Source organism: Quercus robur, chromosome 3 (assembly GCF_932294415.1).
Source record: "Quercus robur chromosome 3, dhQueRobu3.1, whole genome shotgun sequence".
Classification (NCBI taxonomy): Eukaryota; Viridiplantae; Streptophyta; class Magnoliopsida; order Fagales; family Fagaceae; genus Quercus; species Quercus robur.
The window spans coordinates 107179-168126 of record NC_065536.1 but is presented as its reverse complement, the minus strand read 5'-3'; the positions used below and the strand labels follow the sequence as shown (position 1 = coordinate 168126).

Sequence of the window (60948 nt, the reverse complement as noted above, 5' to 3'; positions counted from 1 at the left end):
AGCAAATCTGCTATGGCCTGGCTCTTGACAGCCTTGGGAGTTCTTATACCTATATCATATTGTGAGAGCAACACTAGCTATTGTGCTATTCTTCCCGTGAGAAGGGGCTGGTGCAGGAGTGCTTTTATGGGGTGGGACTTGGTCACCAAGAGGATTTGGTGAGCTGAGAAGTACCTCTTCAACCTTTGGGATGCATAAACGACTACTAGGCAGGCTTTCTCTATTTTGGGGTACCTGGTCTCGGTATCCATGAGTGTTCTGCTTACATAATATATGGGCTGCTCATTTCCTTGGTCATCTTCTTGTGCCAGCAAAGCTCCTATTGCCTGAGAGTTTGATGCTAAGTATAGCAACAGAGGTCGCCCACGTACTGGTGCCTGGAGGGTGGGCAGATGGTTCATAATGCCCTGAATTCTTTGAAAAGATTCCTGCTGCTCTGTTCCCCAGGTAAATTCATTTCCCTTTTTCAATAGTTTGGATAGGCCTGTTGTAGCTGAGGCTAAACCAGGCACAAACCTCCTGATATAGGAGACCCTTCCCAGGAAGCTTTTGAGTTCCCTAACAGTAGTTGGTCTTCTCATCGTGGCAATAGCTGTGGCCTTGGCTGGGTCCACGCTTATGCCTTTGTGATGTACCAAGAACCCAAGGAACTTTCCAGCAGACACTCCAAAGGCGCACTTCATGGGATTCATACGTAACTTGTATTTCCTGCATCTTTCAAAGACTTGCTCAAGTACTTGGAAATGTCCTGTTCTGGTTTTTGACTTGACCACAATATCGTCTACATAATCTTCCATCTCCTCATGCATCATGTCATGGAAAATGCCTGTCATGGTCCGTTGATACGTAGCCCTCGTATTTTTGAGGCCAAAGGGCATTACAGTGTAGTAAAAGTTCCCAATCGGAGTTCTGAATGCCGTCTTCTCTGCATCTTTGGCTGCCATGCGGATTTGGTTGTATCCACTGTACCCATCCAAAAACGAGAACATTGAGTTTCCTGCAGCTGAATCTACAAGGAGGTCGATATTGGGTAAGGGGAACTTATCTTTAGGACATGCCTTGTTCAGGTTGCGAAAGTCTACACAGCAGCGGATTTGACCATTTTTCTTCTTCACAGGTACAATGTTGGAAAGCCATTTTGGGTGTTGGATGGGTTTGAGAAAACCAGCTGTTAGTAATTTCTTGACCTCTTGGACTATTTGAGCTTCTACCTCAGTGTGGAAGACCCTGGCTGGTTGGACTACTGGCCTCACCCCTGGGTCCACATTAAGAGAATGGACTACCAACTCCGAGTCTAGACTAGGCATCCCATCATAGGTCCATGCAAACACATCTCTGTATTTTTGAAGTAAGGTTACCAGTTGTTCTCTTTCTTGAGCCACCAATTGACTGCTAATGAAAACAGGTCTTCGGGATCCTGGTTCTGTTCCCAGGTGTACTTCCTTTAGTTCTTCCTCAGGCTGAATCTGGGCCTCCTTAACTGGTTCTTCTGGGATTTCTTCTTGGGCCATCATGCAGCTTGGTGGTCCGGAACCTTCCTGCACAATGCATTCGGGTCCCGCACACCTTCACAAACGATAAATTAGCCTTCCCCCAGGTTCCCGCACCACCACACATTCTCGGGATCCTGAAGAGCTGGGCTCCCTCTTTTGTCTTTTTCTTTCTAAAAGGTTTCTCAGGTCATGGGTGCCTCTTCCTCCTTCTTCTTCTTCTAGGATAGGTACCCCCGGGGTCCCCGGGGTGGGGTTCTCATCATCTGGCTCCAACTCATCATAAAACATCGTTTCTGCAAAGTTCACTTCTCCCTGGCTGAAAGGATTATGATTGGCAGGGATCCTTATGGGCCTCCCATTCAGTCTCCCTTTAATGCATTGATGGAACATGGATGGAATAAGGCGATGTTTATGAAGCCACGGGCGTCCCAACAACACGTAATAAGAAACTTCTGCATTAATCACATGAAACCTTGTCAAAGCTACTATTGGCCCTACCCTTAAGGCTAGCTGCACGTATCCTTCTGTTGATTCCACCGATCCTCCAAATCCTGTTATCTCCATAGGGGTCCCCAGGATCCTTCTATCAACTAAGCCAACAGCTTCCAGGGTACTTAAGGAAATGAGGTTGAGGGATGCCCCCGTATCCACCAGTGCTCTTCTGACTTGAACACCGTTTATGGTGGCCATGAGATAAAGGGGTCTACGGTGGTCTGGGTGCTCAATTTCCATGTCTTCATCAGTGAAGGTTATTGCATTGGTTGTTTCCAGGAAAGCTCGACTAGCATGTGACTCAGCTGTAAAGCATTCCATCCCTGAATCTGCTGCTATGCTCATGAGAGACTCTGTGGCCACCCTTCTTGCTTCTGGTCCGAATCCTAATTGAATGAATAGTGACCTGAACTTAGGATTCTTCTAGAGGGTTCTGACTGTGCTCGGGTGGAAGGATCCTTCAGATTCTCCTGCTTCTGCTGGGTTCCCGTGTATTACTACTGCTACCACCCCTTTTCCTTTGTGGTTAGGCAAGGGGTTCCTCTGCACTTCTGGCTCCTTCTGAGTGAGTTCCAAGGTTCCTTCTCTCAACTTTTTGTGGAAGAGCCTGCGAAGGGTCCAGCAGTCCTTAGTGGAGTGCTTCACATAATTATGGATTCTGCAAAATAAAGGATTCTTCCTTTCTTCTTCGGTTGGTGGCCTGGACACAGTGAATGGCCTGACAACCCCATCTCCAATCCATTTGTCTAGGACATGGCTTAACTCCTCAGCTGTGCATGGGATCACTGGTGGTTCCTCAAACACCTTCCCATCTGGTCTCTTCCTTTTCTCTCCTGCTGGTGCTGTCATAGCTTGGGACGCGGGCAGCCTTTTTGTTCTCATGGTTTGCGCTGTCCTTCTAGTTCTCTGTAGCAGGTCAGCAAACTGTGTGATACATAAATTTTCAAGGTTGAGCCTGTAATCAAAAAGCATGTTGGCTATACAGGTTTCCACGAGCTCCTTTTCTTCATGGTCTCCATAACAGTCTAGAGACACATCTTCGAATCTTTTAATAAACTGAACAGGATCTTCTCCAGGTCTCTGCCTCACCATCTGCAGGTTCTGGAAAGTGATTTTGTCTTCACCAGGGTAATATTTGGCGCAAAATTTTTCCATCATCTCATCCCAGGTCTTGATGGACCCGGGTCTCAGCGTGGTGTACCAAGTGTATGCCCTATCCACAAAGGATTTAGCAAATTCCCTTAGACATAATTATTTGTCTCCTGCATAGGGGCCCATAGTGTGGACAAACCTGCTCACATGTTCCACGGCACTTCCATTACTCCCATCGAAAGGATGGAACTTTGGGGGTTCGTATCCCTTAGGATATGGTTTGCCAAGAAGTTCTGGAGGGAACGGGGGATCCTGAGAGAATTGCTTAGGGATCCCTGAGAGTTTTTCCCTTTCTTGCTCCAGGAGGGCATTGGCGTCTGCCAGTGTTAGGTACTGAGGGTTGGCTTTTCCTCCCACTGCTGACCCTCCTTCTGGCTGTGTCCCATCTTGGTGGCCAGTAGGGGGAATATTGTCTCTGACTTCCTGTGTCCTGCCTTCTTTGAGAAGACGAACTTCTTGCTCCAGATCCTTTAACATTGCTATCATCCTGGCCATTAGGTCTGGTTCCTGTCTTGCGTGTCTTTGTTCCGACACAACCTCCTGTTCCACCAAGGGTATCCCACCTCCTTGCTTGGAGACTTCCTCGTTTTCTCCTACAGGCTCAGAGGCCGTAGGTGGCACATTAGCTCCTTTGCTGTTTCTTTGTCTTGGAGGCATTCTCTGTGAAGGGATTGTTTCTTCCTTCTTCTTTGCCCAGTCCCCAGTGGAGTCGCCAAAATGTGAGAGAGTCTTTTTCGGGATACTCAGGCCCAGGGATCCCGAGCCTGAATGAAAAAGAAAGGATTTGGTGGACCGGGCCTTGACTCACTGCAGCTAACAAACTGTTTAAGAATCAAGTGAATGCAGAGAATACTCCTGACAACATACAGAAAAAATGACAAACAAGGATATAGAAGAGTGCCAAAAATTAACAACGTAAGTTCGGAAAGAAAGAAAAACAGGATTAGCAAGACGATAAAAGAGTGCTGTGGGGATCCTGGGAATTATGAAACAGTATTTCATTAAAACATGATCTGTTTGATTACAGAAAGCTCACTAGGACGTGATACAAGGTCCAATCGAGCTCAAAAATTGCAGCCTTGAATGGCTATTTCAGCCTTCAAAACTTGCGAAGTTTGATTCTCGTTGAATCCGAGTATGTACCATAGTGGCCTTTACAGGATATCGGGAAGCAGTATTTTCTTTCCCTTAGTATTTTCTTTCTGCACAGATTTTCTGATAGTTTTTCCTAGAGAATCTCTTATTTCTTGTGTTTCTTTCCTTTTTTCTTGCTGCCTTCTTCACAACCCACCCCCTCCTTTTATAGTGGAGTTTTCTGGGCGTCCCGGGGAACCATTGGTTCCCCTGTTTTGCTTTCCTGCGAACAGAGCACGTCTTGTCCCTGTTGTCTTGGTAAGTCCTTTTTCCGTTTCTTCTCATTCTTTCCTTCTCTCAGTTCTGATCCTTTTGAAAGCTTCTGGTTGGCTATCTTCTTTGGGAGTGCTGAGGTATGCCCTTCTCGGCATCCCCACTTCTGGCGCCTTCTGCTTTTCCTTTTCTTTCCTATTTGGGCGGAATCCCGTCCTGCCTTTTTAAAGATCGTTTGTTGTCATCCTTCTTCCTTGTCTTGGTTCCCCGAGGACTCTTCTGTCTGTGCCGTGAGAAGTCGCTCGCGCTTTTTGTTTTTTTTTTTTTTTTTTTTTTTTTTTTTTTTTTTTTTTTTCTGTCTTCTTTCTATCGAGCTGTCCCAATCTTCCTTCTTCTTCGTGCCTGAAAGGATCCGCGCCTATTGATGGTGCCTGAGGATCCTTGCTACTTATATTTTGCCGTGATCTCTTTTTTTCTGGATGCTTTTCTTTTCTGGGCTTCGGGATCCTCTGGGCCTTTCGTATAATCCCTTTGGACTTGGCTTGGGTTTTCCTTCTGGGCTTAACTCATTCTTTTTGGGCTTAGCTTATTCTTTCTTGGGCTTATTTTACTATGATCTCTTTTTTTTTTAGACCTCAACAAGTTTCAAGGACCCGGAAGAAGACCAAGGTAGAGTCTTCTTTTCCCCAGGTTCCTGTGACTGCTTCAGTCCATAGTTCTTTAGGATCCTCTGGTTTGGTATCCCAGCCTCCTTTAGGACCCTCTGAGCGTACTCGTAGTAAGCAAAAGACTTCCAGAGAATCTGTAGAGAGAGAGAGAAGGGCAAGACTTCTTTCCTTCTTCTTTTTTTTTTTTTTTACCTGTTCACCTTGTTGCACTCATTTTCTATTTTGCTGACGAGTGGTGATTTCCTTTGCAGTCCAAGCGCAAGTCTGATCACAAGAAGGGTAAAAGCCAATCTTCTGGAGACGACGTGGTACGTGTGTTCCCCCTTCTTCTGTTCTTTCCCTTTTGTTCTAACATTGTGTTGTTAGCATTCCCTGCTGTTGTGTTTTTCTCTTTTTTTTTTTTTACTTGGTATTGCCTTCTCCGCTTCTTCTTCCTTTAACTTGGTATTGCCTTCTCCGCTTCTTCTTCCTTTAGGTGGAGGTATCCCCTCCTGTGACTGACAAGGCTCTGGGGGAGGAAACTATCACAGCTCTTTCTGTCGTTTTTCCTGTTATGGGGGAGGAGCCCCCTACTGATGATCCAGCTGAGGAAACCGGGCAACCGATGCAAGGTTCCCAGGATTCTCAGGATCCCAAAGCTTCTAGGATCCCGTCATCTCAAAGTCCCCATCTTGAACGCACTCCTAGTCCTATCAAGACTGTGTTTCCTCAATCCTTGTCAGATAAAGGTGCTTTGGGAGACACTCCTCTATCCAAACAAACAGGTAAACCTTGTTTCCTTGAAATAGCGTTATATTTTTTTTTTTTACTTTCTTTTCCAGTTTTTTTCTTGAATTCCTCCTTTTCCTTTTCCTTTTAGGTCAAACCAGTGAGAAATCTGCTCCCAGTGTTGCCTCTTCTTTAGAATCAGAGAGCTCAGAAGGTGAGTGCAAGCTGCTCCCATCGTGTTTCCTTTTTCTTCCCCCCCCCCCTTTTTTTTTCTTTTATATGGCGAAGCCCCCTGCATCTATCCCTTCCTTTAGCCACTTTGCCATTGGTCCTTCACCTTTTCTTCAACTTGCTTTATGTTCCTTCCCAGAATCTTCGGGGAAGTCAGGAGATCAGGAAGAAGAGGCTCTGCCCCAAGAAACTGGAACCGGTTTGTTCTTCTTTTTCTCTCCTTTAAAAAAGAACTAAATCTGTTCTTCCTTTTCTTTTTCTTCTTTCTTTTTTTTTGAATACTGATACAGGCTTTGCAGGTTCTGAGCTTGTTATCCCTGAAGGAATTGTGAGACCTGTTGAAGTTGCTGACCTTTATCCAGAGCAAAAGGCTGCAAGTCCTCCTGCCTCTGCAAGTGGTGACACGGCGATGGGGGATGCCTCGAAGATGGCTGCCTCAGATCTTGATTCAAGGCTTTCCTCTTTCCTGGCTCGCTTTGATCTCTTGGAATTCAACAGTCTTCCTGCCAGCCACTTTCATGTATTTGGGTCTTCTTATGACAGCTTCCTGCGCTTCTCTGTTCCTGTGGAAGGCCTGCCGCTGCTAGAGAGCCTGCTCAAGAGTCACGGGGATTTTACCAGCGGCTTCAAGGGAGGCGTTTTTCTAGGCAATATTTTGATGGAGTTGCTGTGTGCTGTGTTGATTTCCCTAAGGAATTCCTCTGTAGATTCCTTGTCTGAAGAAAAGCTTCTGGAGTGGAGAGGGGTGGTGCAGGACCTTCTAGAGGCCAAGTTCAATTTGTCTTTTCTGCTGGATCACTTGCGTCTGCTGGCTCATATGCTGTTTCAGAGGAAATCATTCAAGAGTATAGACACTGAGATAGCTGCTGCTGAGGAAGCTTTGGCTCATGCTCACAAGGTTTTACAAGACTTGAAGGTCAAACGGCAGAGGATCCTTTCTACTTTGGCTGTGCCTGTTATTTCTCCGGATGCCTCCCTGTTGGCCGGCCTCATTCCTTAGCCTTTTTTTTTTATAGATTTACATGAACAATTTGGGGTTGTATAAGTTTTTTTTTTTTGAACATTGCTCTGCTCTTTGCTTTCTCTTTTATGTTTCAAAACTGCTTCTTATTTCTTAGTATGTGAATCTGCCCTTTTCCTTGGATATATATATTGCCTTTACTTTCTTGTGACTCTTTTCTTTCCTGAGTCCTGGACCATGGTTTCCACAGGCTTCACTGTAAGTTCTGGTCCAGGTACCTGGTAATTTATTGTGCAAGTACTGAACTGGGTACACTGGTATCCTTCTCTATGTATGTTTTTTTTTTTTTTTGGAGATACGGTCCCAGTTCATGAACTTTGATAGGTTCCCCTTTTGTCAAGTGCTAGGCTAGGTATCTTAGATATTTTACTTTTATTTTGTGATCCTAGACCTATGCACTTGGGACTGTTTGTGGGATATCTGAAATTATTTGTGAGGTGGATCCTGGGCCATATGTAAAAGGGTATTACATATTCTCCCCTTTTTTTTTTACTCAGGTATCCTTCCTTAAATTTATCCACATTTGGTCTTTGCAGTATTTAAAGAAAAACTTAAATGTTGAAGAAACAAGAATTTCATTAAAACATGGTCATTTTTTTTAAGGAACAAAGAAAAAGTTTTTTGGTGTAGCATTGACCACAAAGTGTCAATCTATCACATGTTCCTGAAAAAAATTATCTTAGACCAGAATTCTTGATAAAGGCTGAAAAATAAAAAGACAAAAATAAACAAGAACTTAGCAGATAGTGAAGCTGGTGAAAGGACCCTGAGGTACTGGGATCCCCTTATCCTTATGCATAGTATTGCTTCAGCCATTTCCCGTTTATGGGCTCTGTTAGGACTGTTCCATCTTCTTTGGCAAGGTAATAATATCCACTTTCATGAGCTGCATTGATGATGTAGGGTCCTTCCCATTTTGGGGTGAACTTGGAAGGCCCTGGCAGGTTCCTCCTCACGTGCTCCGCCATCCTTAGCACTAATTGCCCTTTGGTGAACACTCTTGGGCGTACTGCTTGTGCATATGCTCTGGTCATTCATTGCTGGTATCTTTGGCTCCTTTTCTTGGCCAGCTCTCTTTCTTCTTCTACTCCTTCCAGATCTACTAGCCTCTTTTCATTGCTTGCGTCCTCACTTTCTCCCTGATTTTCCTCGAGAACTACCCTTGGTGTAGGAATGATTAACTCCACAGGGCTGATGGCTTCTGTTCCATAAACCAGGGAGAATGGGGAGAATCCTGTGGCTGTCTTTACAGAGCTCCTACATGCCCAAAGCACATCTGCCAGATGGTCACTCCATTTTCCTCCATACTCATGCTTCATTTTCTTAAGGATTTTTAATATTACCCTATTAGTAGCTTTAGCTTGGCCGTTTCCTTGTGGGTAGTATGGGGTAGATCTTCCATGCTTGATGTGGTATGCTTCAGTTAATCCCTTCACATCTTTGTTTATGAATGGAGTTCCATTGTCGCTGATCAATCTTCTGGGGATCCCGAACCTTGTAATGATGTGGTCTCGAATGAAATTTGCTACAGTTGCTCCACTAGCTTTATTCAAAGGGATGGCCTCTACCCATTTTGTAAAGTACTCCGTGGCTGCCAGGATCCATATATAACCATTGGATGGAGGATTTATGGGCCCTATGAGATCGAGCCCCCAAGTATGAAAAGGGCATGGCGTCGTCATATCCTGTAGGACATTTGGGTGAGTGTGAATTGCATCTCCTAGGACTTGGCAAGCATGACATGTTTTTACCAGCTCCTCAGAGTCTCTTTTCATCGTTGGCCAGTAATATCCCAACAACAGTAACTGCTTGTACAGCCTTCTCTTCCCTGGGTGACTTCCGCAATCTCCAGAGTGCACCTCTCTGACTACTTCTCTAGCTTCCTTTGGTCCCAGGCACCTGAGGGGATCCCCATGGTATCCTTTTTTGAACAAAGTGTCGTTCTGCAAGAAATACCTGCACGCTAGTTTTTTGAGCTTGTGGGCCAGTTCCTTGTCGGTTGGCAGGATCCCCCGAGCCAGGTATCCTATGAAAGGAACCCGCCAATCTTCTGCAATAAACACCGCGTAGCTTTCTTCTTTATCGATTGCCAAACGACATTCCTTGCATTTTCCCTGTATGATTGCTGCTTCCTTGTCCATATCTGGCCAGTAATACCCCATGCGTTGCATCCTTCTGTATAGGCTGACTTTTTCTGCAACTCCACATGCTTGGGCGTGTAATTCTTCTAGTTTCAACTTTCCTTCCTTCTCGGTGATACATCTGGACAGTATTCCTCCTGGCAGTCTTCTATACAATTCTCCTTCTATCTGAGTGTAATCCATTAGTTCTTTGATGTTCCCTCTAGGGCTCGCCTCTTTCATCCTTTCTTTGACTTCGTCCCTCCAGTCCCACTGTTTGGATTCCCCGGGGTACATCCCTTGGAGGATCTTTACAATAGAATGCTCCTGCCTTCCTATTTTTATCAGCGTATCCCTCCCATTAAATGGTATTTGGGATCCCAGGGTGGCGAGAGCATTTGCAAACCTGTTTTCACTTCTTTGAGTGTATTCTATGCTGAAGGTTTGAAATTCCATCTCCAGCCTTTGTGCCCAAGTCCTGTAGGCTGCTAAGCTTTGTTCCCGTAATGCAAAGTCACCTTTCACTTGGGAGACTACAAGATTAGAATCTCCCAGCACTCTCATATGTTTCACTCCTATGCTGAGTGCTATAGTCAACCCAGTTAAGTATGCCTCATACTCAGCTGCATTATTAGAGCATGAGAAACCAAGCTTGAAAGACAGGGGCATGATATCCCCATTTTCACAGCTTAGTACAATTCCTACCCCATTTGAAGTTGCTGTAGCTGACCCGTCAAACCTCGTGGTCCATTTCTTCCCTGGGATCTCCATCACTGCTACCTCACCAGGGATTTCTTCGCTCAGTGGGCCTTTTTCCTTTCCTGGGAATTGAGCTAGTAAATCTGCTATGGCTTGGCTCTTGACAGCCTTGGGAGTTCTTATACCTATATCATATTGTGAGAGCAACACTAGCCATTGTGCTATTCTTCCCGTGAGAAGGGGCTGGTGCAGGAGTGCTTTTATGGGGTGGGACTTGGTCAGCAAGAGGATTTGGTGAGCTGAGAAGTACCTCTTCAACCTTTGGGATGCATAAACGATTACTAGGCAGGCTTTCTCTATTATGGGGTACCTAGTCTCGGTATCCTTGAGTGTTCTGCTTACATAATATATGGGTTACTCATTTCCTTGGTCATCTTCTTGTACCAGCAAAGCTCCTATTGCCTGAGAGTTTGATGCTAAGTATAGCAACAGAGGTCGCCCACGTACTGGTGCCTGGAGGGTGGGCAGATGGTTCATAATGCCCTGAATTCTTTGAAAAGCTTCCTGCTGCTCTGTTCCCCAGGTAAATTCATTTCCCTTTTTCAATAGTTTGGATAGGCCTGCTGTAGCTGAGGCTAAACCAGGCACAAACCTCCTGATATAGGAGACCCTTCCCAGGAAGCTTTTGAGTTCCCTAACAGTAGTTGGTCTTCTCATCGTGGCAATAGCTGTGGCCTTGGCTGGGTCCACGCTTATGCCTTTGTGATGTATCAGGAACCCAAGGAACTTTCCAGCAGACACTCCAAAGGCGCACTTCATGGGGTTCATACGTAACTTGTATTTCCTGCATCTTTCAAAGACTTGCTCAAGTACTTGGAAATGTCCTGTTCTGGTTTTTGACTTGACCACAATATCGTCTACATAATCTTCCATCTCCTCATGCATCATGTCATGGAAAATGGCTGTCATGGTCCGTTGATACGTAGCCCCCGCATTTTTGAGGCCAAAAGGCATTACAGTGTAGTAAAAGTTCCCAATCGGAGTTCTGAATGCCGTCTTCTCTGCATCTTTGGCTGCCATGCGGATTTGGTTGTATCCACTGTACCCATCCATAAACGAGAACATTGAGTTTCCTGCAGCTGAATCTATAAGGAGGTCGATATTGGGCAAGGGGAACTCATCTTTAGGACATGCCTTGTTCAGGTTGCGAAAGTCTACACAGCGGCGGATTTGACCATTTTTCTTCTTCACAGGTACAATGTTGGAAAGCCATTTTGGGTGTTGGATGGGTTTGATAAAACCAGCTGTTAGTAATTTCTTGGACTATTTGAGCTTCTACCTCAGTGTGGAAGACCCTAGCTGGTTGGACTACTGGCCTCATCCCCGGGTCCACATTAAGAGAATGGACTACCAACTCCGGGTCTAGACCAGGCATCTCATCATAGGTCCATGCAAACACATCTCTGTATTTTTGAAGTAAAGTTACCAGTTGTTCTCTTTCTTGAGCCACCAATTGACTGCTAATGAAAACAGGTTTTCGGGATCCTGGTTCTGTTCCCAAGTCTACTTCCTTTAGTTCTTCCTCAGGCTGAATCTGGGCCTCCTTAACTGGTTCTTCTGGGATTTCTTCTTGGGCCATCATGCAGCTTGGTGGTCCGGGACCTTCCTGCACAATGCATTCGGGTCCCGCGCACCTTCACAAACGATAAATTAGCCTTCCCCCAGGTTCCCGCACCACCACACATTCTCGGGATCCTGAAAAGCTGGGCTCCCTCTTTTGTCTTTTTCTTTCTAAAAGGTTTCTCAGGTCACGGGTGCCCCTTCCTCCCTCTTCTTCTTCTAAGATAGGTGCCCCCGGGGTCCCCGGGGTGGGGTTCTCATCATCTGGCTCCAACTCATCATAAAACATCGTTTCTGCAAAGTTCACTTCTCCCTGGCTGAAAGGATTATGATTGGCAGGGATCCTTATGGGCCTCCCATTCAGTCTCCCTTTAATGCATTGATGGAATGTGGATGGAATAAGGCGATGTTTATGAAGCCACGGGCGTCCCAACAACACGTGATAAGAAACTTCTGCATTAATCACATGAAACCTTGTCAAAGCTACTATTGGCCCTACCCTTAAGGCTAGCTGCACGTATCCTTCTGTTGATTCCACCGATCCTCCAAATCCTGTTATTTCCATGGGGGCCCCCAGGATCCTTCTGTCAACTAAGCCAACAGCTTCCAGGGTACTTAAGGCAATGAGGTTGAGTGATGCCCCCGTATCCACCAGTGCTCTTCTGACTTGAACACCGTTTATGGTGGCCATGAGATAAAGGGGTCTACGGTGGTCTGGGTGCTCAATCTCCATGTCTTCATCAGTGAAGGTTATTGCATTGGTTGTTTCTAGGAAAGCTCGACTAGCATGTGACTCAGCTGTAAAGCATTCCATCCCTGAATCTGCTGCTATGCTCATGAGAGACTCTGTGGCCACCCTTCTTGCTTCTGGTCCGAATCCTAATTGATTGAATAGTGACCTGAACTTAGGATTCTTCTGGAGGGTTCTGACTGTGCTCGGGTGGAAGGATCCTTCAGATTCTCCTGCTTCTGCCGAGTTCCCATGTATTACTACTGCTACCACCCCTTTTCCTTTGTGGTTAGGCAAGGGGTTCCTCTGCACTTCTGGCTCCTTCTGAGTGAGTTCCAAGGTTCCTTCTCTCAACTTTTTGTGGAAGAGCCTGCGAAGAGTCCAGCAGTCCTTAGTGGAGTGCTTCACATAATTATGGATTCTGCAAAATAAAGGATTCTTCCTTTCTTCTTCGGTTGGTGGCTTGGACACAGTGAATGGCCTGACAACTCCATCTCCAATCCATTTGTCTAGGACATGCCTTAACTCCTCAGCTATGCATGGGATCACCGGTGGTTCCTCAAACACCTTCCCATCTGGTCTCTTCCTTTTCTCTCTTGCTGATGCTGTCATAGCTTGGGACGCGGGCAGCCTTTTTGTTCTCATGGTTTGCGCTGTCCTTCTGGTTCTCTGTAGCAGGTCAGCAAACTGTGTGATACATAAATTTTCAAGGTTGAGCCTGTAATCAAAAAGCATGTTGGCTATACAGGTTTCCACGAGCTCCTTTTCTTCATGGTCTCCATAACAGTCTAGAGACACATCTTCGAATCTTTTAATAAACTGAACAGGATCTTCTCCAGGTCTCTGCCTCACCATCTGCAGGTTCTGGAAAGTGATTTTTTCTTCACCAGGGTAATATTTGGCGCAGAATTTTTCCATCATCTCATCCCAGGTCTTGATGGACCCGGGTCTCAGCGTGGTGTACCAAGTGTATGCCCTATCCACTAAGGATTTGGCAAATTCCTTTAGACATAATTCTTTGTCTCCTGCATAGGGGCCCATAGTGTGGACAAACCTGCTCACATGTTCCACGGCACTTCCATTCCTCCCATCGAAAGGATGGAACTTTGGGGGTTCGTATCCCTTAGGATATGGTTTGCCAAGAAGTTCTGGAGGGAACGGGGGATCCCGAGAGAATTGCTTGGGGATCCCTGAGAGTTTTTCCCTTTCTTGCTCCAGGAGGGCATTGACGTCTGCCAGTGTCAAGTACTGAGGGTTGGCTCTTCCTCCCACTTCTGACCCTCCTTCTGGCTGTGTCCCATCTTGGTGGCCAGTAGGGGGAATATTGTCTCTGATTTCCTGTGTCCTACCTTCTTTGAGAAGACGAACTTCTTGCTCCAGATCCTTTAACATTGTTGTCATCCTGGCCATTAGGTCTGGTTCCTGTCTTGCGTGTCTTTGTTCCGACACAACCTCCTGTTCCACCAAGGGTATCCCACCTCCTTGCCTAGAGACTTCCTCGTTTTCTCCTACAGGCTCAGAGGCCGTAGGTGGCACATTAGTTCCTTTGCTGTTTCTTTGTCTTGGAGGCATTCTCTGTGAAGGGATTGTCTCTTCCTTCTTCTTTGCCCAGTCCCCAGTGGAGTCGCGAAAATGTGAGAGTGTCTTTTTCGGGATACTCAGGCCTAGGGATCCCGAGCCTGAATGAAAAAGGAAAGGATTTGGTGGACCGGGCCTTGACTCACCGCAGCTAACAAGCTGTTTAAGAATCAAGTGAATGCAGAGAATACTCCTGACAACATACAGAAAGAAAATGACAAATAAGGATATCGAAGAGTGTCAAAAATTAACAACGTAAGTTCAGAAAGAAAGAAAAACAGGATTAGCAAGACGATAAAAAAAGAGTTCCGTGGGGATCCTGGGAATTATGAAACAATATTTCATTAAGACATTATCTGTTTGATTACAGAAAGCTCACTAGGACGTGATACAAGGTCCAATCAAGCTCAAAAATTGCAGCCTTGAATGGCTATTTCAGCCTTCAAAACTTGTGAAGTTTGATTCTCGTTGAATCCGAGTATGTGCCATAGTGGCCTTTACAGGATATCGGGAAGCAGTATTTGTTTTCCCTTAGTATTTTCTTTCTGTACAGATTTTTCTGATAGTTTTTCCTAGAGAATTTCTTCTTTCTTATGTTTCTTTCTTTTTTTCTCGCTGCCTTCTTCACAACCCATCCCCTCCTTTTATAGTGGAGTTTTCTGGGCGTCCCGGGGAACCGTTGGTTCCCCTGTTTTGTTCTTTTGCAAACAGAGCATGCTCTGTCTCCATCGCCTCGGTAAGTCCCTTTTCCGTTTTCTCTCATTCTTTCCTTCTCTTGGTTCTGATTCCTTCGAAAGCTTTTGGTTGGCCATCCTCTTTGGGACGTGCTGAGGTATGCCCTTCTCGGCATCCCCATTTCTGGCGTCTTCCTCTTTTCCCTTTCTTTCCTTTTTGGGCGGAATCCTGTTCTGCCATTTTTGAAAGTCATTTGTTACCATTCTTCTTCCCTGTCCTGGTTCCCCGAGGTCCTTTTCTGTCTGTGCCATTGAGAGGTCGCTCGTGTCTTTTATTTCTTGTTTTTCTTCTTCTGTCTTCTTTCTATCGATTTGTCCCAGTCTTCCTTTTTATTTGTGCTTGAAGGGATCTGCGCTTATTGAGGATCCTTGCTTCTTTACACTCTGCCGTGGTTTCTTTTTTGGACGCTTCTTTCTTTTCTAGGCTCCAGGATCCTCTGGGCCTTCCTTTTATTCCCCCATGAGTCATCCGTATCTATTGCTTTGGGCTTAGCCTGAATTTTTTCTTTTGGGCTTGACTTGTTCTTCTGTTTTGGGCTTATTTTATTATGGCCCTTTCTTTTTCAAACCTCAACATACTGCTTGTGAAGGTCCTGGAGAAACTTACGGATATGGAAAAGAAGGCATAAATCCTACCAATGGAAAAACTAGAAGAAGTGAACTTGGGGCAACCCAAGGAACCCGAGGCCCATCCTAATCAGTAGCCAGTTATCAAAAAAAAAAAAAAAAAAGCAACTTTTGGAGCTATTGAAAAAATATGAAGATTTATTGGCTTGAACTCCTTCAAATTAAATAAGGCGCGTCCAAAGGATAAATTTCTTTTACATAACATCGATCTCCTCATAGATCCAACTAAGGCAACAACAATATCAACCATGAAGAGGCATACCATGGTTAGGGAACTCAAGAGTTTCTTACATTAGGAAGTTCACACCAAGACCAACTTTGGTCACTAGTGGACTATCCAAACTGTTGAAAAAGGGGAATGTTTTCATATGGGGAGTTGAGCAACCAAATGTCTTTCATAAAATTTCAACAGATCATAAGTCATTTGCTTACCGTATGGGTACTAGTCCATGGCAAACTCATTATTGTTGTACCTGGGATCTTGATCCCAAGCATACAAAGCATTGAAGGACACCGAAATGAGGTATCCCAACATAGAAAGGGATGTATGGTAGTCATGCATATTCAACAATTGAATCATTACTTTTCATCTCACCAAATCCTATTGGTGATAAGCTCTCATCCAATAAAAGAATTCCTCAATCAGCCCTTGCGATCTTGAAGAGTAGCCCGGTGGTTAATATTAATTTCCCAATACAACATAGGTCTGAAGGATCACCAGAGCTATCAAGAGCTAAGCTGTAACAAACTCACTGACCCAGTTCCCCGAAGAAGAGAAGTACCTATTAAGTGAGAAGATCTCTAAAAAAGTAGTAGCGGTAGAGATCCTTGTAAAGAAACAGGCTATGAGGTTTGTGAAGACAGCCTTCAATGAGCATGCCTAGAGGAAGCCATCGTCTTCCAGGATTCTCGTAAGAGGATCCCTCACTTGAAGAAAACACCATGACAGAATCATCTTGGTGGAGCTCTTGGCCACCAGTTTACTAGTGAGAGCAACCTTAGATGACTCATAAAAGAAGATTATTTCCATAAAGGATTTGTTCACAGCCAAGAGAGGATATTTTAGGAGATCCTCAGAGAAGAAAACAAACCCCCAACCCTTTAAAGAAAAGAAAAGAAATCAGTTCAGTGAGCCCACTTGAAAACGAGGGGCTACGAGGGAACTTTTTCTGAAGATCGAAAAATTCAATAGTCATGAACAAATTTTCCAAGTGGCATGGCCTAGGACTTGGGAAAGAGCAAATTTTCCATGTACCTAGCCTAGGACTTGATCAAAAAAAAAAAAATTCCAAGTGACATGGCATAGGACTTGGGAAAGGGCAAATTTTCCATGTACCTGGCCCAGGACTTGATCAAAATAGAAATTTTCCAGGTGGCATGGCTTAGGACTTGGGAAAGAGCAAATTTTCCATGTATCTAGCCTAGGACTTGATCAAAAATAAAAAAAGAAATTTTCCAAGTGACATGGCCTAGGACTTGGGAAAGGGAAAATTTTCCATGTACCTAGCCCAAGACTTGATCAAAACAGAAAATTTTCAAGTGGCATGGCCTAGGACTTGGGAAAGGGAAAATTTTCCATATACCTAGCCCAGAACTTTGACCAAAACAGATTTTTTCCAAGTGACATGGCCTAGGACTTGGTAAGAGCAAACTTTCCATGTACTTGGCCCAAGACTTGGCCTAGAACAATTTTTCTAAATACATGGCCCAGAAATTGGCCAAGAGCAAAAGTTTCCAAGTACGACCAAAAAAATGGTCAAAAGCAAAAGTTTATGGGTACAAGCTGTAGCACGTACCAGTAGTAGGTAAAAGTGCAGATTGTAAGCATATCCCAGTCATGGGTACAAACTATAGCATGTACGAGCAATAAGTACAAACCGTAGCACATCCTAGCAAATGATGCAAATTGTAAGCAAGGCCCAATGAGGGGTACAAAGAGAAAGAGCCTCGAGTGGGTATGAAAACCCAAAAGTGGGTGTATAAAGTGCACAAGATTGACCTTCTTGAAAGGAATTGGTTCAAGGGAGCCTAAGGAAGCAAGGAAGGCGTAACTTAAAAAAAAAAATTCTAAAAGTACATCATTCAAAGCCACAAAAGCATGGGTACTTTTGCAAGTCTCTATACAAAGAGATTAGTCAATGACATTGCAAACTAGCTAGCGACATTTCTCTCCTCCTACAAGGTGCAAACTCACTAAAGGCTTAGAGGTACTTCGACTCAACAAAAGAAAGGTACCCTTTCAATAAGCCCACTCATTAATACCATGTTTGAATATATCAAAACACTGCAAAATGTTGTGCAAGAGGTATCACCCACGCACTAATATTTTATTCATATAAATTAAAACGAAAATTCTAATATTTTGGTCCTCTTACTTGACCAATTATCAAAAATAAAAATTTGGAATTCTTGTGTGGTTGAAATCCTCACTGAAGTAATTTTTATTGCTATATCTTATTTGGCAATTGGCTTTTCCAGTGCATACACTAGGGGCTAAGACAAGATTAAAATTTTTTTCCTTAAATATATCTTTCACTTGATAAAAATTGAGAAGTCTAGTGCAAACTTTACTGTACATAAGTTCAGCCACTGTTATTTTCTTTGGCTCATGAACTAGATGGTATATAGCAATTCAACAATAATATAATTGGTGGCATGGTATGTGAATAATTTGCTGCAATCTGAAATATTACACAATCTAGGAAAAGAATAAGGTAAAGATCAAGAGCATCCACCAGAAGAGCAAATTTTTTAGCTAAAGTAAGGCATGGAGATGTTCTTAAGCCTTCTAAGTCATGTCCTCAGGGAAGTTTCTATCTCTTAATACATTTTGAGAAGAATAGCTAACCTTGATTAGACTCTAAATCAGCATGTTTTTATGATTCAATGATTTATGATATCATGGTCCCATTGGTAAGTCACTATCCATGGACTAAAAATCTCATGGGGCAAACATCTTGGTGTTATTCACCTTAGCCATAGCAAGCATGTACTACAATGCATAGAATATCTTTGTCAAAGTTCATGGGGGCTTCCCTTATTCAACCTATTTTGTACAACAAAAAAAATCTTGTTAACAAAGCTATGCTATCTTATATTAAGATTTAATATGTATTCAACATGATTTTTATGCTACTTTAAAAAAAAAACATATCCTAGAATTGCTAGCAAAAACATTAGTGCTAGAAATATACATATATATCTGCATATATTATTGTCAGTTTGACAAAGTTGATTTATTGAATACCAATCTATAGCTTAATACTAACATGAAGGTGAATTCTAATCTTTCGCAACATGTTAGTTCATCCCATGAAGGAAGTGTAGCAATTCCTTTGGAGTTTCTCTCAAGAATTATTTGATCTACACATTGGTTCTACAAACCAGAAAAGTGTCCAAAAAAATTTTATTTTCACGCGCGTGAGCTACAGGTAACCCACGAGCTCGGGGGGCTACTGTTGAGGTCCAAAATTTCACAAAAAAAAAGCCCATTCCATGAAAAGTAAAGAAGGCCCAATTTGTGCAGCAAGAAGAATCAACATTAAGGCTCTATTTATGTTCAAATTTCCAACAAAAAAGGTCATTAAAAATCCAGTAAAATCCAGTGTAAGAACTGGGTTGGGATACCCAGAGGCTGCCAGAGGCTCGGAATCCTTAGGACGTGTAACACAGCGTGGGATTGAGACAGCTCAAGAGAGGTACCACGAAATACAAGAAACGAAGAACAGATATGTCCTTCTCAAGCACCCAGTGGTGCAGCAAAGAACCAGAGAGTTTGGAGAGTGACAATTCATGAACAAAGGCTGGTACCTCAGGGAACCCAGAATGAAGAACTATAAGGGGAAGTGGCTGGAAAAACCTTCAACCCAGCAGAAATGGATTCCTCTCACCTAGGAAAAATGACAGCAAGGAAAGACAACCAAAAGCTTGTTTGAAAAGTGAGAAACCTTGAAAGAAGAAAGATTGAAGGTTAGCTGCCCAAGGATGTCCCGAAATGGAAAGTCAACAAGTAACTTTTAGGAAAACATCACTAAAAGATGAAAAATATCAGAAACAAAGAAAGAACCAGCCATTAAAGTGGCTGACATAACAGTAGCTTTGGTACCCAGGGAGCTAAGGGGGGAGAATCAACAGTATCCTGAACTCTAAAATGACACTATAAAAGGGAAAGGCAGCCAACATTGAAAGGGGATCCAGTAAGAGAAAATTACAACAGAATCGTTGAGAAAACTCTGTCAAAAACTCAAAGAAAGTAGTGAAATATCTCCCGGTATCCCATAAATAGCCACTATAGCACATGCTTGGATTCAAAAGGATTCAAACTTTGCAAGTCTTAGAGGCTTGAATAGCCATTAAAGTCTGTAATTTTTGAACTTATTTGAACCTTGTATCACGTCTTAGTGAGCACATTTGTAATCCACAATTAAGAAAAACTAATGAAGTATTTGTTATTAATATGAAGATTCCTAACAATTGTTTTGTGTATTTCCTGATTACTTTGCATTCCTTTTGCTGTTTTTATTATTATTCAATACAAATATTCTCGTTTACTAGTTCATGTGCATTGTAGGAAGCTTGCCTTGTGCACCACTTGGTTCTTAAACAGCCCCTTTAGCTGCCGTGAACCAAGCCCAGTCCACCAAACTACAACTACTTGGCCCAGGATCCTTGGGTTTGTGTGCTAAAGAAAAAAGCACTCTCACAGTTGTCATATTTGCAAAACTATGTAGCAAACTAGCATCTCGAGACTCTAAAACTTGAGTTCAAAGGTTGAACTCAAGTTTCTAAGACTCGAGTTGCATATAATGGTAGTCTAATGTGGAAAAAAATTCATGTGGAAATCGAGTAATTAAAACTCGAGATCTGAACAGTCCTCCACGAACAAACCTAAACCTCTTCTTCTTCATCAGTTCTTTTTTTCCTTCCTTCCATATTTGATTCTTCTTTTTCCTGCCCGATTTGGTCCTTTGTTCTTCCTTCCTGATATGGTCCTTTGTTCTACATCTAATTAGATTTGTTACTCTGTTCTGGATTTGATTTGGCCTTTGTTCTGGATTTGATTTGATTTGATCTAGTTCTATAAAAATCGAGTCCTATCGACTTGGGTTTAATTTTTATAAATTCGTGGCAAAAAACCTCCAGATCAACAAGTGAACTCAAGCCCATAAAACTCGAGATACTACTTTACTCAATCGTTTCTAACGCATGATAACTAACACTATTGTCTCCCAAATGCATGCTAGCCTGCAAATTACCTCCAATTGCTACTCTTTGTTATTTTTGATGACTATATAATATAATATATTATATTGTCAATATAGTTGTGGAATAGAATGCATATATTCTTGGGGTTTTAACCCCTTTCTCCTATGATTTCATTATTATTTTAACTAGTCGCTAACCCGTGCGATGCATGGGATAGTTGGTTAAATAACAATTACAAATAATCATACAAAGTGCGCAAAATATGTTCTTTGATTATAAATGTAAGGTGTTTCACATAACACATAAAGATCACACCTTGGTTTCTCTATGTCGATGAAAAATTATTGCCAACATTCCAATAGCTCATACACAAATTTGGACATAATATGAAGTCACATAATGCTCAATTGCAAATCAATTTATAATCTACCACTAATATAAATCATATAAAAAAAATTATTGATAACATGAATATTTAAATGTGTAAATAATCTCATGACAACATTAGCAAGACCATGCATTTGCTGCTAGGGAATAATATGCCACATAAACACATGGGGCACTATGCTACTATCTCTGATAAGAAGCAACTCATAAACACAATATTCAAAACTTTGAAAAGAAACAGCTGACAAATCATATAAGTATCTCTGCTTATCTACTCTTTATGGCCCACAATTTTGATTATGCTGGCTTCTTGGAAACTATTGAGAAGATCATTTGTAGCAACCTATATTTGTGTCAGATGCATCTAATTTCCTTTAGATACATCTTAAGTACATGCAAATAATAGTAGTAGTTTGAAAGAGTGTCTATTTGAAAGGAATCAAACAAAATGCCTATATATTTCAGTTTCAACTATCTTCATAAACAATTAAAAGCAAATTTCATAAACTCTTTGGATACATCTTAAGTAAGACATACAATCAATTTCAAAAACACCAAATGTTGGGTTGAAAGTAATACACAATTATTCGAAGCAGTGCTATTAGGCTCAGCCAAGCCACTCTCTATGGAAAAAAATTTAAAATACAGTAAGGTTCAATATTTGAAGCAATTGCTTGAAATCATTTAAGTACATGCCATCAATGAAGCTGCTTGAAATCATTTTAAGTACGTACCATCAATGAAGCTACAACATTAACATTGTTCATAACATTATTTTGTTATTTGTAGCACAAGTTCTTGGTTCATGATAAGCAATGTGCGCATGTAAGATATACATTGGTGCATGGAAATCTACGAAATCACCTACACAAAAACAAAAAAGGAGAGAGTTAAATCAATGATTGTGTAATAATCATAGTGTAGTTTAGATAGAGATGAATTCTAAATGCAGGTTTAGTCTCCTCCTTTTTTGGGTCTATAAAATTTACAAAATCATAGATGCATTGCAAACAAACACCAACTGATTTGATCAATCTATGATCAAATTAGAATGGAGTATATATGTTCATATTATGCTATTCTTTTTTATTTATTAAAAAAATTAACAACTTTCCTAATACCTGAACAACATGAACTTTTAAAAAGGAAAGAAGTGAGAGACCAACCACAACAAATTAATATCTTTCTTGATATTTAGTTTTTTAAAAGTTGGCAATATCCTGTAAAGATTTGCATTTTGAATTTCTCAACTCCAAATTCCTCGTTCATGACCTTTATTTTATTTTTATTTTTATTTGTATATAATACAACAATCACACTCATTACTTAAAATTAGGACTTAGATTCATTAACTTATAATTAGAAGATTTTTAACACACCTATCAAAATGAATACTCATGGCAGTCTCAATTTTCAATCAATCTTGTATTCCCAAAATAAGGCTACATTGAACAAAGCAGAAATATAACAAAGAGGCAAATGAATTGCAATCTGCACTTCAATTTTCTTCAATTGGACAAAGACATAGGAAATAAAAAGATGGAAAAAAATGACATCAACAAAGACAGATGTAAGCAAGAATCTACCTAAAAAACCCTATCTTTATAATTGAAATTTTGCAACCAACATTAGGAAAGAAAATTGGAATCACATATATTACAACACTTGCAACTCATGTTGATATAAGAGTCTTAGGATGCTTAGAACATCCTATGACAAAACTTAAAATTGAATGAAAAAGATGGCATAAAGAAATTGAAACAAATCCTCTACCAATGACAAAACCATAACCTAAATAAAGAAAACTTTAAAATCTCACAAAAGTATACCAAACAGGGAAAAATATTCTAACCAAAAAACAATAGTTGACCAAACAGATCCCCAGAAATTGGAAAAATAAAATGGGAAATTAGGGTACCTTTAACCCTGATTCAATTATTATTTTTGGCATAAGACCCAATGTCTGGTACAAAAAACACGGTATACTGCAATTGGAGAAAAAGACGAAAAATAATGAAAATAAGAAATCAGAAATTAATTAGGAAGATGGAATCTTAACAACAGTGAACAATATAGAAGTATTAAGGCATAAACAATGTAATAATGGAACCTTTGTTGTTGTAGGGAAGGAACGGCGCAAAAGCAAAAGAAGAATTTATACAGCATGAAGGAAAAAAAAGAAAGAAGCTATACAACAGTAAAAACTAATTTGAATCGTAAATTTAAAACTATCTTCACATTAAGACAGAGTTTTGATTGAAATTAACAAAACCCACTACGGGCTCCAAATCCATCAATCTAAAAGAGAAAACACTCCCAAACAAAATCCTAAATCATATTTAACAGGAAAACTTATAAAACAAAATTAGAAAACTTACTAGTAATAGTGTCTGAGAAATCATAGAGTGGGCCTAATTTCTGAGCTTTTCTCTAAAAATGCAAAAAATTACAGACCATAAACTCAAACTCAATAGCCAAACAGAAAAACACAGAAGAATTAACCCCAAAATTTTTAAATATACATAGAAAATAAAATTGAAGTATGCCTCAACTTGATATAAAAATGGGTATGTTCAAAGTTGAGGCTTTGGTTGATTTTGGAACTTTATAAACGAAGAGGCTGAGAAAAGGGGGTTGTGGGATTTGAAAATTTAAAGCAACGCAAATCAAGATTAATAACAAAATCAAAAACCAAACCTAACATACCATATCGTCCTCCCAACGGCCAGATGATTCTGGCGAAAACCCATTAAGAGAAATAACTGCTGCCTCTCTCTAGCAGAATCATTTTAGTCTTTGAAACTTGATTTGTCCTAATGTCCCATGAGAGGTGGTCTGTTAGATCTGATTGGCGTTTGGGTTTTGGGGAAGGAGAAGGGTAGAGAGATAGAGAAAGAGAAAGAAGGGTATGGGTCTTGCAGTGTTTGTTAAGTTGAGGCGTTTGAAGGAGAGACAGAGATAGAGAGAGAAGGGTATGGCGTTTGCGTTTGTATCAGGTATTGTTTAGAAGTTGAAGATTATCGGGTTTGTTTTGGGGAGAAATAGATATTGGGTTAGACATAATTACGGTGTTAGGTTTTTATTTATTTTTTATAATTTTATTTTTATAAATAATGCTGACGTAGAAAATTGTAAGAGCTTCAAAAGTTTCAGTTATATATATATATATATATATATATTGTGGAATAGAATGCATCTTAGATTCACTCTGACTCTTATGGTTCTCTTCAATCTTTTTTTAGAGTTTCAACTTATTACGTCCACTCCTGATGATAGCTCTTTTTATCATGGTTCCTCTTTTCCAACTTAGGCCTGGGCTTCTTCTTCTAAATAAATTAAAAAAAAAAAAAAAAAAAGGCCTAGGCTTGATGGGCTTGGTCAAGTTCCATGTCTCTCAAAACCCACAACAATTGGGCCTTAATGTAGAGCCCATTAGGCTCAATAACCCTGAGAGCCCTAGCCACAGCCTCCATGATACTCACACACCCACCACACGGCTCCTTCCTCAGAATCAATGATGGGTCGTGACGGTGGTTCAGTTGAGAAGACATTTGGTGAGGACTGGTATAGTAGAGAGCCTCGTGGGGGTGTTGGATGATTATTATTTGGGTCTTTGTTAGGATGGGCTCAGCCGAGAGTGTTTCGCAGAGACAGGCTCTGTTGGGTCTACTGCACTTTGAGTAGATGGGCCATCGTGGTTGTGCTAGTTCTAATTCTGGTTCGGTGGTGGTTTGTATGAGTGCGTTCTCTCTTTCTGCGTTTGACATCATCCTTAAGGGACCGTTTGGTATGGGACTTTGAGTGACAATTTTCAGTTTTTAAACAACATTACACATATTTTCACACACTTTTTCACATGTATTTTCAAAAAATACAAACAACGTTACTAGAACAACGTTGCCAAACGGAACCTAACTCTCTGCGTTTTGGGTGCTTGCTTACCAAAACGGTGCTTTTTCTTAGGCTTTAGATCTGAAAACCACATGTCGTTTATCACTTATATTTTCCATCAAAACCATACTATCAAACCAACATGTCGTTTTGATTTAGATTATAATTACATATGTCAACTTGCAATAATCCAACCAATAATGTGCTCACCCCATTTCTTGAATTATTCGCAATCGTTATAAGATGAACAAGGTATCTATGAAAAAATAGATTCTTTAAAAAAATATGGCTTTGGATTTAAAAAAAAAAAAAAAAAAAATTGCTCAGTATCTAATTTAAGTATCCGAGAATCCAAATCCATCGCCACATCAAAGCAAGTTTGTGACAAAGTATTGTTTTAAAATCTTGCAATAATCCAACTAAGAGGGGAATGCATGGCTGGAGAACCTATCAAGGAAGCCCCTGAATGTATGAATGATGTTGTGAAGAATGTTCAAGAAGAACTCATTGAAGTCAATATTAGCGAAGGAGGAAGAGAAAGAATGTTTAAGATAAGTAAAGGTCTACTGGAAGAAGAGAAGAAAAGATTGATAGCTCTGCTGAAAGAGTAAAAAGATGTCTTTGCTTGGGACTATAAAGATATATTTGGATTAGATCCAAAGGTGGTCACAGATAAGCTGAATGTTGACCCTAAAGCCAAGCCTGTGAAGCAACTAGCAAGGAAATATCGCTTGGATGTTGAGGAAAAGATCAAAGCTGAAGTGAGCAAGCTTTTGAAGGCAAGGTTCATAGAAGAGATCAAATATCTATAATGGTTAGCCAATATAGTTCCTACGAAGAAGAAAGGCGGGCAGATAAGAATTTGTGTGGACTTTAGGGATCTTAACAAGGCATGCTCTAAAGATGAGTTCCCATTGCCCAATGTTGATATTTTGGTAGATGCAGCTGCTAGACACGAGCGCTTTTCCTTCATGGATGGCTATAGTGGTTATAATCAAATCTTTATGGAGCCATCAGATGCTTAGAAAACTGCCTTTAAGACACCTTTTGGGAATTTATATTACAAAATGATGCATTTCGGATTGAAAAATGCTAGTGCCACTTATCAGAGAACCATGACTCTGATCTTTGGTGACATGTTGCACAAGCAGGTGGAGGACTATGTGGATGATTTGGTGGTAAAGGCAAAGAGCTCGGTTGAACATTTGTTGCATCTGAGATAGGTCTTTAAGAGGTGTAGAGAGTACAACTTAAGATTGAACCCTTCCAAGTTACTTTCGGGGTGTCTTCGGGGAAGTTCTTAGATTCCTTGTTCATTAGAAAGGGATTGATTTAGATCCCACAAAAGCTAAGGCAATTGTTGCTCTTACCCCACCAGCAACCTTGAAAGAATTAAGGAGCTTTGTGGGAAAAGTTTCTTACTTGAGAAGATTCACCCCTGGGTTAGCTGAGATCTTAAAACCCTTGGTCGAATAAACCAAAAAAGGAGTGGCCTTTGTGTGGTGTGACCAATGTGAGAAGGCATTTAAGAAGATACAAGTAATTCTGGTAGATCTTCATAACAAGGTGGCTCTACTGCTTGGTAAGCAACTTCTGCTGTACATAGCAAATACAGAGCAATCACTAGGAGCTTTATTAGCTTAGGAGCAAGGAGGTATGGAGAGGCCAGTATATTACATTAGCAGGCTTATGAAAGGACCAAAATTGAGATACTCCACGGCTGAATAGGTATGCCTTTCCTTAGCTTTTGTTGTGTCAAAGTTTAATCACTACTTTCTAGGGCATCGTGTACAATTATTGACCAAGAGCAATCCTATGAAGTACCTCTTAACCTACCATCAGTTGCCTAGAAGAATGGCTCAATGGGCCATCCTAACAGCGTGCCATGATATCGAATGCATAAGGCCAGCCGACTTGCTAGCCACCTTCCCAAGGACAAGTGATTTCTCACTTCCCCAACAGGAAATTTTGGTGACATAGGAGTAAGAATGGTCTATGCACTTCGATGGCTCGTCTACATCCCTGGGAGAAGGGATATGAGTAATTTTGAAGTCACCATGGGAGGAACACATGTTTGCCTATAATCTACATTTCCCTTGTTCAAACAATGAAGCAAAATATGAAGCCCTAGTAGTGGGATTGAAAGCCACCAAGATACTTGGCATAAAGAAATTAAAAGTGTTTTGGGATTTTGAGTTAGTCATTAAGCAAATCTCATGAAACACTTCACATCCATTGAATGCAAAGTAATTAACTAGAATGAGAAAAATTTGGCTAATTCACTGGCCACCCTAGCCACCAAGTCTGTGTTGAAGAAAGATAAGATGACCCTCAGAGTGGAGAAACAACCTATCCTGATCAAAGGTGGATTGTGCCCTCCAGAAGATTGGCGAGAACCCTTGTGGAAGACAATGATCCAGGGAAGGGATATTGGATCGAACCTGCCATCAAACATGAAGGACATCCTCAAGATTAATGGGAATCTGTTTTTCAGAGGAGTAGAATGGTTGCTGATGAGGTGTGTCTTAAGACAAGAAGGGTTGACATGAATGCATAGGTTTCACCACGAGATGTGTGGGCTAAACCTCGATGTCGGCCTATATAGAAGATTGTAGAGATGGCCAGTGATGCTAAGGAAGAGTAGAGAGATTGCAAGACTTATACTATTGTTCCCCCAGACTGAGTTGAAGTGCTGAATAGTGAGATACAAAAAGAAGATTGGCAGGATCCATATGTAAAATACCTTTTACAAGGTGGTCAGAGTCTATGAAATCCCTCTTTTTATTGGTTGTGCTTATGTTGGACCACTGTTAAGGACACGTGCATAACTTTCAATACTCTTGATGTCCCTTTCCTTGTCCAAGGATTGCTCCCAATGTAGTGGCAAGGTCACTCTCTATGCGGCTAACCTGACTTTGACATGCTCATTCTCTCTCCTCCAGCCATTACATAGTATAGTTGCTATATTAGGGTTCAAATGGGGGAATCATTGTTTGACACGTCTTTTGTACCTGGCAACATTCCTCGGACTATAAGGAACATGTTGCTGGACCATTAGGGCAAGAACCAGGAGAGAACATTAGAGAAAATAGTAGAAAGTTCCTAAGGAAGTGAGGTAGAGAAAAGGCCTCTCTTTTAGGAAGAACACCATCATGTACAAGGAAAACTTTCATTTTTCACATAATAGAGAGCTTGAAGGAGTAAGGGACATTCACCCTTGCTCACCCATGGTTTTTCATCCCTTCTAAAGGGTTTTCCACATACATTCTTTGTTTTCTTTACTTTCCTTGCAATACTTTCTTTTTTCTCTCAACTTTATGATGTTAAAGCTTTCATTTTTATCACTTTCGAGCTTTTTCATCAAAACGTATTGTTAGATAGCTCATCTATTTTTCATACAAGTTCACAACTCTAACTTGCATGTACATTAACTTAAGGATCACAAAGCCTGAAGTCTACACCACATTAATGCTATTTAGTTTGTGACATTTAAGAATCTTGCAAAAAAATCCAGTCACTAGTAAGCGAATCACATTTCTTAGATTACACCCTGACACTTATAAATTACTACCTGCCATTTAATATAAGGGTCATGCTAACGAGTGCCCTTAGGGCACTTGTTAATAATCAATTTTAGGAAAGTTTTGATACCACTTTTATGGGAAATGAAAAAAGCTGTCAAAATATTAATTAATTTTTTTTCATTTCCCATAAAAACTTTCTTTAAATGGATTATTAACCAGTGCCCTTAGGGCACTTATTAGCATTTTCCTTATTATAATAACAAGATTTAAGGAAATAGCTCTCTATTTGTAACCATAAAAAGGAGAAAAATAATGGAGTAATGCATGCACAAAAAATATTTAAAAAAAAAAAAAAAAAAAAAAAACGGCTTTGGATCTTAAGAATAAAAGTTCAATCTCAAACCCTTTTTTTTTTTTAGAATGAGTTCAATCTCAAACTTAAGTATCAAAGATAATGAGGTCGACACACCATATCAATGAAATTCAGTCAGTGACAAAGTTTCGTTTTAGAATCTTGCAATAATCTAGCAAATAATGAGTTAATCACGTTTCTTAAATTACACCCCTCATGGTTATACGTTGCTACTTGCCATTTATTTTAATAACAAAATTTAGGGAAATAGTTCCTGTAGGGTCGGGCTTGGGCCCGTGAGATTGAGAACGGCCCATGTGACCAGGGCCCAGCACAATGGGGATAGGATTAGTCTATTTAGAAAACGGGCAAGAGTCTTAGGATACTGTTTGGGGTAAACCGTATTGCGTTCGGGCCAAGTTGGGCCCAATACTAACTAGTAAGCTAAAGGGAAGCCGGAAAAGGGACAGTCAAATTAAGGTCGGTAACCGGCACTATCAATGCCTTTGGGGAATCCGCTACCAAACACTATTTGATGTTTGGAACAAGTTCCAAAAGAATCCTCTGAAGTTGTGAGCCTTCCTTGGGATTCTGATGGATGTGGAAATATGTGTGAAATGGGAAAATGGTAATGATGATAACCCCACTAATGAGAGACTATAAAAAGGGGAAGAGGGTCAACAAAGAGAGGGTTGAAAAAAAAAATAGGGAGTGAGAGATTGCGAAGAAGAGAGTGACAATAGTAGGGAAACAGAGGGGATAAAGGGAGAAAGATTGAGCTTGGACTCACCAAGTGAAGTTTGGAGCTCAATTGGTAGGATTGTGATAAAGCCCACATATAAATAAATTGAGGTCCAAATACTACTACTAGAGTAGGTTTGGGGACTATAGTTCCCTATCAGTAACCATTAAAATTGACCTTGCAAATGTAAAAAATTGTGAGGTAACATATGCATTAAAAAAAATTAGAAAAGAAATATGGCTTTAGCTTTTGAAAAGAATGTTCAATATCTAAAGTATTAGAGAGCTCTAGTCCAACACAACATTAGTGCCATCTAGAGCTGTTACCAATGTTACCACAAAAATTAAAGATGAATTTGATCAGTACCACATCAAAAATATATTTTAAATTATTTTTGTATTGAGTTTAAAATTTGACATATTAGTTTCCTCAAATTTCCTCAAATTTTTTAAATGGCACATATTATGCATTAAAACCAAGGGAGCGCAACAATAACCGTGGGAAATGACCTTAAAAAGTCGGAAAATAGCAGGGCAATGTTAAACTTTGTACATGACTGCCTAAGCTACAAGTAGTTTACAAGATAGTTTAGATTAGAAATGCTTAAGCTACATGTAGTTTGTATATAGCATTTGGTTAATTTTCTGTTTTGACACTTGTCACCTCTGTATTAGCTAGATTAGAAGTTAGTTAGAGCAGTTAGTTTTCCCACCTCTGATCCTATTATATAAAGGGCAGAGCATTAGATATTTATCAATACAAGCATATACAATTCTCTCATCTCTCTCATGGTTTGATTGCTTTCCTCCATTGATGAAGATTGTATGAGAGCTTGCATTCTAACATGGTATCAGAGCCGAGCTAGTTCAAAGTCTTCGTTCTTTGTACACTCTGTAATTGCTAGTTCAATTCTTTGTATTCTTTGTGAATTGTTTTAAATCAAGTAGAAATTTTCTTTGCATTTTCTCTTGATTCACGCACAATTTTCTTTCTCCTTTGTTTTCATTTTCTTTGCAATTCTTAGCAAATTAAATTCAGAACTTAGGGTTTTAGTAATTGAATTTCACTTGGATCTTGATTTGATCATTGAAAATTTAATTCTCAATTCTTGTAATATAACCTTAGGGTTTCTGTGATTGAATTCATCATCTAAATCTTCAATTCTTCAGAGATTTAGATATAATTCTTGGATTTTGGTTCAATTCTCATTCTGAGAATCTTGAAGCTTTCGTTGTTGTTTTTGTTGAATTCTAGTTTAGAGTTCATCATTATTGGCTGTGGAGTATCAATTCTTGATCTAGTTTGTAGTTCATCAGTTCTTGATCTCTGATTTGAAGAAATGAGTGATAGCACTTCAAGTACCTCTATTCCAACCATTCAACCATGGGAGAATTCTTCTAGCCCATATTTCTTGTCTAACAGTGACAATCTTGGTGTGTCATTAGTTTACAACATCTCACTGAAGGGAACTACAACACCTAGAGTAGGGCTAATCTCATAGCTTTGGATGCTAAATCTAAAATAGGTTTCATTGATGGGTCTTTGTTAAAGCCTCAATCTATAGATCATCCTCTCTACACTGCTTGGTGCAAATGCAACAGCACTATTCTAGCCTGGTTGTTCAATTCTGCCTTAAAGGAACTTCAACCAAGTGTGGTTCATTTCAAGACAACTAGGGAGGTTTGGTTGGACTTACAACACAGATTCTCTTAAGGCAATGGACAACGCATTTTTGAGTTAAGGCAAGAAATTTGCTCTTTAGCACAAGAGGACTTGAGCATTAGTAGCTATTACACCAAGTTTAAGTCACTATGGCAAGAACTTTCAAATTATAGAACCTATTCTTGTGGTCATCAGGCAGAAGATTGTGTTATGTCTTTTCAGATAGGCCTCAATGAAACTTATACCACAGTTAGAGGCCAGATTCTATTGATGGATCCCATTCCTTCTTTGGGCAAGGTATTCTCTCTTTTGCTTCAAGATGAGAAGAAAAGAAAGGTTGGAAAGAAGAATTCCATTGAGTCTTCTACTTTATCAGTCAAGGCTAACAGTTCTAGTAAGTCATTCAACAAAACTAAGTCTGGCAGACCACAATGCACTCATTATGGTGTTTTGGGCCATGTTGCTGATAAGTGTTACAAGCTTCATGGGTACCCCCCTGGTTCTAAGTTCAATAACAAGATTTCACAAGCTACTTCTTTTGCTAATAATGTTGTAGTAGCTGATGCTTCTCTTGATGAAAGTGTCAACCTGACTCGTTCAAAGTATCAACAATTGCTTAGCTTGTTGAATTCCTACAGTCACTTTGGTACACAAGCACCACTAGAAGGAGGTTCTGACACACACCAAGTTGCCAATATCATCACTCAGCCTACCATTACTCTTCAGGAACATGAGATTTCAGATATTTGGTCAGCTCCTTCCTTAGACTATTCTGTTTTCTCTTCTAGTGTATTCACAACTCAAATTAGTTCTAGTGATTGGATTTTGGATAGTGGTGCTACAGACCATGTGATTCATTCCATACATTTTTTTACTTCTATAACCACCATAGTTCAAATCTCTGTTAGGTTGCCTAATGGTGACAGGGCTAGGTTTCACATATTGGGACTCTCCAAGTTTCTCCTACTTTCCAGTTAGAAAATGTGCTTTGCATTACAAGCTTCTCTTCCAATTTAATCTCCATTAGTAAATTGACTCAATCCTCTTCTTGTTGTTGCATCTTCCATTCACATTTTGTCTTATTCAGGAATTACAGCTCTGGAAGATGATTGGGTTGGGTAAGAAGAAGCAAGGCAGACTCTACACATTGCAAAGCCAATCTACTGCTTCACTACCTGCATCTATTTATGATGTACTTGCTAAACTGTCTAGGTTTTCTTCTTTTTGTTTAAATTCTTGTACATCTGATGTTGACAAGTGTTAGGACATATGTGATTCACTTGTTAGGAACATATGTCACTATTTTATGTAATTGGCTAATCCTTTGACAAAACCCACTTTACTTGTAATTGGGTAGATCTAAGTGTTTTTAATACTTCAAGAAACAAGGTTTTAAGATCAAGTGTTGAAGTCATCAAGTCAGTCCAAGAAACAAGCTGAGAAGCGCAAGTTCATTAAAGCTCAACAACTATCTCAACAGCTAGCATGTGTCGAACTTTAAGAAGCTGTTCAGCCCGTGTGCTCAACACCTACTTAACAGCTGCTCAACACCTTCTATCTGTCGAGGTTTAAGAAAGAAACAGAAATTCTGATATGTTTTCTTGGAATCCATGAATGCGTCTTTGGGACTTCTTTTCTCCTAACCCTAGACATATAAAATGATTATTTTAAGGGCCGCCAAAGTGTTTACAAGTTGCACAAGCATTGAGCAAAGTCTATTCAAGCAAATTGTGACCAGAGACAAAATTTTGCCCTAGTTTATCATTCTTGTGAAGAAGTTACTGTGTATGTGCACCATAGGGTTTTGTGACCAAGCATTTTCTTGATCTTCATCGTTGGGATGAACTAAAGAACTTTACAGTAAACAATTTTCTCTAGTTGATGATTGAAGTCTGTACTGGGATCCGCGCAATTGGTTAGTCACATACTTGGGAGCCGTGCATCAAAAGGAGAAATTATCACTACAAAACAAGTCCAATTGGGTATTGGCGTAAGGGTTCAACTGTAGGTTGGTATAAGGTACTGGGATTTCTTTACTTGTAACCGCTTGTTGTGATAATAGTGGAATTTCGGGAGTGATGACCTTAAAATCATCTGTTGGGGTTTTTGCCGTGTTGGTTTTCCCCATTCGTAAACAAATCACTGTGTCAGTTTAATTTCCGCTGCACTTAGTTTAATTGGTGATTTGTTTGTACTACCACATGCTTTGTATGTTAATTTGATTAATTAATAAACTTGGTTAATTAATCAATTAATTTAATCACAAGGGGTCAATACGTTTTTGGCCTATCAAGTGGTATCAGAGCAGGCACACTCTGATTAGGTTTTAATCTTTGCTGTGTTGATCCATTGACCCTTATTGTCATGGCTGTAACCGGCTTGAAGAGATCTTTGTTTTCAAATACATCTTGTTTTTCTAATCTCTATTTTGAGTGTTTCAGAAAATACAAGTCTAAAAGTTATTTGAATTCTCTTATAATGACTATTAGAAAAGATCTCAGTTTGACTAAAAAGAAACTAGATTGTCTTAGAATGAAAATGTGCAAAGGAGTTCGTCTGAGAAGAGTAAAAATTAAAGGGTTAGCTCAAAAAAGGTAGAGGAGAGAAAGTACCATTCCCACTAATCTGTCATCCAAGCATGAAGTGTGTTTTATGATGAAGTCCGCATTTAAAGTTATGGACACATGTTTGTGGTACCTTGACAGCGGTTGCTAAAGACACATGACTGGAGACCGATCTCTCTTCAAGGTTTTCGAGTTTAAGAAAGGTAGCAATGTCACTTTTGGTGATGGGAGCAAGTCATAGATTAAAGGGAAAGGAATCATCTCTCTACCTGGACTGCCGGACATTGCCAATGTTTTTTATGTAGAAGGTCTAAGGGTGAACTTGTTGAGCATAAGTTAGATATGTGATCAAGATTTCATGGTACTATTCTCAAAGGGAAAGTTTCTTGTCATGGTTAAGTTTGGAAAGAAACTCATAAGTGGTGTTCGCACTTTAGACAACTGTTATGGATTGGTTCCTGATGCTGATATTGTGTGTAATAGCATTCGTTTGCCAAATTAAGATCTATGGCATCAATGGATGGGACATGCTTGTTACAAACATCTTTCTATTGTATCTAAGCATGAATCAGTCTTAGAGATACCAAAGCTTAGTAAAATGAGCAATGTGGTGTGTGGACCATGTTAGCTTGGGAAACAAACAAAAAAGCATCCAGGCACTCAGACATCAGCTACATCTAGGCCATTGGAGCTTCTACATTTGGATCTTATGGGTCCAACTAGAACCGAGTCTCTTGGTGGTAAGAGATACATCATGGTTATGGTAGATGACTTCACTAGGTACACTTGGGTCATTCTCCTACGATCCAAGTCTGATGCTCCTGAGCACATTGAAGCTTTGTGCACAAGACTGTAGAATGAAAAGAGCTTGAAGATTGATCGAATTTGAAGTGACCATGGTAAATAATTCGAGAACTTATATATGAAGTCCTTTTGCACAAGATCAAGTATGTCTCAAGAATTCTCTACTCCTATTACTCCTCAGCAGAATGGTGTGGTAGAAAGAAAGAACAGGGTTATTCAGGAGATGGATAGAGCCATGTTGCATAACAAAGATGTGGCTAGAAACTTATGGGAGAAGCCGTTAACACTGCATGTCATACGGTTAATAGGGTGTACTTCAGACCCGGTACCAAAAAAACTCCTTATGAGTTATGGAAAGGAAGGAAGCCGAATGTGAAGTATTTTAGAATCTTTGGAAGTACTTGTTTCATCCTCAAGGATAGAGAGAATGTAGGAAAATTTGACTCCCAAAGCAATGAAGGTATATTTCAAGGTTACTCCTCCACAAGCCAGGCTTATCAACGAAAGAACTATGAAGGTAATGGAGATAGTGAATATTGTTATTGATGAGTCTTCAGGTTCCAGTTTTGAGAAAGGTATTGAGGAGCTCCCTAAAGAAACTTTTCCTCTTGAGTCTAAGGAAGTTCAAGAAATTGTTGAACAAGAACTTGCATCTCCAAGTACTCTCGGTACTCCCAGTGTTGTGGAAGACTCTGTAAATATACCCACTTCACTAGATTCTAAATCTCATAAAGAGAAAGGACCTTCCTCCAAGATTAAATTAAATCATCCTGCAGAAGTTATTGTGGGAAACATGAATGAACTCACATTAAGGAAATGTACAGTTGATAAATGTGTTGCTAACTTTGTGTCTTGTTCTTGTTATTTGTCACAGGTTGAACCCACAAAAGTTGAGGAAGCTCTTTGGGATGAAAGTTAGGTCGAAGCAATGCATGATGAACTACTTCAGTTTCAAAGGAATGATGTTTGGACTCTAGTACCTAGATCGGAGGGTGAGCACATCATCGGCACACGTGGATATTCCGCAATAAAACTGATGAGGAGGGCAATGTGATCCGCAACAAGGCTTGGCTTGTAGCTCAAGGATACTCACAAATGGAAGGAGTAGACTATGATGAAACATTTGCCCCAGTTGCCTGTATGGAGTCCATAAAAATTCTCCTTACCTTAGCATGTCATTTGAAATTCAAACTTTATTAGATGGATGTAAAGACTGCTTTCTTGAATGGGCTACTCAAAGAAGATGTCTATGTGGCTCAACCAAAAGGATTCATTGATCCTAACTTTCCAGACCATGTGTTGTATCTCAAGAAGGCACTTTATGGCTTAAAGCAAGCCCCTAGAGCTTGGTATGAACGGCTCACACAATACTTGGTGTCACATGGGTTCACCAAAGGAATAGTTGATCAGACTCTCTTCATCAAAAAGGAAGATGGCGAGTTGATAGTTGCTCAAGTCTATGTTGATGATATCATCTTTAGGTTGACTAAGGATGAACTTGCTCATGGCTTCTCAAAACTCATGCAAGCCGAGTTCGAGATGAGCATGATTGGAGAGCTGACTCACTTTCTTGGATTGCAAATTCGTCAACAAGATTCAGGTATATTCCTATCTCAATTTAAATATGCTAAGAATCTTGTGAAAAAGTTTGGTTTGTAATTTGCTAGTTCTGTTAGAACCCCTATGAGCCCAAATGTTAAAATCACTATGGACTTGTTAGGTAAAAATGTAGATCCATCTCTATATAGAAGCATGATAGGTAATCTTCTTTACCTTACTACTAGTAGACCTAACATTAGTTACAGTGTTAGAATGTGTGCTAGATATCAAACTAATCTCAAAGAATCTCATATTACTGCTTTAAAAAGAATTATAAAGTATGTCAAGACCATTGTTGAGTTTGGTGTGTCGTACAGCAAGGACACAAATGATGTCTTAGCTAGGTATTCTGATGTTGATTGGGCTAGGAATGTTGATGATAGAAAGAGTACATCGGGGGGTTGTTTTTATGTGGGTAATAATCTTGTCTCTTGGATGAGCAAAAAGCAGAACTCCATCTCATTATCCACTGTAGAAGTAGAGCGCATCGCTGCCAGTAGCTGTTGCACCCAACTCCTCTGGATGCAAAAACTCCTCTATGATTATGGTATTTTTCAAGAGCATCTCACCATCTATTGTGACAATACCAATGCCATCAATATCTCTAAGAATCCGGTTCAACATTCTCGAACCAAACACATAGAGATACGACATCACTTCATTAGGGAGCTTGTCGAAGATGGTATTCTCACTCTTGACTTTATTCATACCATTGATCAAAAAGCTAACTTGTTCACCAAACCTCTTGATAGCAAATGTTTTGAATTCCTTCATCAAAACATTGGTGTATCTCCATGGATTGATCTCTTTCTCTTCTCTTTCTTCCTCATGCATTTGCATCTAGTTTTTATGCTTTGCTTTGTTTAACATGTTTTTGTTTGGTTATTTTTCAATTTTGCTTTTGTTTTGTTTTTCATATAAAAATATAAAAAAATTTTGAAAAAAAAAAAAATACAAAAACAGTGTGTGTTTGTGTACATTGATACTTGTATACCTTGAATGGCCATCCAAACAAAGTTTTCTAAACTTCGTATCATTTGTAGTTTAGATTAGCATCTCTATGCACAACTAAGTAAGTGAGCTTTGTGGCTCTTGTTTGTGATGAGTAAGATTAAGTTATCTCTTGTACTTAACACTCGTATCACTCTTTTTGATGGGAAGGACTAAAAAATCTTAAGAGAAAGGTATAAATAACCATCTCACCACTATTGCCCACCAATCATAAAATGACATCTGTATGCTTCAGCATAGCAAAAGTGCAATGTCAATGACATTTGTGTGCTTCGGGATAACAAAATTGGAATGTCAAAAGTTTAACATAATTGGGTATTTCTTTTCTATCTCTTATATGCCCATGCATGATTTTCTTAAAAAGAAAATATGCAAAGAAAAATAAAAAGCAAAAAGAATAAAATGCTTTAAATATGATTGCAAGTGTGTCTTCTAGGAGATGTGGGAGTTATAAGATGTACCTCAAAGGTGATAGTCCTCATCAAACAGTTATGATTGTGTGTGAGTTAAATTGATTTTCTCATATCTCAAATCATCATAACATGTAAACACTTATGCAATCTTGCGATATTTTTCACACACAACATGCAATATTCTTTGCTATTCTTGATACATGTGCAGGTACAATATGATTTGGCCATCACAAGGTTTTATATGTGTTAATGTATGCTCACTAAACTTTCTTAACTTGTTTTTGAAATATAAAATTGGTTAGACGTGTTTAGTGTGTGTGAGAGACCGTGCCCCCGGCCCGTTTTTATGGGATGTTGGGTCAAACCCATGTGAATGGATGGAGTCGTGTTATTGCCTCTCAAAATGGAGGTTCAACTAGTTATACTTTTCCCTTTAGATTAAGGGTTTTACAATGGAGTCGTCATTTATTTAATTATTGAAAAAATAAGAAAACCATAATTGAAAAATTCCTTTTTTTATTAATTTGAAATTGAATTTATATTGATCATAAGAAAATTACATGGCTTTGGTTCTAGATACAATCTAAGATAAAGTACATGGCTTTGTTTCCTAGTTACAATCTAAAAATCGAAAATTACATGGATAAGCATTTGATCTAATAACCCTTGATCTAACCTCGAAGGCTATGTTACAAGGTGGGAAGGTGTTAGGCACTCACCTTGCCCGGTGAAACCGGTCTTCTAGACTATAGTGGCCAACATTCATATCAGATCATCCAATATATCAATCAATTTGCATGTTGAATTTTAATGTGTGTGCATGTGATAAACCCTAATTCAATTTATTAAGCACTGGTGATAACCTAGATTCAAGGATTTGAAAGAATTATTAAACAAATATGTTTTTCATATTTTTGATGCAGATTTAAGCTTAAAACTAGTGTTATGCATAAGCATGTGATGGACAATCGAGAACATGTGAAGAACACATAAGAAAATTTAAGAATATTCAAACATATTCAAGGGAATTATCATGCTTTAATCTTAAATTCTCATCATGGCAACATAAACAAACAGTTAGGGAAGGAGATTATACCTTTATGCAAGATCCATATGGTGGAGGAGGAGACTCTTGATGGAGGTTCTAAGGGTGGAGGAAAAGAAGAGCTAGGAGAGGGAGAGTGAGTCTCACTTAATACCTTGAGTCTCGGGAAGACCAATATATGACAAGACTACTCAACTTCACTAGAACTCAAGAAAAGAGAAGAGAGGGGGATTTTTGTGTGTGTCTTGGAATGAAGGAGATGGGGGGTTTATATAATAGTGGTGGAGGAAATATGAATGGAAGGCCATTTAATGAGGGTTGACAAAGAATCATGAACCTATACCTCATTTTAGCCTTAGGGGAAATCTGATGCATTAAATAGAAAGATTGGTGGGAGTGAGGAGCAAGCCAAAATTCGGTTTTCCCGTAGCTGCTGTAACAGCCTATAGAGCCAATTTTGAAAAATCATATCTGCCTCAACTCTGATCGGAATTGTCTCATTCTTATGCTCAAATTGAAGTCCTGGATGTCTAGTTTTTGGGAAAATTAATTTCATTCACAAATTCAAAATATTCTGAGAGATATTGAAGAAATGGTGAGCAAAGGTCATTTGTTAGAAAATGGTTTCAGCACAATTAACATCAATAGGTCCCAAATCAGCTCCCAATAAACATTAAATGACTCTAATCACTCCCATTTCAGACTTAATTGGTTCCAAATTTACTCTAATTAAAAGATAATTGTACAAATTACTCATTGAATAATTAATGTTTAACTATCTAGTTAATTAGGTGTGTGCAACCCTACCATAAAATGTAGTCCTAACCAATCAAATTATGACACATCATCGATCTCAAATTGATTATACTTATAACCAATTGAAATCAATTGTTCATAATCACATATAGTCAGACTTAATTTGTGATAGTGCATCTCATCCATTAAAACTTGATTTGATGATAACTTTCAATCTAATGATCCAATTAGGGCTCATGACCAGTCGATTTAATCGTTACAATATCAAGATCACTTTGGTGAAATGAGATTAAGGATCTAATGACCAGAATCAAGATGCATATTTTCAATGTGAAATTACCCTTTTACCCTTCATGTGAGGTTAAATATGGGTTGCAAAATAGGGTGTCAACAGTGTGTGTGTGTGTGTTTTTGGGATCTTTGTGCTCAACATTTTTGTTGAGAGATGATTTTGAGAGGTTAATATGGTGTTTGGATCATTGGTTGAGTTGCATGCTTGATTGCATTCATGTCTATGTTTTTCTCTTCTCGAAAAACTGATTTTAAAAGCTAGCTCGACACCTCCTTGACACCTAGCTATCTGTCGAGCTTCCAAACTTTTTCTTATCGCAATCTCGACACCTTCTCAACACCTGGTAGATCGATCGAGAAAGTTCATGTCCCCTCGATAGCTTCTCGACACCTAGTGGATCAATCAAGCCTCATCTCTTGTGTCTAATGTTTTTGTACCTCAACACTTTCTTGACACCTGTATCTGTCGATGGCAAAATCCTCAACACCTAGCTTGACGCCTCTCTACACCTTCATCTGTCGTGTTTTACTAAGGTTTTATATATTCTTCCTCGTGCGATTCGAACCTTATTTCTCTTGATCTCTCTCTCGATAACTCTATCTCTTCATCTCCTAAACACTCTCATCTCACTCCCAATCTTCTCCTTAAGGTTTCTTCAAGCTTGTTCAAGAGTTTCTTCGATTGGTAAGCTTCTAATCTCTCATTCTTCATGCATTTCATGTTTTGAAACCTAGGTTTTAGGGATTTTGAAAATTTTTGGGGTTTTTCAAAATTGATGAGTGTTTGTTGAAATTTTGGGATCGGTTTTGCTTAAATGAGTTTAAAATCTCATGCATTGCATCACATTAGTATAATAACAGTATTATCATGCATTTTAGATGTGTGCAATTGATTGTATGTTGGTAGGATTGGGTTGGGCTGAGCCCATGATGCAATTTACTTTGCATGTCACATGTTCAAGCATTTCCCATGCATACGTACTCTATTTTTCAATATACTTGTTATATTTGAAATGTTTTGGGACTTTTCTGATTGTCTCTCTGTCTCTCCCTCTCTTTTTGTTTACGTTAGTAGTGTCTATGGCACCAAAACGTAAGTCTACTCCGTCTCGGAACCCTCTTTATTCTGGGACATCTTTGTCTTCTGATCTTACTCCTTCTCATCTTCGGTTCCGTGATAAGGATGCCCAACAGGCTTTCTCAGAGAACTTTTCTAGATGAGTCATTCATTATGAACGCCAAGTCATTCTAGCGGACTTCGCCGACACTGACCTTCCTAATGTCATTCATAGTCGGGGATGAGAGTCACTGTGTGATGTCCCGGTCACTTGTCCTTCCTTGCTTATCCAAGAGTTTTACTCTAACATGCATGAATTGATCGTTCTGTACCTTAGTTTTTCACTTGCGTTCGAGGTACACGCTTTCCTGTCACACTGCAACTTGTTACGGATGTGCTTCGAGTTCCTAGAGTGGAGTTTCCTGACTACTTTAATTGTGAGCGTCTGAGAATTGTGTCCAAAGATGAGCTCAAATCTACTTTTTGTGAGCGTCCATCCAAGTGGGATGAACGCCAGTTCACTTATTGTTCGGGCTTTGTAAAAGGCCCATGGTTTTTGAACATGGTGATGACCTTTGTACTCCATCCTTTTCTCTCATTATAACTCCATTACAGAGCCTCTTGCTTGGTTTTTGTTGTCCCTTCTTGAGCATCTTACTATTGATTTCCCTTCTCATTTTATTCTTTCCATTATATCTGTTCATCTGGAATCGACGTCCTGTGATAAGCTCATCTTTCCTTCTACTATCACAAGGATATTACGCCATTTTTCCGTCCCTTTTCCTGTGTCCGACCACTTCACTCATATTTGTGCCATAGATGCCGCTACCGTAAAACGTAGCGAGGTGCAGTTTAGGTTGTGACAGGAGTCAGCAACTCCTCCTTCCCGTTCAGCTCCATCTCAATCTGCTCGATGTGTCACTAGGAGACATCATGGCGCAGCTTCAGTGCATGGATGCTTGCCTAGATACACTCTCTACAGAGTTGTATTAGGTGAACTTCAGTGTTGGCCGCATTGCTAGACGACAGGCGACTACGGATGGTTTTGCTCCTGAGGCTTCTCCTCCACCACCTCCTTCAGTGGCTTCTGATTCTAAGGCTGGGGATGATGATGACGATGATGCTTTTGATGATGATGATGGAGATGCTAGCCCTACTGATGAGATGTCTACTTAACACTCTTACCCTTTGTAACTCGTGACAAAAATGGTGAGTAGTTTTAGTTTTGGATATGAGAATAGTCATTCTTAGGGGGAGAGTTAGTATAGGACATTTTTGTTAGGGGGAGTGTTGATATCTTGAGGGATGTAGTGAGGATGTTATGTATCTCTTCTTTTCTTTCTTTTATAGATACATTGTTCTTGTACTTTGGGTCTTGTGATCATTATTGACCTACATTGTACTTATTTTCTCTATACGTTGATGTATGTTTCTTTCACCTATCCTTGCATGTGTTGTTTCTTTTCTCTCTTTATGCACATGCTTCTTATTACTTGTATGCAATCTATTATTTCTGTTTCACACAAAGATGCCTTGATGAGTTTTGTTTCAAGTGTTTCAGAAATACAGGTTGTCAAAGTCTACTTGCCATAAACTCTCTTCTTGCAAAGTTTTTCAAGAGTTTGTGTTAGGATAGATTTTTTGTATTCAAAAAGTAAATATGAGTTGAGTGATTTATGACTTCTCTCATATGCTTATTTGTTTGTTGTGGTTTTGTCACGGATTGCCAAAGGGAGAGATTGTTAGGACATATGTGATTCACTTGTTAGGAACATATGTCACTATTTTATGTAATTAGCTAATCCTTTGACAAAATGCACTTTACTTGTAATTGGGTAGATCTAGGTGTTTTTAATACTTCAAGAAACAAGGTTTCAAGATCAAGTGTTGAAGTCATCAAGTCTGTCAAAGAAACAAGCTGAGAAGTGCAAGTTCATTAAAGCTCGACAGCTAGCATGTGTTGAAGTTTAAGAAGTTGTTCAGCCCGTGTGCTTGACAGCTGCTCGACACCTCCTATCTGTCGAGGTTTAAGAAAGAAACAGAAATTCTGATCTGTCTTAGAATCCATGAATGTGTCTTTGAGACTTCTTTTCTTCTAACCCTAGACATATAAAATGATTATTTTAAGGGCCGTCAAAGTGTTCACAATTTGCACAAGCATTGAGCAAAGTTTGTTCAAGCAAATTGTGACCGGAGACAAAGTTTTGCCCTAGTTCATCATTCTTGTGAAGAAGTTGATGTGTATGTGCACCATAGGGTTTTGTGACCAAGAATCTTCTTGATCTTCATCGTTGGGATAAACTGAAGAACTTTGCAGCCAACAACCTTCTCTAGTTGGTGATTGAAGTCGCGTACTAGGATCTGCGCAATTAGTTAGTCATGTACTTGGGAGCCGTGCATCAAAAGGAGAAATTGTCATTATAGAACAAGTTCAATTGAGTATTGGGGTAAGGGTTCAACTGTAGGTTGGTATAAGGTACTGAGATTCCTTTACTTGTAACTGCTTGTTGTGATAATAGAGGAATTTTGGGAGTGGTGACCTTAAAATCACCTAGTGGGGTTTTTGCCATGTTGGTTTTCCCCATTCGTAAACAAATCACCGTGTCAATTTAATTTTTGTTGCACTTAGTTTAATTGGTGATTTGTTTGTGCTACCACGCACTTTGCATGTTAATTTGATTAATTAATAAACTTGGCTAATTAATCAATTAATTTAATCACAAGGGGTCAATACGTTTTTGGCCTATCAACAAGACTAACCTATGGCATTGTAGGTTAGGTCACCCTTCGTCACAAAGATTAGTCTTGTTACAATCACTTGTACCAAATGTCATTACTTGCAATATTAATAAAACATTTGATTGTTTTGTTTGTCCTCTAGCCAAGTAGAAAGGTTGCCTTTTCCTGCATCTATTTCTTCTTCTTCTTCTTGTTTTGATCTGATAATGGACCTAAATTTGCTTTAAACTCCTTTTATGCTTCCAAAGGAATTATACATCACCTTAGTTGTGTGGAAACACCACAACAAAACTCAGTGGTTGAAAGGAAGCATCGGTATCTTCTTGCTGTTGCTAGGGCTTTGAGATTTCATGCCAATCTTCCTTTGAAGTTTTGGGGTGATTGTGTTCTAATTGCAACTTTCTTGATTAATATAATTTCTAGTCCTCTTTTGCATGATCTCACTCCCTCCAAATGTTACTAGGTAAGCCTCCTTCCTATGTTCATCTTAGGTCTTTGGGCTACCTTTGTTATGCTTCTACCTTGGCTAGAGAGAGGTCCAAATTTAATCCCAGGGCCAAGGCTTGTATTTTTCTTGGTTATCCTTTTGGTACCAAAGGTTACAAGCTTTATGATTTGGCTTCTAGGACATGTTTTGTCTCCAAGGATGTTGTCTTAAAAGAGTCTTGTTTTCCTTTTAAACATTGGACTACTAAATCCACTCCTATTCCTTCCTTCTCATCTTCTGATTTAGTGTTTCCACCTCAACCTATTTTGCCTGAATCAAGTTCCACACCTGTTTCTACAGACCTTTTTACTCTTCATGTTTCTGCAAAATTCACTCCTACCTTTACCACATATATTGCAACTCCTTCGGATGAATTTCCAGACCTTGTGCCTCTTCCTTCTACCTTAGAGCAATCTCATTCTGCTCCTGCTTTACCTGTGATTCCCAATTTTGTTTCTCCACCATCACCTCAGCCTCAAAGAAAATCTTCTAGACCTCATAAAGCACCCTTTTATCTTCTTGATTGTCATTGTAATCTAGCTTCTACATGTGTTAGCTTCAGCTTCCATTACTCAATCTCATGATTCTAGTGCTTCCACTCCTTCAGGTATTCTCTACCTCATTTCCTCTACTTTGGCTAATGATAGAATTTCTACTTGTTATAGGGCTTTTGCCATTTCCCTTTCTGTTTCTAAGGAGCCCGATTCTTATGTTGAAGCCATCTTGGATCCTAGATGGCAAGAGGCAATGCAAGCTGAGATTAATGCTTTTAAGGCTAACAACACTTAGGTTATGTGTCCACTTCCTCCTGGCAAGGTTCCTATAGGGTGTAAATGGGTTTACAAAGTGAAATTAAAGGTTGATGGCTCTGTGGAGAGGTATAAGGCTTGTTTGGTAGCTAAGGGGTTTACCCAAACTGAAGGAATTGATTTTTTGAGACTTTTTCTCCTGTGGTTAAGTTTGTCACTGTCAGGACCTTACTTGATCTTACTGCAATTTTTGGTTGGCATTTGACATAGCTTAATGTCAATAATGCTTTTCTCCATGATGATCTTCATGAGGAGGTCTACATGCATCCACCACCTGGGTGTGATAGCAAAGGGGAGGTTTGTAGATTGCTCAAGTCATTGTATGAACTTAAACAAGCTAGCAGACAATGGTTTGCTAAATTGTTTACCACAATTGTTAATCATGGGTTTGTACAATCCAAATTTGACTATTCAGTCTTCACTAAAGTTAAGGGATGCTCTATCATTATCATTTTGGTATATGTTGATGACATCTTAATTGCAAGAAATGATGTGGATGCAGTGAATTCTTTCAAACATTTTTTGGATAGTAAGTTCAAGCTTAAGGATCTTGGTACATTGAAGTATTTCCTTGGACTTGAGGTGGGTAGAATTACGAAAGGTATCTCTTTATGTCAGAGAAAATATACCTTGGATCTTCTTGCTGATACAGGTTTGTTGGCTAGTAAGCCTGCAAGCACACCTATGGAGCCATCTGCAAAATTCAGCAACTTTATTGGTGAACCAGTTTCAGATGTGTCACAGTATAGAAGACTAATTGGCAAACTTCTTTACTTAACCTTGACTAGGCCTGATATATGCTATTCAGTGCATAAATTGAGCCAATTCCTTAGTTCTCCAAAAGTTCCTCATTTACAAGCAGCCTATAGGATCATTAAATACTTGAAGAAAACACAAGGGCAGGGTTTGTTTCTTTCTGCAGATTCAAGCCTACAACTGAAGCCTTGCTGTGATGATGACCGGGCAGCTTGCATTGATACAAGAAGATCTGTTTCAGGTTTTTGTGTGTTTCTAAGGGATACTTTAATTTCCTAGAAATGCAAGAAACAACAAATTGTCTCAAGATCCTCAGCTGAGTCTGAGTACAGAGTTATGGCCACAATAACTAGTGAAACTGTGTGGTTAATTGCCTTGTTCAAAACCTTTGGGGTGCATCATACACAAGCTACTTACTTGTATTGTGATAGCAAAGTTGATCTGTATATTGTTGCCAATCCAGTGTATAATGAAAGAACAAAGCATGTGGAAGTGGATTGTCATTTTATTAGAGAGAAGATTCAAGCTGGTGTTATCAAGACTTTCCACATTCCAACAAAGCACCAAATAGCAAATTTCTTTACTAAAGCTCTCGGACAAAGGCAGTTCTTTCATCTTCTTTCCAAGATGAACTTGATAAATATATACACTTCATCTTGAGGGGGAGTGTTAAACTGTGTACATGACTGCCTAAGCTACAAGTAGTTTACAAGATAGTTTAGATTAGAAATGCTTAAGCTACATGTAGTTTGTATATAGCATTTGGTTAATTTTCTATTTTGGCACTTGTCACCTCTGTATTGGCTAGATTAGAAGTTAGTTAGAGCAGTTAGTTTTCCCACCTCTGATCCTATTATATAAAGGGTAGAGCATCAGATATTTGTCAATACAAGCATATACAATTCTCTCATCTCTCTCATGGTTTGATTGCTTTCCTCCATTAATGAAGATTGTATGAGAGCTTGCATTCTAATAGGCAACGTATTATGAAATAAAATAAAATAAAAATTTTTTTAAAAAGAAATATAACTTTGCATTTTAAGGAAAACATATCAATATCTAAATTAAGTATTGAAGAGCCTAAAGTGAGCACTACTTTTCCATGCTCTGGGAGTACCTAAGAATTTTCCCAAACCAATAACATGCCAATTGCATTTATTTAATTACGCCCCCAATAGATATAAGTTACTAAATGTTGTTTATTACAACACCAAAATTCAAGGAAGTAGTTCCCTATTAGTAACAGTCTAAAATGACCTTAAAAAGGAGAAAACTAGAGGGGTAACATATGAGTAAGAAAAATATTTTAAAAAAGAAATATGGTTTTGGATTTAATAAGAAAAGTACAATATTTAACTTAAGTATCAAATAGCCCGAGGTTGGCACCATGTTAGGGGATTCAAAGTTATTCAATCTATGACAAAGTTTTGTTTCACAATCACGCCACAACGGTTATAAGTTGCTACCTAGCATTTATACACACTTCCACTCACAAAAGGTTTAAGAACAACCTTCTATTACCTTTCCTTAAAAAAACAAATATTCTTGTAGAAAAATGTCAGACCGTGTGCCTTAGCGATCCATCCAACGACCAATTGGTGAAGGATGAGGGGGCACAAATCTTTTATAGCATTCGATCGCAGACCAAGCCCATTGGTATTGGAACGAATTGTAAAAATCCCTCACAATCCCTCCCTTACAATGCGGCTCCAACGACTCAAACCTATAACCGGACTCTAATACCACTTGTCAAACCATGTGTCTTACCGATCTATCCAACGACCAATTGGTAAAGGATGAGGGGGCACAAATCTTTTATAGCATTTGATCGCAGACCAAGTCCATTGGTATTGGAGCGAATTGTGAAAATCCCTTACAAAAAAATATGCGGGAGAGAAAGATAGTAGAATTGTGTATATCTAAAATATAGAGTAGTAAAAAGACTCTTTAGAAAAGATGTTATGATAAGTATTATATAGGCTACTTATGAAAATAATAGTTGTAGGGCCACAATTTGATGCCCAAACCCCTATTTTGTAAGTCTTGGTCCAAAAATCCCAACACAATGAATTTTTGTAGAGTATGGGTCAAATAACTAGGTTTAAATAAGTTAAGCGGGGTATTGCATGGAATAAAGGAACACGTGAACAAGAACAAAAGCCATTACACAGAAAGATCACACGATCTGATAGGCTAAAAACTTAATTTGAGTATACAGATCAGTGCAGTAAGGTTCCTTTGTATGCTACAGTACTCTCCTTCCTTTTTTCTCCCCCCTACTTATGGGGGCTTCTACACATTATATAGGTCTTTTCTTATCATCTAGGCTTTACACTTGTCAATCATCCAAACCTCCACTTGAGCATCTGTCCCATCAGACACCTCTTTCAGTTCTTTGTGAGTTGCGGTAGCCAAGGTAACACTATTCAGGGGTCTTCTCCACATTAATGCGGCCAGGAAAGTAGTTGTAGTGCATTCAATGTGGTGGTGGCAGCTTTTGCTTAGATATTTTGTGCTTCCTTCCTTTTCACGTATCTAGGGAATGGGCTTCAATGGCTTGGATGTATTTTTGCTCTAGATTTTCGGTGTCCGAGGAGAAATTTCTCCTCAGACCTGTTTTCTTGGTTTCCAGTGATAGGCTTAACATGGATTGCCTAAGCCACGTTAACTCCTCGGACGGGTTGGTGTCCTCGGATGGGCCCAAGGCCCCACTTGTTACTTTGGGCCATAATCTCCACAATAGCCCCTCAAAACTCCGATTTTTATCTCCTTCTGAGGAGAAAAGCGGGGTTTTGACTTTTCAAGGTATAAGATCAATTAGTTTCCGGTTCACACGTGTGGGGGCAGTTGCTTCTGACGCGTTACAATTTACGAGATGCAGCTTATTACTCCAGGTGGCTTTATGTCTCCCTCATCTAATGGTGAAGCGCAGATCTAACGGCTGACATTCTTCCTAGAATTTTGAGTGGGAATGGCCTTCCCTTCTCTCTCTTGGTATATAAGGTCTTGAAGAAGCTCTTTCTACTTTTCTTTTATTCTAATGCTCCAGTTTGCTAGAAAATTTCAGCGCCCAGTCCTTCGTTAACGTTCCAGGCTTTCAAATTTCTGTGATTACTTCAGTGAGAAACTTTTCCTTGAGGAAATCTCTAAGAGTTTTAGAGATTGTCGTAAGGATACTTGTAAGTTCTACTTCCTCTTTGTAACCTCAATTTTCACCTCGGCCTTCCTCCTCGGCCCACCGGTTTGACTAGATGGGTAGATTCAAGTATCTAGTAGATACTCCGACCGCCATGGAGGCCTTTAGGGAAAAATAACACATCCTGTAGGGGGTGGTTTTGGAGTATTGTCCTCCAGAAGGAGTGCTGACTGATAGGGAAGTAGGTCAAGTCGTCATTCCCATGATCGCTTTTATAGAAGGAGGAATGACGCTTCCCATGCATAGGATTACCTGGGACTACTTGTTTAACCATAGGTTGACACTGCATCAGTGCGCTCCCAACATGTTTAGGGTCTTAGGCAGCATAGATGTCCTGAACAAGTGGATGGGATTAGGCCTTACATGGCATGACGTAGTTCAAATGTACGAATGCCACCATCTTGACAAGGCGAGATACTACCTTAAATCTTGGTCTAAGATCGTTAGGCTAATCTCATGTCTTCCTAAATCCAATAAGGGTATGAAAGATGACTTCCTTATTGCCTCAGGAGAGTGGAGCGACTGTCTTCATTGTCCAACTTGGGAAGGAGATCCAGGTGCGATTCCTTTAGGATCAATCCCCTGGGAAGGGGGGTTCAGCCCTTTAGCTTTATTTTCTTTTGATCAAAGATTCAAAATTTTTGTAACCTAACTAAAATTTCCTTCTCGGCTATTTTATAGATAGAGCACACGTCGCTCCTCGGCTCAGCCACGTAAATGTTCAGGCCTTGAACTACCTTTTGAGGTCAGAGATCTACGTCAATGAGGATGGACAATTACGAGTGGCTCATCTGATTTTGGGTTATGAACCCTTGTCCCGCACTTTCCAAGACATCGGCCAATCCATAAGAGCTGGTAGTCCAAGGTTGGCTAGGATCGACGTGTCGAAGCCAAGGTTTTTAGCTCGAAACAATCTTAGTCCGATTGTTTTGCCTGCTGTTCAGAATCCTCAACTAGCTACATAACCACTTCCACAAGATAATCCTGAAGTTGCAGCGCGGGTTAAAGAAGAGACTGAATCATCTCGTCTTTCTCTTGAAGAGGAGATAGACGAGTTTTACTTCGAAGAGGATATTCCAAAAGCTCCTCTGATCGAGCTTTCAGACCCTGAGGGAGAACAGGACAAAAATTCTATGGTCGGCATTCCTCTTGTTATTGCTTGCTTGGACGACTCTTCGCACGAGGAGGTGGATAACATGGCCTCTGACAAAGGAAAGAGTTTGCGAGAGCTGATGGCTTCCCCAGGCAAAGGGCAATCACCGAAGGTGCCCTCTAAGTTAATCCCGACCTGAAGAAGAAAAGGCCGGTTGAGTCCCTCGAGGAAGGCGAGGTGGGTCTTCCCCAGGAGGGTAAACAGCAAAAAACGACTCGAGAGCATAGGGACAAAAGGGTTCCATCTGTAGAGAGCCGAGAAGAAGTGGAGCGGGCTGAAGTGCGCGTTACTATGCGTACTTGGAGCCCGAAACTCGAAGTGGTCGGAGTCGCCATTCCCTATAGTGCTTCAGTCCAAGAGTACAACATGGGCCGAGCAGGGTATATAGTTGAAGCCCTAGAGCAGCCCGTGCTCCTTCCTAGGGACATGGAGGCTTATAGGCGATTTTCACAGCCCGAGCTCTTCCTATCCCTGAAGAGAGATCTTGCGATGGTAAGGCAATTCATCTTCTCCTCAGTAAGATCATTAGATCCTATCATGTTTTAACACATCATTTTGTCGTTTCTTGGGCAGATTACTCAGCAAGTGTTTGTAGCCGAGGAGTATTGCCGCAACAATCGCAAGTTAGCTAACGTCGAGGCCCTCAATCGTGTCGAGGTGGAGAAGGCTCTAGGAACCCTTAAGCAGGAGCATTACGAGCTATCTGAGAAGCTCAAAGAGGCTGAGAAAGGCCGCAAGAGCGTTGAGGCTGGCTTGAAGAACGCTGAGAGTCAAGCCGAAGATCAACGCCAAAAACTGTACTTGACTGAGAGACCAACCTTGCCACTGAAAAGCAAACAGAGTTAGATCTCAAGGCTGTGTTGCAGAAAGCCCAAGAAGAGGCCCGACTTGCAAAGGAAGCGGCTCAGCTAGCCAAGGAAGCATCTGAGGCCAAAAAAAGGGCTACCTACCAGCTAGGGGCGGAGGAGACTGAGGCTAGACTTTCTGAGGAGCTGCCGGAAGTATGCAGGGATTACTGCAGTATTTCATAGGCTTAAGCTCTTGATGCTACAGGGATCCCTGCAAATTATGCCTTGAGATTGCCTGAGAGTGTCTTCTTCCCTCCAAAGATCCGAGAGATCCCTGTCGATACCGTTGAAGCTTCCGAGTAGCCTACGGCCGTCCCTGATGCCATTCCCTTAGCTAAAATTGCTAGGGGCTTTGGCCAGGTCGAGGATGTGGAGGAAGAGAAAGGTAAGGGCAAGGGTAAGGGAAAGAAACCCTCCTCCAAGGCCAAGGATCCCGCTAAAGAGGCAATCATTAAGGCTGAAGACCATGGGGCAGATTCATAGGCCAAGGATGCTCTTCCTCCTCAGCCAGAGCAAAAGTGTGATCCTCCTGTTGAGGCTTAGTTCCTAGGGTCCTTACTATTAATATTATCTTTTTTGCTTCAGACGAAAGTTGTATTGCCTTTGGCTTTTTGCATAGACCTCTTGTATTATTTTTGGTTATCAATACAAGTGCTCCTTTCTTCATTTTTTATGATTGATGTTGATGGAATTTTATTATATTGTTTCGAGTTAATGTTATTGTTTCTTTAGTTGATGTTTGCAACCCTACAAAAATGAGAAGAAACAGAATTGTGTAATGAACTTAGAACAATAAGTGCTATCACGCTTGACAATGAACATACCTTAGAATGGGATAGAAGTTCTGAGCTATTAATTTCTCCTAAGCCTGTGGTCCGAGGAGCCATGTAGGACTTAGGTTCTATTTAAAACTTAGATAGATGTCATTAGTTATTAATTTTCCCAAAGTCTGTGGTTCGAGGAGCCATGCAGGACTTAGGTTCTATTTAAAACTTGGATAGATGCCATAAGTTATTAATTTCCCCTAAATCTGTGGTCCGATGAGCCATGCAGGACTTTGGTTCTGTTTAAAACTTGGATAGATGCCACAAATTCTTAATTTCCCCTAAGTTTGTGGTCCAAGAAGTCATACAGGACTTAGGTTCTGTTTAAAACTTGGATAGATGCCATAAGTTCTTAATTTCCCCTAAGTTTGTGGTCCGAGGAGTCATGTAGGACTTAGGTTCTGTTTAAAACATGGATAGATGCCATAAGATCTTAATTTCGCCTAAGTCTGTGGTCCGAGGAGCCATGCAGGACTTAGGTTCTGTTTAAAACTTGGATAGATGTCATAAGATCTTAATTTCGCCTAAGTCTGTGGTCCGAGGAGCCATGCAGAACATAGGTTCTGTTTAAAACTTGGATAGATGCCATAAGTTCTTAATTTTCCCTAAGTGTGTGGTCCGAGGAGCCATGCAGGACTTGGGTTCTGTTTCAAACTTGGATAGATGCCATAAGTTCTTAATTTCCCCTAAGTCTATGGTCCAAGGAGCCATGCAGGACTTAGGTTCTGTTTAAAACTTGGATAGATGCCATAAGTTCTTAATTTCCCCTAAGTCTGTGGTCCGAGGAGCCATGTAGGACTTAGGTTCTATTTAAAACTTGGATAGATGCCATAAGTTTTTAATTTCCCCTAAGTTGTTAATTTCCCCTAAGTGTGCGGTCCGAGGAGCCATGCAGGACTTAGGTTCTGTTTAAAACTTGGATAGATGCCATAAGTTCTTAATTCCCCCTAAGTCTGTGGTCCGAGGAGCCATGTAGGACTTAAGTTCTGTTTAAAACTTAGATAGATGCCATAAGTTCTTAATTTCCCCTAAGTCTGTGATTCAAGGAGCCATGCAGGACTTAGGTTCTGTTTAAAACTTGGATAGATGCCATAAGTTCTTAATTTCCCCTAAGTCTGTGATTCGAGGAGCCATACAAGACTTAGGTTCTGTTTAAAAGTTTGATAGATAGAAGTGAGCCAACAAATACGCGATGATTATGGGACACAACACAGGCATAACTGTTTTCATTAATAATAATATCTTCTTAGATTATTTACATTTCATGGGCGAGGTACAGTTTTCTTGTCTAGGTCTTCCAGATAATAAGCACCTATTCCTGCCACTAAGGTGATGCGATATGGTCCTTTCCAGTTGGATCCTAGCTTGCCCCAAGAAGGGTTCTTGGCACTGCCAAAAATTTTTCTCATCACGAGGTCGCCTGTCCCTAAGGGTCGCAGTTTTACATTAATATCGTACCCCTGCTTTAACTTTTGGTGGTAATAGGCCATTTGGATCATTTCTTTTTCTCTTTTCTCCTCGGCTAAGTCTAGACTCCTCCCTAATAACTCGTTATTACTTCTTGGGGCAAAGGTGCTGGATCTCAACGTGGGGAAGCTAGCTTCCAGGGTGAGCACAACTTCGGCCCCATAAGTCATTGAAAAAGGAGTTTCTTCCATTGACTGTCACGACGTCGTTCGGTAGGTCCATAAGATGTGTGGTAGCTCTTCCACCCATCTTCCCTTTGCATCATCTAATCTCTTTTTCAACCCGCTCACTATGACCTTATTCACAGCTTCAGCTTGTCCATTTCCCTGGGGGTAGGTGGGAGTGGAATATTGGTTTGTGATCCCAAAATCACAACAGTATTTCCTGAAGGTTTTACTATCAAATTGAAGGCCATTGTCCAAGATAAGGGTGTGAGGGGTTCCGAAGCGCGTAATGATGTTTTTCCAAATGAACTTCTTTGCATCCACGTCCTTGATGTTGGCTAAAGGTTCAGCCTCTACCCATTTGGTGAAATAATCAGTATCGACTATTAAGTATCGCTTATTCCCTGCTGCTTTTGGGAAAGGGCCGACAATATCAAGACCCCACTAAGCGAACGGCTAAGGACTGGAGAGGGGGTTAAGGACTCCCCCCGATTGGTGGATATTTGGGGCGAATTGCTGGCATTGATCACACTTCTTTGCATATTCTTGGGCCTCTCTCTGCATGTTCAGCCACCAGTACCCTTGGGTGAGTGCTCTGTGCGCTAGCGATCTTCCTCCTGTATGACTCCCACGAATTCCCTCATGTAGTTCTTCAAGCAGTGATTCTGATGCCTCTGAGTGTATGCATAGTAAGTAGGGCCCTGAATAGGAGTGCTTGTATAGCTTGTGGTCCTCTGACAACCAAAACCGAGGAGCATTCCTTCGTATCTTCTCAGCCTCCAATTTTCCTTCGAGTAATACATCATCTTTGAGGAAGTTCACTATGGGATCCATCCAGCTCGGATTCCTTCTAATTTGATGGATCTGAACTGTATCCCTTTCGATTGTACCTGTTTTGCATAAATCCTCAACAAGGATCATTCGTGGTAGATCCAGCGCAGAAGACATGGCAAGAGTGGCCAGTGAATCCGCATGTGTGTTCCCACTTCTTGAGACATGCGTCAACTTAAAAAATTCAAAGTTCGACTGCAAGCGTTTGACTTGACTGAGGTATTCCTGCATTCTCGCATCTCCAGCCTCCAACTTGCCCCTTACCTGATCAACGACCAATCTAGAGTCTGAGAACGCTTCCATTGCTTTTCCGTCCATTTTTTGCAACGTAATCATTCCTTGCAGCAAAGCCTCATACTGGGCTTCATTGTTTGTAGCCGAGAACCCAAGTCTTAATGACTTTTAAATGGTAATCCTCTCGGGCGATATTAGAACTAGCCTTACCCCAGATCCTTTTTGATTTGCCGCACCATCCACATAGACTCTCCACCGTGAGGCTCCTTATGCAGAGATTGTGCCAACCGATTTTCCATTCATGTTCTCCTCCTCGGCTACTGCTTCTACAGAGGGTTCAGCAGATTCAGCGACTAAATCCGCGAAGACTTGGCCCTTGACAGAGGTCCTGGGCATGTATTTAATATCGAAAGCTCCTAGACGCGTACTCTATATGGCGATTCTTCCTGTGTAATCGGTACTTCGGAGCACCGATCGGAGGGGGAGTTGAGTCAGGATAATGACCATGTGTGCCTGAAAGTAATGGGTAAGTTTTCACATGGCATGCACTCGCCGTATCCCATTATCAACTCATATTAATACCAAGCTTAAAATATGAGAGGCTACTGCTATGTATGCGAACAGAACCTCGTCGGCCTTAGGGCTAGACATGATGGGTGGCCATGACAAGTATTCTTTAAGTTGATGGAAAGCTACAACACAATCCTCAAACCACTCAAACCCTTTCCACTTATTCATTAAGAGGTAGAAAGGTCGGCATCGGTCTGCAGATTGTGATATGAACCGATTCAACGCTGCGATCATACTAGTGAGCTTCTGTACTTCTTTTGGGTTCCGAGGAGCTTGTAGGCTATTAATCGCTTTGAGTTACCATATAGCCCAGAAAATTTCCAGACCCGATCCCAAATGAACACTTAGAAGCATTGAGGCACAGCTTGTGCTCCCTTAAGATGCTAAAAATGTCTTCAAGGTCTTTCACGTGCTCAAATTCCACTTTACTTTTTACTACCATATCGTCTATGTAGACCTCAATAACCTTGCCTAGCTGTGGTTGGAACATTCTGGTCATCATCCTTTGGTAGGTTGACCCTGCATTCTTTAACCCGAAAGGTATCACCTTATTGTGGTAGTTTCCGACGGGTACCATGAACGCCGTTTTCTCCTGATCTTCTAGTGCTAGTGGTATCTGATGATAACCCTGGAAGGCATCCAGGAAGCTCATTCGGGGGTGGCCTACAGTCGCATCTACCAGTCGGTCTATTCGAGGCAAAGGGAACAGGTCCTTCGGGCACGCCTTGTTTAAGTCTGTGAAGTCTACGCAGACTCATCACTTCCCCGTCTTGTTTCTTACCACCACCGTATTTGCCAGCCATTCGGGGTAAAAAACTTCTTTGATAGCCCCTGCATTTTTTAGCTTCATCATTTCATCCCTAACAGCGCTGGCATGCTCCTTCAAAGGGCGCCGGGGTGGCTGCTTCTTTGGAATAGAAGATGGGTTAACGTTTAGGTAGTGACAAATGAGACTAGGGTCAACCCTCGAGGCATTGTAGGCGTCCCATGCAAAAAACATCAACGTTCTTCCTCAAAAATCCGACCAGTTCCTCTTTTTCTTGAAGAGGTAATTCCGAGCCGATTTCGAAAAATCTTTCTGGATTATTGTCAACAGCAACCCTTTCTAAACTTTCACATTTTATCTCCTTCGCTAGTTCGTTGACTTGTGCTGCCGAGGTGGTTGATTGCTATAAGTTCTTCAAAACCGAGGACTTGGCATTGGACTGGTGTGAGATGGCGGCCATCATGCATTGCCTAGCCATGGCTTGATTTCCATCAATTTCTTCCACTTGGCCCCCCGACAGGTATTTTACCTTTCGGTGAAGTGTGGAAGACACGGCTCCCAGGGCATGGAGCCAAGGTTTGGCTACTATGGCCGTGGAGGGTGAGTAGGCGTCGACCACGATAAAATCCACCTCCACTACCTCTGATCCGGTCTGTATAGGTAATCTGATCTACCCTTTTGGTATGACAGTTTTCCCTTCGAAACTTATAAGAAGAGAGTCATAAGCCGTTAAGTCCTCAGGCCTTAGGTTCAGCCCCCTGTATAGATCGGGGTACATTACTTCCACTGCACTGCCCGGATCTACTAGTACCCTTTTTACGTCGGACCCTCCAATCCTCAACGTAACCACCAAAGCATCGTCATGAGGTTGGATAGTTCCCTCCTTATCCTTGTCCGAGAACCCCAACACTAGTGAGTTTCCCCGTTTAGATCTTTTGGACTCCATCTCACCACCGTCGGAGGGGGGCCAAGGCACGGACAGCACCCCAGAGGGGAAAGATTCGGTTCTCCCTGGGGCGACAAGGATGACGTGTATCGTCCCCATGGGAGGTCTCATAGATACATCTTTCCGAGGCTCTTGAGCTACTTGGCCCAGATGACCACTGGAGGGGTGTAAAAGGTGGCGTAACTTTCCTTCTCAGACCAATTGATCCAGATGATTCCATAGATTCCTGCAATCCTTGGTGGTATGCCTGTGGTCTTGATGATAATGACAATATAGGTTCTGGTTGCACTTTGAGGGGTCTCTGACCATTTTACTTGGCCATTTGAAGAAAGGCTCATTTTTAACTTTCTCCAGAACTTGTTGCACTAGCTCTCTGAATATGGCATTAACCGTTTGCATGTTGGTTTGTCCAACCTGTCTCGAAAAATCCCTTCTCGGCTGGTTATTGTTATATCGTTCCGACCTATAATCATTCCTTTTGGGGGGGATGATCTTCTCCTTTCCTTTCCCTTGTAGCTAGTCTTCTTCCACCCTTTTCTATTTGTCAATCCTGTCCATCAATTGGCGAATGCTGGTGACGAGTTTACCAGTTAGAGATTTCCTTAAGCCGTGCTCAATGGGGAGACCACTTTTAAACGTGCTGATGGCGACATCATCGTGGTTTTCATTCATCTCATTATACATCTCCCAATACCTATTCAAATACGCCTTTAAGGTTTCTCCCTCGTGCATAAATAAGGATAATAACGAACTTAGGGGTTGAGGGACTTTGTTGTTTGTAATAAAGCGAGAGCAAAAAGCCTGAGTGAGCTGCTTATAGGAATCTATGGAATTCATCTTCAAGCTATTGAACCATCTCATCGCCACTGGTCCCAGGCTGGATGGAAAAGCTTTACACATCAGAGCCTCATTTGGGAATGGATAGCCATTCTCTGGTTAAATTGGCTCACGTGCTCCACAGGGTCTGCTCGGCCGTTGTAGATGGCAAATGTAGATTGACTGAAGCGCCAAGATAATTTAGCCCTCTCTATCCTGTGCGCGAAGGGTGACCTGGAGATCTGATCCAGTGCCTTGTTCATGGCATCATTACCCAAACCCTTACTGGATGGGCTCTTATATCTCCGTTCAGGGCACAACTCCTTCTCGTAAGAAAAGGTTTCACTTAGGGGAGTTCTTGACCTTCGTCTGTAACTGACATCCTCCTCCTCGTTAGAGGATATATTTGAGCTGGAAAGGGACTACCTTCGCTGTGCTGCACAACGCAACTTCTTTTTCAGGTCGTCTATCTCTCGTTGCATGGTCTGATAGTTGTTTCGCCATTGGGATATGCGACTACCTACTTAGGAGTAGCTTTGGCTCGTCTGAGTAGTATGCACGCTTCCCTTTCGGTTTCTTCCATTGCTTGGATTTGGCCTAGGGTCAGGAGGATTATTTTACCGCTGGGACCCAATAGGTTCTGTCTGCTAAGGGTCAGCTTGGTGTGGATTTTCTTGGTGTGGACCTGATCCTGTCGTGCTTAACCATCGTACTTACTAACATTTAAGTTCTTCCCACAGATGGCACCAATTGTAGGGCCACAATTTGATGCCGAAACCCCTATTTTGTAAGTCTTGGTCCAAAAAGCCCAACACAATGAATTTTTTAGAGTATGGGTCAAAGAACTAGGTTTAAATAAGTTAAGTGGGGTATTGAATGGAATAAAGGAACACGTGAACAAGAACAAAAGCCATTACACAGAAAGATCACATGATTTGATTGGCTAAAATCTTAATTTGAGTATACAAATCAGTGCAGTAAGGTTCCTTTGCATGCTATAGTACTCTTCTTCCTTTTTTCTTTTTTCTCCCCCCTTCTTATGGGGGCTTCTACACATTATATAGGCCTTTTCTTATCATCTGGGCTTTACAATTGTCGATCATCCAAACCTCCACTTGAGCATCTGTCCCATCAGACACTTCTTTCAGTTCTTTGTGAGTTGCGGTAGCCAAGGTAACACTGTTCAGGAGTCTTCTCCACATTAATGCGGCCAGGAAAGTAGTTGTATTGCATTCAATGTGGTGGTGGCAGCTTTTACTTAGATATTTTGTGTTTCCTTCCTTTTCACGTATCTAGGGAATGGGCTTCAGTGGCTTGGACGTATGTTTGCTCCGGATTTTCAGTGTCCGAGGAGAAATTTCTCCTCGGACTTGTTTTCTTGGTTTCCAGTGATAGGCTTATCATGGATTGCCTAAGCCACGTTAACTCCTTGGACGGGCTGGTGTCCTTGGACGGGCCCAAGGCCCCACTTGTTACTTTGGGCCATAGTCCCCACAATAGTCTATAGTTATTAGTTACTAATAATCCTTAAAAGCCCTACGGCTATATTATCAATTATTTTCTAACGACTATTTTTCTCATAATTGATCAATGGCTATTTTACTCATAAATTTCCAACGGCTAGAAAATAAATAAGAATAAAAGTGTTTGAAACACACATCCACACCAACAATAGTCACACCAACAATAGTCACCTTCTCACTGCACATTAATGAAACCAAATTTCAATTTAATAATAATAATAAAAAAATAAAAAAAAAGCATTGTAGTCCCTCTTTGATTTAAAAAAAAAAGTAAATGGTACAGATATGAAAAGTAGTTAAATACTATATAACAAAATAATCCTACTTATATATGCCTGGAGAAATATGAACTTTAATCCATTGATCATTGTTGGAAGGAATCAAATCAATGGCGGCTTGTATTGTCTGAAATACTTCTGGACCAGACTTGCCCACAGTAATGGTGGACCTAATTATATTTTCATTTTTGCAATCTGCAGCCCTTGAAACCTTAGAGGAGGTAACCAAGATGAAGAAAATAAATATTGGAAGAAGCTACATTTTGGTTGAATACTGTTTGGAAGATGCATCAAGGTCACTTTTGCCACAACATGTTGCAGCAAACAATTCACAGACGCAACTAATTGCTATTGAGTTTTTTTTTTTTGGAAGTGTTGATCAGTTTGTTCTTGGGGACGAAGAATTGTCAGTATATGGCACAATGGCGGTAAGGCAATATACAATTGTAAAGTCTAAGCATAAGGTGATGACCTTAATTATAGTACTTTCTCGAAAAAAAAAAAATTTGAATAAAATAAATTACGTGAATAAATTTTAGTTAGTTAAAATTAATAGGAATAAAATTTCCGAATTTGTTTTGTGAATTGTATAATAAAATGGAAATTATATAATGTTGGTTTTGGGAAGAGTTTTAAGAGATCCGGCTCCGGATAGGCATATGGTGAATCTGCCTAAATAATATTGCAATAGATAAACGGGGATTTTACTTGAAATTAGTTAAAGGAAATTAGTATTTACCTTAAATATAAGACAAAGAAACTGAAAAAAAAATAAAAAAAATAAAAAACTGAAATATTAGCAAGAATGGAAGGAAATTAATTAGTTATTATCGTTTTGGGAAGTTAATTATAGACCTCTATTAATGGCAATCAATCAACGTAATTTCAAATTGGTATATACTATATTTTTCTCTTCATTTTTTTGTTTTTTTTTTTCTTAGGGCGCTCATTTTCTTTGACCTAAAACATTTCGTAGTCCTGTGACTCATGTCCATCAAGTTGAGATGAGAAACATCAATAAGCACGAGACTAGATTTATTCATAGTCCAATTATTAAAAGAAAAAAAATTATTCATGAGCTTTTATTCTCTCGCATATGTTTTCATGTTTTAGATGTAAATATTACATTTTTTGCCTTTTAAAATATGTACATTAGCAAATGTAAAATGAGTGAAAGAAAATATTTTCTTTTTTATTCACAGATATGCGTGGTTGTTGTGTATTATTCTATTAAATAAATCTATATAAAAAAAATGCAAAATGAAAAAATGGGATACTTGATTTAAATAGAATATTTAGCCTCTGAAAATGTCATGGTAACTCTGTTTATAAGAAAATTTGACACCACTTGCATGGTTTGTCTAGACTCTAGAGATAAGCTATCATTTTCTCAACTCTCAAGAAAACCTTAGAAATTAATGCAGTCAGTCGCAAGTTTATGAAAAATCTATTTATTTTTGTTTATTAGTATCATTTGCAATGTTGTTTCAACTAATGTATAATTCTTTGATTTCTTTGATAGTTCCATAAGACTAATCTTTTAATCTTCCATAAAAAGAAAATGTCTTTTTAATCTATACAGTTCCATAACCATAAGCACCTTTTCTTATAATTCAATAGTTACATTAATTAGAATGAGTAATTACTTTTCATCATTTTTTACCAATCTCACTTTTACTTTTTTTTTAATTTCTTCTTCTTTATCTCTTTATCAAGTCTCTTTCCAAATTCCTTTGATCATCGTTTTTTTTTCTCACTTCATCACCATCTTGCTTTTCAAGGAGGTATGTTTCCTTTGACACTATCGAAGCTATTATTTGTACATTGAACACTTTTCTTTGCATAATTTTTTCCCTAAAATTAGGTTTCTTTAACCTCTTCTTCTCTATCTCTTTATCAAATCCTTTGATTTCCTCAAATTTTATCTTACTTCATCTTTACCTCCCCTCTAATATTGTGGAAAAATCATTGCTTCATAGACATGTAAGGTGAGAAGCATCAATTAAATGGAGTAACAA

At 40.1% G+C, this 60948-nt stretch overlaps 1 protein-coding gene across 1 annotated transcript; it reads right to left on the bottom strand.

The window, feature by feature from the left end:
- Positions 1-24171: 24171 nt before the first annotated feature.
- Positions 24172-24579, bottom strand: LOC126716487 (uncharacterized). The gene has a single exon (XM_050417306.1). It carries the CDS (start codon positions 24577-24579, stop codon positions 24172-24174), a length of 408 nt encoding a protein of 135 aa, XP_050273263.1.
- Positions 24580-60948: the final 36369 nt, after the last annotated feature.

What these genes read in the sequence shown, in the direction of transcription:
- LOC126716487 (XM_050417306.1), bottom strand. Translation starts at nt 24,579, where the DNA reads ATGTCAAACGCAGAAAGAGAGAACGCACTCATACAAACCACCACCGAA.